The 58,749-nt window shown below is 42.0% G+C and overlaps 2 protein-coding genes across 3 annotated transcripts; one reads left to right on the forward strand and one right to left on the reverse strand.

Annotated features, from left to right (window-relative positions):
• Window positions 1-6,677: 6,677 nt before the first annotated feature.
• On the forward strand, window positions 6,678-15,234 carry LOC115157970 (lens fiber membrane intrinsic protein-like). Its single transcript, XM_029706356.1, has 5 exons — window positions 6,678-6,708; window positions 8,013-8,235; window positions 10,382-10,522; window positions 10,976-11,110; window positions 15,016-15,234. The coding sequence occupies exons 2-5, from the start codon at window positions 8,058-8,060 to the stop codon at window positions 15,078-15,080; spliced, it is 519 nt and encodes a 172-aa protein (XP_029562216.1). The 5' UTR covers window positions 6,678-6,708; window positions 8,013-8,057; the 3' UTR covers window positions 15,081-15,234.
• Window positions 15,235-17,099: 1,865 nt separating this feature from the next.
• Window positions 17,100-32,377, reverse strand: LOC115157971 (GRAM domain-containing protein 2B). Of its 2 annotated transcripts, none has more exons than XM_029706357.1 (12): window positions 32,176-32,377; window positions 24,507-24,644; window positions 24,174-24,234; window positions 23,884-23,956; window positions 23,522-23,625; window positions 23,111-23,209; window positions 22,691-22,831; window positions 22,418-22,502; window positions 21,800-21,880; window positions 21,468-21,567; window positions 19,777-19,884; window positions 17,100-19,239 (listed from the first exon to the last, which is right to left on the reverse strand). In XM_029706357.1, exons 1-12 carry the CDS (start codon window positions 32,244-32,246, stop codon window positions 19,200-19,202), a joined length of 1,101 nt encoding a protein of 366 aa, XP_029562217.1. In that variant the 5' UTR covers window positions 32,247-32,377; the 3' UTR covers window positions 17,100-19,199. The 2 variants fall into 2 exon arrangements, with proteins under 2 accessions (XP_029562217.1, XP_029562218.1); XM_029706358.1 differs by lacking the exon at window positions 32,176-32,377 and adding an exon at window positions 26,585-26,839.
• Window positions 32,378-58,749: the final 26,372 nt, after the last annotated feature.

The following is a 58,749-nucleotide window of genomic DNA, read 5'->3' on the forward strand; positions in this document are numbered from 1 at the left end:
AGAGGGAAAAGCAATTTATTTTGTCTTTGAATGCTAAAATAATAAGAAATGGGCATCAATATCCTATTATTTATTTCAGGGGCGCAACTTTTGTTTTAGAAGGGGGGGGGGGGGGCATAATATTATTATATATATTTTTTTTATCCAGTCGGATAAACACTCCAAAACAGCCAAACCAACCGCATCCGCATGGTCCTAAAGCACACCGTTGCCTTGTTTCGTATCACATTCCAATGATTAAACTGGGGGGGACAAAATTGCTTTATTTGAAAATTGCGCCCCTGATTTATTACATTGCCATGATCGTTGCTGAATAAATTCCTCACCTTTGCTGGGGTCATTTTCTTTAGGAATGTAATGAAGTAAAAGACAGTAAAGATACCCCAAAAAACAACTTAAGTAAAACATACTTTAAAGAACTACTTAAGTACTTTACACCACTGCTTTCAATCTATTTAAAAGGCCTAAATGCTGCATCCCACACATCTATGAAAAGACGAATTGTTGTTCAATATTTTGTTTATCAATAGATAGAAACACAATTTCCTGCCTTGGTATAGGCTATGATGTAGTGCTCAGCAATACTGTAGTCTACCCATACTGTCAAATATTTTAAATAGGCTACCGTCTATTTACATTCGGGCATACTTGACTATTTAATGGCTGAATGGTAATATTTGTTGTCTAGTAGCGGGAATAAACCAGTCAGAAAAGGAGAGATGTACTGGAATACGATTATTAATACAAGCAAAATAAACATTAGGTTATATGCTGCTCCTTACCAACGGCAAATGCACCTGTTTTACCATTAGGTCAATGTCTTAATGTTTATTATACTACCATTATTATAATTCCCATGCATCAAACACCTCCATTTCCCCCCAAATTATATTGATGCCTCAGTTCAATGGTGCCACCTGTCAATGATTTGAGGGACGATTGAAATGTTTGGATAATCCAGATATGTTTACAATTGTAAGATATGTAGATGTAACACATTCCGACTACTGATCATAATCAGTTATTCTACATATACCAGTCTAAAAATGAAGGCACAATCAGAATGTGGACAAGATCTGGGCCCGTATCCACAAAGTGTGTCAGATAAGGAGTGCTGCTCTAGGAACTGTTCATATAACCTTATTCATTATGATCTAGAAGGCTAAACTGATCCTAGAGCAGCACTCCTACTCTGAGATTATTTGTGGATACGGGCCCAGGACACATGTTAGGACCAGGTATAAATGGGGCAATGAACTCCAGCTCAAGCTACTGATTAGTGACTGATGACAAAGCTTGCTTGGTTAGCAGAAAGTTAGAAAAAAGTGCATGTCGCAGTGTCTTGTATCAACGGAAACCATGAGCCCTCGTGACAGTTTGTGTCACTCATCCACCTTAGTTCCACTGATCTTCATTTCATAATGAATAGACTGACTCATCTCACACACACACACACACACACACACACACACCAGTGTTTCACATATCAATACAATACAAATGTATTGTCCATTAGTGAGAAACAGAAATGTGTCTTCTGCTCATTTTTCAGCCCCCGATAGCACACATCACATATACAGTTGAGAGGAGCAGATGGTCAAGCCACAGTGCATATACACTGAACAAAAATATAAACGCAACATGTAAACTGTTGGTCCCATGTTTCATGAGCTGAAATAAAAGATCCCGGAAATTGTCCATACGCACAAAAAGCTTATTTCTCTCAAATGTTGTGCACCCATTTGTTTACATCCCTGTTAGTGAGCATTTCTCCTTTGCCAAGATAATCCATCCACCTGACAGGTGTGGCATATCAAGAAGCTGATTTAAAAAGTAGGGTCATTACACACGTGAACCTTGTGCTGGGGACTAAAGGCCACTCATTTTTCAGCAAGATAATGCATGGCCCCACGTCACAGGGATCTATACACAATTCCTGGAAGTTAAATGCCCCAGTTCTTCCATGGCCTGCATACCACACCAGTCATGTCACCCATTGAGCCGGTTTGGGATGCTCTGGATCAACGTGTACAACAGCATGTTCCAGTTCCCGCTAATTTCCATCAACTTCGCACAGCTATTGAAGAGGATTGGGACAACATTCCACAGGCCACAATGAACATTCTGACAAACTATGCTAAGGAGATGTGTCGCGCTGCATGAGGCAAATGGTAGTCACACCAAATACTGACTGGTTTTCCGATCCACGCCCCTACTTTTTTTTAACGTACACTACATGACCAAAAGTATGTGGACATCTGATTGTCAAACATCTCAAATTATGGGCATTGATATGGAGTTGGTCCCCCCTTTGCTTCTATAACAGCCTCCACTCTTCTGGGAAGGCTTTCTACTAGATGTTGGAACATTGCTGCGGGGACTTGCTTCCATTCAGCCACTAGAGCATTAGTGAGGTCAGGCACTGATGTTGGACGATTAGGCCTGGCTCACAGTCGGCATTCCAATTCATCCCAAAGGCGTTCGATGGGGTTGAGGTCAGGGCTCTGTGCAGGCCTGTCAAGTACTTCCACACCGATCTCAACAAACCATTTCTGTATGTACCTTGCTTTGTGCACGGGGACATTGTCATGCTGAGACAGGAAAGGGCCTTCCCAAAAACTGTTACCACAAAGTTGGAAGCACAGAATCATCTAGAATGTCATTGTATGCTGTAGCATTCAGATTTCCCTTCATTGGAACTAAGGAGCCTAGGCCGAACAATGAAAAACAGCCCCAGACCATTATTCTTCCTCCACCAAATGTTACAGTTGGCACTATGCATTCGGGCAGGTAGCGTTCTCATGGTATCCGCCAAACCCAGATTCGTCAGTCGGACTGCCAGATGGTGAAGCAATAAGCAAGACACCCCCAATAAAGGAGTGGTTCTGCAGGTGGAGACCACAGACCACTTCTCAGTTCCTATGCTTCCTGGCTGATGTTTTGGTCACTTTTGAATGCTGGCGGTGCTTTCACTCTAGCGGTAGCATGAGACGGAGTCTACAACCCACACAAGTGGCTCAGGTAGTGCAGCTCATCCAGGAGGGCACATCAATGTGAGCTGTGGCAAGAAGGTTTGCTGTGTCTGTCAGCGTAGTGTCCAGAGCATGGAGGCGCTACCAGGAGACAGGCCAGTACATCAGGAGATGTGGAGGAGGCCGTAGGAGGGCAACAATCCAGCAGCAGGACCACTACCTCCGCCTTTGTGCAAGGAGGAGCAGGAGGAGCATTGCCAGAGCCCTGCAAAATGACCTCCAGCAGACCACAAATTTGCATGTGTCTGCTCAAACGGTCAGAAACAGACTCCATGAGGGTGGTATGAGGGCCCGACGTCCACAGGTGGGGGTTGTGCTTACAGCCCAACACCGTGCAGGACGTTTGGCATTTGCCAGAGAACACCAAGATTGGCAAATTCGCCACTGGCACACTGTGCTCTTCACAGATGAAAGCAGGTTCACACTGAGCACATGACAGACGTGACAGAGTCTGGAGACGCCGTGGAGAACGTTCTGCTGCCTGCAACATCCTCCAGCATAACCGGTTTGGCAATGGGTCAGTCATGGTGTGGGGTGGCATTTCTTTGGGTGGCCGCACAGCCCTCCATGTGCTCGCCAGAGGTAGCGCGACTGCCATTAGGTACCGAGATGAGATCCTCAGACCCCTTGTGAGACCATATGCTGGTGCGGTTGGCCCTGGGTTCCTCCTAATGCAAGACAATGCTAGACCTCATGTGGCTGGAGTGTGTCAGCAGTTCCTGCAAGATGAAGGCATTGATGCTATGGACTGGCCTGCCCGTTCCCCAGACCTGAATCCAATTGAGCACATCTGGGACATCATGTCTCGCTCCATCCACCAACGCCACGTTGCACCACAGACTGTCCAGGAGTTGGCGGATGCTTTAGTCCAGGTCTGGGAGGAGATCCCTCAGGAGACCATCCGCCACCTCATCAGGAGCATACCCAGGCGTTGTAGGGAGGTCATACAGGCACGTGGAGGCCACACACACTACTGAGCCTCATTTTGACTTGTTTTAAGGACATTACATCAAAGTTGGATCAGCCTGTAGTGTGGTTTTCCACTTTCATTTTGAGTGTGACTCCAAATCCAGACCTCCATGGGTTGATAAATTGGATTTCCATTGATTATTTTTGTGTGATATTGTTGTCAGCACATTCAACTATGTAAAGAAAAAAGTATTTAATAAGATTATTTATTTCATTCAGATCTAGGATGTGGTTTAAGTGTTCCCTTTATTTTTTGGAGCAGTGTATATACAAAAGTATCTGTGACCAACAGATGCATATCTGTATTCCCAGTTATGTTAAATCCATAGATTAGAGCCTAATTAATTTATTTCAATTGAATCTTTGAAATTGTTGAATGTTGCATTTATATTTTTGTTCAGTATATATTGAAACTGCATCGTTCTAGGAACCTCGTAGCAGCAATTAAAATCAAACAGGTGCTTCAGTACACAACAGAAATCAATAAGGAATTTTGGTCGTTCTACGCAAATTCATATTCCTCTCAAGGGAAGCTCGACAAGCAAAAGCCGGAACGCTTTTTGACAAACTTAAAACTACTTCAGTTATCAGAAAAGGACAAAGCAATGCTAGAACAACCCATTGAGTTACAGGAGATCTTACTAGAAGTGTTCAAAGACTCCTACATGTCTTCAACACTTCCTCCCTCAATGCACTTAGTCATTATTGCTTTAAATTCACAAGACCAGGAAAGAACCTCTGGCTCCAGGCAACTATACCCAATTTCTCTCCTCCCCTCTGATGAAAAGGTGCTGGCTAAAGTACTTTCTAGTAGATTGTCTAAGGTAGTGGGTATTATCATTAACCCGGACCAGTCTGGGTTCATACCACAAAGATTTAGTATCGACAACCTTAGACGACTAGTCAATTTACAGTAGCCTACGCAGGACAACTTCTCCAAGTATTGATCTGTCTCTCAATGCCAAAAAGGCTTTTGATGGTGTTGAATGGGAATATTTGATGTAGATAAACATATTTGGATTTTGTAATCATTTTATTTAATGGATTAAGACTTTATAGGATTCCCCTTCTGCCTCTGTGTTAACAGCCTCCTCTCAGAGCCCTTTGTGCTTCAATGTGGGACCAGAATAGGTTGCGCATTGAGTCCACTAAATCAAATCAAATGTCATTTGTCACATGCGTCGAATACAACAGGGCGTAGACCTTACAGTGAAATGCTTAGTTACAAGCCCTTAAACAACAATACAGTTAAGAAGAAGAAAAAACAAACAATTATGGAGCAACAATAAAATAACAGTAGCGAGGCTAAACACAGGAGGTTCCGGTAGAGTCAATGTGCGGGGGCACCGGTTAGTCGAGGTGATATGTAGGTGGAGGTAAAGTGACTATGTAAGGATAATAAACAGAGTAGCAGCAATGTAAAAATGGGGGGTGGGTTGGGGACAATGCAAATAGTACAGGTAGCCATTTGATTAACTGTTCAAGAGTTTTATGGCTTGGGGGTAGAAGCTGTTAAAAAGCTTAATAAATAAACTATATATTCAAAAAAAGCAGCAGTGCAGCGCCCCTGGATGGACAGCATGTTCTGATCTCACTCTTAGAATATACTATATTATTAGCCATGCTCCATGTAGAAATATAGTACCCTCTACAAAAGTGTTCCTCAGTTCAATAATTAGGCCGGGATTCAATACAACCGCAGACACTGCGGTCTTAAAGGCATTAAAGGCAATGTTCCCGCATACGCGGAGATCGCGTTCACAGTTAACGCTGCATATTTCGGCTCAACTGGACATTGCCTTTATTAAAAGCCGCATTTCCTGTTACCGCATTTCCTGCCTTACTCAGTTTGGCCTGATGTTCAGAACACTGCAGATAGAAATACAAGGTGTACGCAACTCTCTACTCCACATGATCTAGTCCATTGTATGCATTACATTTAGATCTGCAATACTCTGAACTGCTCTGCATCCTAGCGTTACTATAGAACTGCAGGTCATGGACCATGGCAGGCGTAAACCCAATTCAAATTCTGTTGGGGCAGTCGTGCCCTCCAAGACCTACACTAGGCAACAGTGACCAGAGGGTTACCACTGACTAGTGCAGGGTTAGCCAAATCCGGTCCCCGAAGAGTTTGTAGGTGTTCAATCCAGCCCTGTTTTAACACACCAGATTAAAGTGTTATTATAGGGCTGAACCCTGGACCAGTGAGTGACCATGTACTGTACAGCATGACACGCTGACCCTGGGTGGTACCCACTACCCACCATGGCGGTAATGAACATGGTGAACCCAGCCCTGGCATGGCCGAATCCAGGGGGTGTTGTGGCCCTCTATCCACAAAAGAGTCCCACGATGCCAAGTGCTGCCTGCCAGGGCTAATCAGCTACTTTCTAAGAGGAAGGCAGAAGAGGTAAGGAGGAAGAGGCCATGAGTGAAGGTGTAAGAAATACAGATGGAGACTGTCGGATGGAGAGAGTGAGCAAGTGTACAGGTTAGAGGGAGAGAGTGGAGGCAAAGGGGTAATGGTGCGCGATAGAGGGATGGAGAGGGAGTGAACGAGAGAGAGAGGGATTACCATCATCACGTTGCACTCGATCATTCCCTCTATTGTACAGGCAGACAATGAGGGCCATGGGTAGAGGGTTTAAAAAGGATAGACTCACGCAGACAGCAAACCACCCAGCACAGAGACAGCAACCAACAGGTATCTGCAAACATTCCTATTTTTTTACATGGATATAAATGGACTATATACAAAAACACATTATAGCTAGAAGAATGAGGGAACTGCTCTTTGGAGACAACTCACTTTATATCTTTGGTTTGGGGCCCATTCCTGTTATTTAAGTTATTTAAATCAAAAGAACAAATATAATTTAGACTATAAATGGGCCAGTTAACATTTGATTTAGCTTTTGGTCTTCGGATGAATTGAGGCTGCTGCGGGAATTGAAATGGCAACTATGGAATATTGTACCCTTTTTTCACCATCGTGCTGCCCGAACAGCTTGGATATTTCTTCACACCATATCTTTTCACATTGCCCTTCCAGCAGGGTTCCAGCAGCATATGGTGGATGGTTTGGTTCGGCTCAGTAGTTTGAAAAGGGTATTGGTACCCCATCACGCTGGTCACAGAGCAACATGCTGACAGATCTATTGCTCAGCATTAGAAGATTAGTTGTGATGCGCTGGGGGAATTAGTTGGAAACAATGGTTTGAAATCAGCCTGTTCAGCGCTCTCATTGACATGCAGTCATTTTGGTTAAGTGCTTTGTTTGGTTTGGCAAAATTTGCAAGTGTTTGCTTTTGTTCTTGGTGGCTCTTGATCAGATAGATGGAAATATGCATTCAAAAATGTTTCAATTATATTTTAATGGATTAGAAATGGAGTTTCAACTTGAGCAATCTTTTTTGCAAAGACGCTTTGCATGGTGAGTAGAAGTGCAGTTGTTGTTGGTGTGCTTATAGGTGTCACGACCACATGCCATTAAAACTTGATGTATCCGCTCTAAAGCCTAAAGGTGTTAGTGTTGACTTCCAAATGAAGGCCCTGCTTGAACTTCAAAAATGCATCCTTCCTTCAGTTCTTCTTTCAAGCCTAATCACAGATTAGACTAAACTGCTTTCGCCTATGAAAGTACGTCAGATAAGACCCAAGTAAAGATGCATTTCATAAAATTGAGCTCAAGGCTGTTTGCATTGCCACCGTTGTAATGTTTACCCCAACACATGTCCACCAGTGTGTCCCCCCCAGCATTTTTTTGTGTGACTTCCTCACCCAGTCTTCTATCCAATGTATGCCATAAGTTTGAAGCATGGTTCCTTTCCTTCTGATCTGTTCTACAAACAGGTGGTAAAAACTCAACACATGGTACACTTTTTAAAAGTAACAAAATGTTATCCTCCACTTCGAGATAATTTTGTTCAAGCTTGTATATGGTTAGAGTGATACATAGTGATGAACTCTTTCAAATCTCTTTTCTTTTCTTTTTTTACCTCAAAACAGTTGCGGTGCATTTAGGAGGACTGTGCTATCCCAGGCTTCTCCTTGATGCTGTACACTTTAGCAGGAGGGGGCACACTCTGTGGTCTGGCCGCCCTCGTGCTCCTCATAGTCTCCACGGCGACCGACTTCTGGATGCAGTACCGCTACTCAGGCGCCTCGGCCAACCAGGGCCTCTGGAGGTTTTGCATCAATCACAAGTGCCATGCCCACACCATCACTGTGGGTGAGTAGTACAATCTACCTTTAACTAATAATTTAGGATCCACTCTGAATTTTTCTTACTTTGAGGGGATTTTGGCATGCAAATAAGAGCATGCTACCTGGGGTCCATTGATTCTCAGTGCTTTTTTGTTGTCAATGCTATTGTGGCTAAGGCAGATAGTGGCTATGGTTATTTATAAGCTGGGTGGTTTTGAGCCCTGAATGCTGATTGGTTGACAGCCATGGAATATGAAACCGTATACCACGGGTATGACAAAACATTTATTTTTACTGCTCTAATTATGTTGGAAACCAGTTTATAATAGCAATAAGGCACCTCGGGAATTTGTGGTATATTGCCAATATACCACGGCTGAGTCCCGAACAGTCCTTCGCCGTGGTATATTGGCCATATACCACACCTCCTCGGGCCTTATTGCTTAAATATACATTATTTTTCTTGGCCCATAAACTACTTTCAAGGTAAGGAACCTACAAGTTATTTTGTATTTTTGGTGAACTACCCCTTTAACCTCAACTCTTGTGATGAAGAGCCATATATTTAGAATATATGGCTCTGTTTTTGGCCTAACCACAAACTGACCCTGAACGATAACGATTATGAATAGCCTATAGAGATACTGTAAGGTGAGTCAAATTATAGTTACACAAAACTGTTAACTATTTGGATTTTATGAATCACACTTAACTACAATAGACATGTTGGCCTACATACCAACCTATAAATAAAACACTTTTGAGAGCTACAAAGGAGATTTCTTACCAGTGTTAATATACTAAAGTATTCAGACCCCTTGGCTTTTTCCACATTTTGTTACGTTATAGCCTTATTCTAAAATGGATTAAATAGTTTTCCCCCCTCAATCTACACACAATACCCCATAATGACAAAGCAAAAATCGTTTTTACAATTTTGCGAATGTATAAAAAAAAAGTGAAATCACATTTACAGTAATCAGACCCTTTACTCAGTACTTTGTTGAAGCACTTTTAGCAGCGATTACAGCCTCGAGTCTTCTTGGGTATAACGCTACAAGCTTGGCACACCTGTATTTGAGGAGTTTCTCCCATTCTTCTCTGCAGGTCCTGTCAAGCTCTGTCAGGTTGGATGGGGAGCATCGCTGCACAGCTATTTTCAGGTTTCTCCAGAGATGTTCGATTGGGTTCAAGTCCGGGCTCTGGCTGGGCCACTCAAGGACATTGAGACTTGTCCCAAAGCCACTCCTGCATTGTCTTGGCTGCGTGCTTAGGGGTCGTTGTCCTGTTGGAAGGTGAACCTTCGCCCCATTCTGAGGTCCTGAGTGCTCTGGAGCAGGTTTTCATCAAGGAGCTCTCTCTGTACTTTGCTCCGTTTATATTTCCCTTGATCCTGACTAGTCTCCCAGTCCCTGCCACTGAAAAACATCCCCACAGCATGCTGCTGCCACCACCATGCTTCACCGTAGGGATGGTGCCAGGTTTCCTTCAGACAGTTTCATCAGAGCAGATAATCTTGTTTCTCATGGTCTGAGAGTCCTTTAGGTGCCTTTTGGCAAACTCCAAGCGGGCTGTCATGTGCCTTTTACTGAGGAGTGGCTTCTGTCTGGCCAATCTACTATAAAGGCCTGATTGGTGGAGTGCTGCAGAGATGGTTGTCCTTCTGGAAGGTTCTCCCATCTCCACAGAGGAACTCTTGAGCTCTGTCAGTGACCATCGGGTTCTTGCTCACCAAAACATTTCAACAGCCTTGAAGGTCCCCAAGAACATAGTGGCCCCATCATTCTTACATGGAAGAAGTTTGGAACCACCAAGACTCTTCCGAAAGCTGGCCGCCCGGCCAAACTGAGCAATTGGCGGAGAAGGACTTGGTCAGGTCTTAGAAACGTCTCAAGGATGATCAATGGAAACAGGATGCACCGAAGCTCAATTTAAAGTCTCATAGCAAAGGGTCTGAATACTTATGTAAATAAGGTATATATTTTAGTTTTTGCTTAAAAATATAAACCTGTTTTCGCTTTGTCATTATGGGGTATTGTGTGTAGATGGATGAGGAAAATCATTAATTGAATCTATTTTAGAATAAGGCTGTAATGTAACAAAATGTGGAAAGTCAAGGGGTCTGAATACTTTCCGAATGCACTGTATATGACATTGTCCTCTCTGCACAGCCTTCTGGGATGCGACAAGGGCCTTCATGCTGCTGGCCGTGCTGAGCTGCTTCGCTGGCGTGGTGCTGGGCCTGAGTGCCTTCGCCAATGGCACCAAGAGCAGGAGGGTCCGGATGGGGGGCATCGCTCTGCTCCTGTCAGGTAAACACCAGGGGCCGTATTCATAAAGCGTTGCAGAGTAGGAGTGCTGATATAGGATCTGTTTTGGATTTTAGATCACAATGAATAACATTACACGGACATGGGGGACCTGATCCTAGATTAGCACCTACTCTGAGATGCTTTATGGATACCAGCCCTTATGTGAAAAGACAGGAAAGGAGATAGCATGGAAGGCCAACAGGGGATTTGCCTTGACCTGTCCAGTTCCTTCAAGGAGAAGACAGCAGTTTAGACAATGGAAGTAGAAAGTATGGGATAGTGGACCAGTCAGGAAAAAAAAAATATATATATATATATATATATAATAATCAGGAATTACATTTTGTAGAATTGTATAGACTTGAACAAACATCATTATTTAAAAAAAACTTCTGTCTTGGCCACATCAACATGTTTCTCTTTTGCCCCGTCACATGTTCTTTCATCCCTCAGGTTTTCTTGCTCTGTTAGCTCTGGCCATCTACACTGGTGTGACTGTCAACTTTTTTGGCAAGCGCTTCCTTGATTGGCGCTTCTCCTGGTCCTACATCTTAGGTTGGGTGGCCATCATCTTAACTTTCGTTGCTGGTAAACTCCTCTAATAAACCCTTTGGTCTTTAAAGGGATAGTTTGAGATTTTGTCAATTAAAACCCTCTAGAGTCTAAGCGGGGTGGGGGGCTAACATGGGATTGTTTTAAGTTGGTCATACCAAGAATCATTTAGCTATTTGATTTTGACTAATAGGACCCCTGTTGAGGACAGACGTTCCGCTAGCGGAACCCCGTTCCACCAGCGGGACCCGTCGCCAAAAACTTGCGTCCCACCCTAGTCAACAGCCAGTGGAAATGCGTCGCGCGAAATACAAATACCTCATAAATGCTATAACTTCAATTTCTCAAACATATGACTATTTTACACCATTTTATAGATACACCTCCTGAATCGAACCACGTTGTCCGATTTCAAAAAGGCTTTACAGCAAAAGCAAAACATTAGATTATGTTAGGGGAGTACCCTGCCAAAAATAATCACACTGCCATTTTCAAAGCAACGAGCATGCATCACAAATACCCAAAACACAGCTAAATGCAGTACTAACCTTTGACAATCTTCATCAGATGACACTCCTAGGACATCATGTTACACAATACATGTATTTTTTTTCGATAAAGTTCATATTTATATGTAAAATGCTGTTTCTATATCGGCGCGTGACATTCAGAAAATATTTTTCCTCAAATACTTCCGGTGTATCAGCGCTACAATTTACAAAATTACTAATCGAAAACATTGTTAAAGATAAACTTCTCGTTAATCCAACCACATTGTCCGATTTCAAAAAAGGCTTTACGGCCAAAGCATAACATTAGATTATGTTAAGACATCACCTTGACAAGAAAAACCACACAGCCATTTTCCAAGCAAGGAGAGGCATCACAAAAACCAGAAATATAGCTAAAATTAATCACTAACCTTTGACGATCTTCATCAGATGACACTCCCAGGACTCAATGTTACACAATACATGTATGTTTTGTTTGATAAAGTTCATAGTTATATCCAAAAAACCCATTTACTTTGGCGCGTGAGGTTCAGAAAATGTATTGCCTCCAAAACCTCCGGTGAATGAGCACATCAATTTACAAAAATACTCATCATAAACGTTGATAAAATTTACAACAGTTAAAAGAATTATAGATACACTTCTCCTTAATGCAACCGCTGTGTCAGATTTCAAAACAGCTTTACGGCGAAAGCACATTGTTCAATATTCTGAGTACAGAGCTCAGCCATCAAAGCAAGCTATACAGTTACCCGCCAAGTTCTGGAGTCAACAAAACTCAGAAATATTATTATAAATCTTCACTTACCTTTGCTGATCTTTGTCGGAATGCACTCCCAGGACGCCCACAAGAAATGTTCATTTTGTTCGATAAACTCCATATTTATGTCAAAATACCTCCTTTTGTTCGTGCGTTCAGATCACTATCCAAAGGAAAAATGCGCGAGCGCAAAACCCGTGATGAAAAGTCAAAAAGGTCCATTACCGTTCATAGAAACATGTCATAAATATTAGATAATATTCCAACCGGACAATAGCGTATTCATTACAGAGGAAAAAGAAGGAACGGCGTGCCTGCGTAACCGCGCAGTAAACAACTCATTGGTCTCAGGCAGTCCACTTGTTTAGTCAGCTCTTATTCTCTCCCCAGTAACAGTAGAAGCATGAAACAAGGTTCTAAAGACTGTTGACATCTAGTGGAAGCCTTAGGAAGTGCAAAATGACCCCACAGACACTAGTTTGGATAGGCAATCACTTGAAAAACAACAAACCTCAGATTTCCCACTTCCTGGTTGGATTTTTCTCAGGTTTTTGCCTCCCATATGAGTTCTGTTATACTCACAGACATCATTCAAACAGTTTTAGAAACTTCAGAGTGTTTTCTATCCAAATATACTAATAATATGCAAATATTTGACTCTGGGCCCGAGCAGCAGGCAGCTTACTCTGGGCACGCTTTTCATCCGAACGTGAAAATACTGCCCCCTATCCCAAATTAAGTTATCAAATTGTTTTTTATTTTATTTGCCCATAGAAAACACCAGTGGTGGAAAAAGTACCCAATTGTCATACTTTTGTAAAAGTAAAGAGACCTTAACAGAAAATGACTCAAGTAAATGTAAAAATCACCCAGTAAAATACTTGAGTAAAAGTAATTTGTTTTAAATATACTTAAGTATCAAAAGTAAATGTAATTGCAAAAAAAACAAGTATAAATCATCCCATTCTTTATATTAACCAAACTGCACAATTTTCTTGTTAACTTTTTATGGATAGCCAGGGGCACACTCCAACACTCAGACATAAATTTACGAACAAATCATGTGTTTAGTGAGTCCACAAGATCAGAGGCAGTAGGGATGACCAGGGACATTCTCTTGATAAGTGCGTGAATTGGACCATTTATGTCCTGCTAAGCATTCGAAATGTAACAAGTACTTTTGGGTGTCAGGGAGTAAAAGTTGTCAAAAATATAAATGGTAAAGTAATGTACAAATACCCCCAAACAACAACTTAAGTAAACTTTACACTACTGAGAAATGCATTGAATAACAGCTTTGTACATGCATAAACAGATAGTCCCCAAAAACATTTTAAAGGAAGTTTGTTCTAGATCTGAGAGATAAGAAAGATCAGGAAACTTTTTTTTTTAAATGTACATGCATTTAACCTTTTATTTTAGGCACAAAACTATCTTCATATATACTTCCATTCATTTTTTAAAAAAATCTGGTACCGGTCTACCTCTTCCTAGAGCAAAACAACCGATAAGTACGCGTTAGTGTGTAGCCCAAATGGTTCATTTAGCTCAAATGGCCCAAATGGTTCACGCTACAGACAGATGTTGCAGATCAGATGTACTGACTTAGAAGAATCCCGTGTTCGTGAAAGTCTCATCTTTCCATATAGGGGTCATAATAGTTTGTGGGCCAAACCATTTCAGACGTTTGTGAGAAGACCGATTTTCGGAATGTCTCATGGTCTGACAAACACAGCTCTAGCTCTGCCCCATTTCACCGCAGATGTGGAGGGCGACATCGGCGGATGTAGTGGATGGAGACGCAGCCCATGCAACAAAAAAACCATCTCTAGCTTAAACTGCTGGATTTTGATGGGGATATCTTTGTTATTATGCAAATTGGATTTCTCAGAACCACAGACACAGACTCTAGGGGGTAAGCACTTTTTTCTACTTATCCAGAGCGCATGCAGTTTGAAGGATGTTGAAGGTAGCTTCCGGTAGCTGCTCCTATAGACTTCCAGTCATTGCGCCAATGCTAGTTAACAGTGGCTCCAGAAACTACCTTCAAACTGCATGCAGCCAGAAAAATGGTATCCATGAGTTCATTGGACTTTAAACTCAAACTATCCCTTTGTGTTGAAGATGTTTTGTACATCAGCTACATTACAATATACAAGCTGGTTGAGAGAATGCCAAGTGTGTAAAGCTGTCAACAAGGCAAAGGGTGGCTACTTTGAAGAATTGCTTAACACTTTTTTGGTTACTACATGATTCCATGTGCATCATTTCATAGTTTTGATGGCTTCTATTATTCTTCAATGTAAAAAAACATTTTTATTTTTTATAAAAAAAACTTGAATGAGTAGGTGTCCAAACGCTTGACTGGTACTGTACAATCTGGTGTTACTGTTGTAGTGGGGTTAGGATCAGTTACAATCCATTGATTAGCAACACTCACGATCCTTCAATGTACATATTGTATCTTCTGTGGTTAGGATGGATCCAACTTCTGCCACCAATGGACAGTGCTGTAGATATTGTGTCTAGGTCCCACGGGTTAGCTGGGTTGCAAACTAGCTTTTTAGGCTGTCCAAATTCAGACTTTAAAAGAAGTCCCTCACAACACAGGCTCTTGGAATATTTTCAATGTTGTGACTCATCCATTTCATTGTTGCTTGATCTTTCAGGTGTGTTCCAACTCTGTGCCTACCAGAAGAACATTTCAGAACCACCTAACATTCAAGAAAGCTAAAATGGAGCAAATCTTTTACTTGCACAAAAGAATAAAACAAATCAACCTCCTTAGTCTTTACCATTACCATTGATAGCAATGTGACCACAAAGAAAACTACCCTTGTCCTTTGGCAAAATCTACTGAACAGAATAAATAGGAATATTTGACTGCGGCCTGGTCTCTTTACTTCATTGCTTACACATATCTTTTGATCTGTTTTCTGGGTAAATGGACAATGAAGCCATCTTCCAGGTCACAGAGTGACATCGTTAAGCCAGGGGCATGGTTTCAAGTGATGTAAACAAAAAAAAAAGAAAAGTCCCTTTTTCAGGACCCTGTCTTTCAAAGATAATTTGTAAAAATCCAAATAACTTCACAGATCTTCATTGTAAAGGGTTTAAACACTGTTTCCCATGCTTGTTCAATGAACTATAAACAATTAATGAACATGCACCTGTGGAACAGTCGTTAAGACACTAACAGCTTACAGATGGTAGGCAATTAAGGTCACAGTTATGAAAACTTAGGACAATGAAGAGGCTTTTCTACTGACTGAAAAACACCAAAAGAAAGATGCCCAGGGTCCCTGCTCATCTGCTTGAACGTGCCTTAGGCATGCTGCAAGGAGGCATGATGACTGCAGATGTTGCCAGGGCAATAAATTGCATTGTCCGTACTGTGAGAGGCCTAAGACAGCGCTACAGAGACAGGGCGGACAGCTGATTGTCCTCGTAGTGGCAGACCACGTGTAACACCTGCACAGGATCGGTACATCCGAACATCACATGCGGGACAGGTACAGGATGGCAACAACTGCCCGAGTTACACCAGGAACTGGTAAGTCGCTCTGGATAAGAGCGTCTGCTAAATGACTTAAATGTAAATGTAACGCACAATCCCTCCATCAGTGCTCAGACTGTCCGCAATAGGCTGAGAGAGGCTGGACTGAGGGCTTGTAGGCCTGTTGTAAGGCAGGTCCTCACCAGACATCACCGGCAACGTCGTCGCCTATGGGCACAAACCCACTGTCGCTGGACTAGACAGGACTGGCAAAAAGTGCTCTTCACTGACGAGTCACGGTTTTGTCTCACCAGGGGTGATGGTCGGATTCGCGTTTATCGTTGAAGGAATGAGCGTTACACCGAGGCCAGTACTCTGGAGCGGGGTCGATTTGGAAGTGGAGGGTCTGTCATGGTCTGGGGTGGTGTGTCACAGCATCATCGGACTGAGCTTGTTGTCATTGCAGGCAATCTCAACGCTGTGTGTTACAGGGAAGACATCCCCCTCCCTCATGTGGTACCCTTCCTGCAGGCTCATCCTGACATGACCCTCCAGCATGACAATGCCACCAGCCATACTGCTCGTTCTGTGCGTGATTTCCTGCAAGACAGGAATGTCAGTGTTCTGCCATGGCCAGCGAAGAGCCCGGATCACAATCCCATTGAGCACGTCTGGGACCTGCTGGATCGGAGGGCGAGGGTTAGGGCCATTCCCCCCCAGAAATGTCCAGGAACTTGCTGGTGCCTTGGTGGAAGAGTGGGGTAACATCTCACAGCATGAACTGGCAAATCTGGTGTAGTCCATGAGGAGATGCACTGCAGTACTTAATGCAGCTGGTGGCCACAGTTACTTTTGATTTTGCCCCCCTCTTTCAGGGACACATTATTCCATTTCTGTTAGTCACGTCTGTGGAACTTCTTCAGTTTATGTCCCAGTTGTTGAATCTTATGTTCATACAAATATTTACACGTTACGTTTGCTGAAAATGAACGCAGTTGACAGTGAGAGGACGTTTCTTTTTTCTGAGTTTGTTATAAAAATTGTATAGATGGCGAAACAAGAGTTTGCTGCCACAAGTACTTCTCCACTCACCTCAGTGGTGCTTTAGTATTGTGTAAAGGCGATATTGGAGTGGAGCGACTTTTTGAACAGAAAGGGAACACAGGAGCCTTCAAATACTTTATGCTACATTTCCAGGCCAGAAAAGGTTGCTTCCATGAATATGATATGCATGCAACTTCTTATAAAAAAAAAGTACTCTGTGCAACATTTGATTTATTTGTTTAACAATAGCAAAACAAAATCTCACAGAGACATACTTTGAATTACACAGAACGCAAATAAATACATATGAACATATAACAATTAAGGACATTACAATTGATTCAATAATTTACACCACTTCAATAGTGCAAAACTGCACTCATTGAGATTCTTGCATTGTGTCCATTTGAAGACGTGTGCTGTCTCCTGTTGGGGAAGTACAGTAACTGACAGTACTGCTTTATGGCATGTAGTTGAGCCCAACACCTGACTACAACTACCCAATCATTAGGACATAAGACGTCACTTCAACGCATTTCATGTCTCGTCAATAGAGAAAAAGTGTTTAAATTTAATGGATTTTTCTTTCTCATGTTTTTCAACCAATCATCCCATGTCACTAGATAAGTTCAAACAAATCAGAGAGACTGACATATTGCAAAGTTACAAAGTGATGCTCAATGAAAAGTAGAGAACATTATCGCGAAGGAAAAGCAGTGAACCTGAAACTGTGGCAGGTTGCCCCCACCCCTGAGTAGAACAAAAAGGTCTTAGCACCATCAAATACTAAAGAACAAACACCTGCTTCCCCACCAGCTGTCAAATGTGATGTCTTTGGATTGACAGGTTCCCAACTTTTAAAGTGCGCTTGCTCGCTCACGAGCCATTCTTTTTGCTTTATTTTTTTATACAAATTAAAAACAATCTACAGGTTTGCCAATACATCTTTTTGCCTGCGTGTTTTTTTGCATATTGAAATAATTCTCGACTACATTTATTTCCTTCGTTGGAAATAGGACCTCCGTAACAACATCGCTTAATTAAAGTGTGCATAATATATCAGTCAAGTATCTGATGTTGCAGACACATGCAATAATATACAATACATAATGGCGCTTCTTAATCTAAATAGCCATTGAACAGTCCTGAAACACCTGAACCAGTAGGAACAAGCATTTAGTCATTGACAGGCCTGTTGAGAACAGAGGATTGATTCTTTGCTTTTACACAACATCAGTTCATTCTATACAGTACGGAAGTCATCAGATATTAATCTGAACAAGAATAGTATTGGTATATCAAAAACTACTTTGATGATCAAAGTAATTAAAAAAAAGTAGAACATTTCTACTGCTACAAAAGCGACAACACTCAACCTGATCGTACTTTTGTTTTGTGCATTGAAGATGCATACATCCAGTGAGACTGGAGGGAGTGGCCTCCAAAGCATTGATCATTAAAACTGGTTTAAATCATGCGAATGCCAGGCTAAATACTGCTGATCTTTAAAGAGAGGAGAGACCGTCAGGAGATAAGCGCAAAATGGCTGCTCGGCTGGCTGATCCGTGTAAGAGAAGATAACAATGAATTATCATTATGGCTGATTACCAGGAGAATCATTCAAGAGTACCTGCAGATGGCTTAGTAGTGAAAGATTAAATACAGATAGACTTTTAACACCGTGATGAAATGCTGAGATAGGACGTATAGAATAAAATTAATCTCTGTGTACTCATGCCAAAGACGTGCACTCTGCATCTTTGGTTCTGCATAGCACTTGTACCTTACGGTAGGTGTTAAAAAAATAAATAATTTAAAAGCAAAATGTAGGACTACAGTCAATTCAGCTAGTCTGCACAGACCACATGCTCATGAAGAGAATACAGAATGGAAGCGCACACACGTTTCAGAGTTCTCTTGGAAATCAGAGAAATCGCTTCTTCAATATGATGTGAGAGCAGATAGAGTTGACTATCGCCTCCCTTCTTCAGTTTATTCTTAGTTTAAGAGTTGGCTTTGGTTCCAAGTCACACAGCTTCTCATTTGTGTGCATATGTGTTGGCTTGGCTCCACTTGCTGTGAGTTGTGGCTGGCCTGGGTCTAGCCCTCTTAAATATAGCCCTTTGAGTTTACCCGTCTGTCTTTGAACTCATACAGGGAGGTGCTCCAAAAGTCCTATACGCAAGGGGACGACAGGCCAACTCTGGAACACTTAAAATTGCTCCTAGTTCTTCTAGGACGAGGACAGAAGAATATCTTCAACACGAGAGCTCCAGTTGGCGCTATATTGTCACGTCCTCCAAACATGAGTCATCAATCTCTCCTCTGGCCAATCATGGTTGTGTCTTTGTACCTAAGAAAAAGAAAGGAGGCCGTTGAGTATACTTCCAGAAAGGTTTGACCACACAATACACCGCATGTGATACAAAAGTATTTGTCTCCGCGTCAGCTGAGCTGCACCTCTTATGGGAATTTGAAAGTCACAGCTCTGAAAGGGAGGGAGAGGCAATTTGCATAACCACAAAATGTCAGTTACGATATCTTAAAATAATCAGAAGTCTCAGTTACGCCTGTATAGAACAGTCACACACAGATGAGGCATGTCTTCCAATGTGCAGAAGCCTGGTCCAAGATCTGTATATGGTTTAGCTGACTCCTCTCAATATAGCTGTCCTGCCATGATCAAAGATATTCAGAGGGCTAAAGCCCATCAGGATCAGTTGGCAGGCAATGAAAATGGTTGTTGTGCTTACGTTCATACATAAAGGATGAGTTTAAATTAAGCAATTGTGGACAAGGCTTGCTTGAGACGTGACATGGTTGCTGGTTGTCCCACGGTTGTGACCTGTTATGTGGAGGTTGTATTATGGTTGCTGTGGGGTTGTCATACCTGCTCTGTAGGGAGAATTCAGGGAGGGCGCCCAGAGAGGTCAACTGCTCCTCCAGAGCCACGATACGGAGGCCGATGTACCCCGATGATAGCAGCAGTAGTACCACCCTAAACACAAACAAATGTTTAGTCACACCCTCATATGCGGCTTCAATTCAAACTCACGGTAAATACTGTCCAGCATCAACCAAAGTTAGCAACAGTCTGACGCAGGCGCAGCATGCAACGCGGGTTTTGTTTTGTTTGAAAACATGGCGGAAGGCAGTGACAGCGCTCAGGAGATTTTTCAGTCTTCTAAGAGGACCAAATCTGAAGTGTGGTCGTATTTTGGGTTTTACAAGAGTGCCGAGGGAAACTTAAATCGAAGATGGTCACCCTGTCTGCAGAACATGCAAAAATTAAAAATCGCTGCCAAAGGGGGTAACACTTAAAATCTCTCAAGTCATCTTTGTGACCACCACCCACTACTTTATAACGAATGCAAGGTAAGTTATCTTTTAGCTCAATGCATGATGTGGGGACTTCGGAATGGGGGAAAATGTCATTGTCTATCTAACTTGCTAATAGCTTGTCAGTAATGTAAACTGAAGTTTTCAGTGTTACCTATTCTTGTAAAAACACTACACGTTGTTCTGCTGCTGTATGCGTCGTGTGTCTGCAGACTATTCACCCATTGCACACGATAACACGTTGTAGTTTAGTCACCCAACCAACATATTTTGTTAATTTAAAATCAGTCAGTCGTCGACTTGGTTGTAAAAGTGTTCCAACAGGAGAAACTATAGACTATACAAGCCTCCTGTATTTATGTCAATTGTTGGGCTCATTGCAATTACCATCACTGTCTTAAGACTCATTTGTATTTCTGTAAATTGTGCATAAGGTCATCGCATATACTCAAATGCAACACAGAAGATTGTGTGTGTAAGTGAATAATAATAATGCAACACCAACAATACATTTGCTATTCCCTTGTTTACAGAGTGGGCGTGCAGCAGGTAAACCCATTGATGCTACTGGTCCCTCATCATCTACAGTTGTGACAGACACTCAAGCGGCCTGCCTTTTAAATGCTTGCTCATGCACCCACATCCAAAAACGCTCAAGACCACTGCAGCCCTTTCATATTACATTGCAAAGGACATGATGCCATTTCAAATTGTTGAGAGGCCTGGCTTTCTGAGGCTGTAGTGAGGCACGGCAACCTTCATCAAAGTGAGTGCTGCTCATTTTATTTGTTGTTTATTTATTTGATTTGCTTACTTAAAAAAGGTTGTGTTCATTTAAACCTGCACTAGGGAAACTTACCTCATGGCCACATGGTGCCATCTTTAATGTTTATGCACACAAAAAAAATGCATAGTGCTGCTAATTTTACGTTTGTTGGTTTTCAATATAAAACTTGAAATGATGTCAATGTGTGTATCAGTACTTTTTGAAAATTTCCAACACATTTTAACAATACCATGATATGAAATGTTCATACTGTTTAATCTCTACCTGCAGAGCATAAGCCTAGAAACGTGTGTTGTGAAATGACCCGTAAAAGTCTAAGCCGGGGGGATTCTACTAAGCTATATGGAATTGTTTTAAGATCATACCAAGGATCCTTTTGCCATTTGAGCTCAACATTTTAAGACCCCTTGAAGTATAATATAAATATATACATACACACACATACACACACTTACAGTATTAGGTAGATGAAGAGGAGAGTGTTGAGGCTGCTGGCCTCTCTGTGGATGAGGAGGGAGCGGGCTTTCTCCGTCACACTCCACACCCACGAGCCACCTGACCAAGGAGAGAGAGAACGGCACGGGGTTAGCGCATGGATGTAATGGGCAGATTTATATGCATTTTCCATTGCCACATAAAATCAAGCAATCCCACATGACTGACTGTGAAACAACTTGCTCATCAGTGGCTCGCTGTGTGATAAAGCTTTTTGTACGGTCACGTGTATTTCTGTTTGAGTGAGAAAAGGAGACAACCAGACGCATAGGCCTACGTCGTGTGTGTTTACCTGAGACGTCAGGTACGGAGCCGTCACTCTGCTGCGTGTGCGTGCTCCTAGGGCTGGAGCTGCTCCCTCGAGGCACTAGGTCTGAAGAGTAGGAGAAAACACACGTTAGTCACTCTAAAAACATTACCTTGGACTTTGCATGTGGAGGTTAGGTACGTACGCCGCAACAGATAACGGTCACATGTAGCCGACTAAAACTTTATTAGTCTACACATGGGGGTACTTTCAGGGGAGGTTGAACGCACCATATTCCTTTAACCTAGAGAATACACCATTCAAAAAGGAGAGAACACTCGCATGTAGCCAACTGTAAAACTGTATCAATCTACACATTAAGGACGACAGGAGAGGTTGAACATAGGGCTTAAGATTAAGCACGCTCAAAGGAAATTCTCCCTTGAAAGGGATTTTTTAATCTAGGACTAGGCTTACTCTGAGTCCAGGAAACCGGCCCCCAATAAAATACAATTTCATTTGTCACATTTCACTTTACAGTGAAATGCTTATTTACGAGCCCTTTCCCAACAACACAGAGTTAAAAAGTACTAGTCCAGAGTAGACCCTCCAGACTAAAGGCTGATCTTCTTCTAGACTAATATTCCAGTTAGGCTCACTCACCTATGTGTGGGTTGGGTGGGGGCGAGTCAAGGAATAGCTTGGGGTCTGACCCGTCCAGCTGGTCTAGACTGGACTGACTGGAGTTCTGGGGAGATGGAAAAAGACTGGGTTAAAAACCAGCTTCAAAATGGAGGGCAAAACATCTACAGTAGAATGAGGCAGTAACGTTAGGTTACGAAGGGCTGTTGTAGTATCTGCAGTATTTTCACTCAGGGATAAAAAAGAAAAAGAAATTGAACTTTAGGAAGACAAACACTAGTGATTCAAACTCACCACTAGCTTGCCCTGATCAAAGCTATTGTCCGTAGAAGATAATAAGGGGCTGCTGTTGGCACTTCCATCCTCCAGTGGAGAACAAACCGACTGCAGGAGCTTGTAGCATGCCTCTCGGTTCCGCAAAGACACAAACAGGTACTAAAAATGCACACAGGAGCGAGAGAGAGAGAGACATTTCAGCTCGGATGCCCTTTAGTCCAACTGGAACGTACAAGGTCACAAACCTTTGCCTTTAAAAATGAGCCCAGTTATTGAACAGATTAAAGTTGTGTATATCAGAGGTCAATGGGTGTTATGTAACTCATCGGTTGCCCTCTATTGAAGATTGATAATACAACCACCAGTGTAGATCTTATCATTTGATTAAGGGATGGACTATGCAGTGTCAATGTGACAGGTGAGCAAGTGACCCCTGACCTTTTCCCCCTCGATGGTGCGGATAGACAGGGCGTTGGGCACCAGCAGGGCGGTGTTCTGCTTCTTCACAATGTGCACGCTGGTCACCGGGATAACCAACTACAGAAACAAACAGAGGAGCAACAGACCTTCACGTCACACTAAGAAAAAGGCTTTTCAAACAATAATCAAGTCGGTAGATGTACCAAGTAAAAAAAACTATGCATTTCTAAAATGTACCGTATACGGGGTATCGCCCAAACCTAATAAACTGTGTGCTCAACTTAACACATAATTGGGAAAGAAAGCAGAGGTACAGGAATACATTTCTCCATTAGCTACGAATAGGACGGCCAAACCATTCATTCACAAGTTCAAACCACGTTTTCAACTGAAAAGCCTAGTCGCCAATCAAGGGTCAGGTTTGCTTACCTTGGTGTCCTTGAGCAACACGGAAGAGTGGAAGCACGCGTGGTGCTCGGTGACGTAGAGCCTGCCGTGGTAGGGCACCTCCTTCTGCAGGGCACAGATGTAGGCTGGGGAGAAAGGGAGGACATGAGAATGTTAGTTACTTAAGGCCTTGCAGCGTGATGACACAGCAAGCACAGGCTGTCGGTCTGAGGGTGATGGCCGAAAAGGCTGCCAGATATGGTTTTGCGTCGCCGAACCATGCGATCGTTTTAAGGATTAGCTTAAAATGTCACAGGTCAGGCATTTGTGATTTGACTGAGAAGCATGAATAGCTGTTTCCATGACATGAGTATTTCACCAATAATATTCCAAACGTGACATACCATGTAGCAAGTCTTCACTCTCCGGAATGTCAGGAAACAGCTTGTGGAATGTTTTGTTGTGCTTTATAAAACTCTGTTGAACAGAAGAAAAAAAGGATGACTCAAATTGAAATGTGATGGTGGTTTGACTTTGAGCCAGTGGTGATATTCATATCCATCTGAATGGTGTCTACTTAAGGCAGCCCTCTGAAAGCATTAGGCTACACGGCGTGTTTGGAAAGCAGTGCTTCATTATTTACGAAATATTCATAAACAATGTAAAAAAAAAAAGTCAGAACGAGTGAACGTACACTTTGTGAACCACTGCCTTCAGTCTTCTCAAAACTTCTATCCACGTCGAACGTCTGAGACCTTTGGAAGATAAAGCATCAGCATGACGTTACGTGAATTATGTGGGTTTAGCGAATGCTTGACAGATATTAACAGTCAAACAGAAGCCTTTAGTGTGATACATTCACAAAGAGAAAACAAGCGTGTTTAAGCATTTATGGTAAATTTTGAAATCCATATGGCTGCGTTTTCACAGGCAGCCCATTTCTGATATCCTTTTTCCAATAATTGGGCAAAATATCAGAATTGGGCTGCTTGTGTCAATGCAGCCTATGGTTGCACAGTGTGGTTACCTGACAGGGGCTTGTCTGGTGAGGTTTCTGTTCTGCTGCTGCTGGAGCTCCAGTTGGGCCTCCTCCAGACTGAGGGCTTTCCTGGCCTTCACCTTCTTGCTCTCCTTCACCGATAGTCCCCCACTCTCCACTGGGTAGCTGGAAGAGAGGACGAGAAGGGTTCATTGACAGGGCAAACCGGATCAACCAAAACACCCATCAATCTTACGCCACTGAAGTTTGAGGAGATAGAGACAACATAAATAAAATGTTGTTTGGATTTATAGACTCGGCCAATGTCGAACCACGTATCGAATATGAATATTTCGTAAATAATGAAGCACTGCTTTCCAAACACGCCGTGTAGCCTAATGCTTTCAGAGGGCTGTCTTAAGTACACACCATTCAGATGGATATGAATATCACCACTGGCTCAAAGTCAAACCACAATCACATTTCAGCCCCTGTGATACAAGCAAAATTACAAAAGGAGTGAAAACCCATTATTTTGTCTTGCTGACACTTGTCATCATGTATAATTATTGTGTTATTGACTATGTTTGTTTATTCCATGTGTAACTCTGTTGTTGTTTGTGTCGCACTGCTTTGCTTTATCTTGGCCAGGTCGCAGTTGTAAATGAGAACTTGTTCTTAACTGCCCTACCTGGTTAAATAAAGGTGAAATAAATAAATACAAATAATGGAGAGAGGTCTGGTCTAATAAGTGGAATAGAGTAGTATGTAAATGGTAGTTTGTGTGGACTCGCTGTAAACGGAGTGCATTTCCTCAACTCTTGACTAGGTTAACTGCAATAAAGGATCGATGAAAAATGTACAGTTGGAGGACAAAGGCTTATCTTTATGACTCATGGAAAAGGTGACCATTTGAGTAATCTGCCTTATAGTAACTGTAAAAAAAACTGCGTCAACACATCCTGTGACAAGGCTGTAAACAGATAGTAAACCACTTGCTTTCTTGGCGATTAACTGCCGTTTAGGCTCATCACATATACACTACCATTCAAAAGTTTGGGGTGACTTAGAAATGTCCTCGTTTTTGAAAGAAAAGCACATTTTCTGTCCATTAAAATAACATCAAATTGATAAGAAATACAGTGTAGACATTGTTAATGTTGTAAATTACTATTGTAGCTGGAAACTGCATATTTTTAAGGGAATATCTACATAGGCATACAGAGGCCCATTATCAGCAACCATCACTCCTGTGTTCTAATGGCACGTTGTGTTAGCTAATCCAAGTTTATCATTTTAGAAGGCTAATTGATCATTAGAAAACCCTTTTGCAATTATGTTAGCACAGCTGAAAAAGGTTGCTCTGATTAAAGAAGCAATACAACTGGCCTTCTTTAGACTAGTTGAGTATCTGGAGCATCAGCAGTTGTGGGTTCGATTACAGGCTCAGAATGGCCAGAAACAAAGAACTTTCTTCTGAAACTCGCCAGTCTATTCTTGTTCTGGGAAATAAAGGCTATTCCATGCGAGAAATTGCCAAGAAACTGACGTGTGTTCTACTCCCTTCACAGAACGTAAACTGGCTCTAACCAGAATTGAAAGTGTGGGAGTCCCCGTTGCACAACTGAGCAAGAGGACAAGTACATTAGAGTGTCTAGTTTGAGAAACAGACGCCTCACAAGTCCACAACTGGCAGCTTAATTAAATAGTACCCGCAAAACACGGGGCTCAACGTCAACAGTGAAGAGGCGACTCCGGGATACTGGCCTTCTAGGCACACACACACACACACACGATGAGCCTGCTATGGTGTAGCTGAAAGCATGAAACATTCAAGCCCATTTCAAAACATACTAGCCCAAGTCAAATTCAATAATGGCAATTTCTAGGGTACAAAGTGTAAGACATCATTAGACCTAAGAAAACTTGATTTCCTGAGTAGATATTCCTTTCACAGGACAAAAACATGCAGCATAAAAGTGCAGAATGAATCTAAACTACAAACACACTACACAACAGGACCGTCTCAAAACTAAGTATTTAGCCTATTTGCACAGCTGTTCAAAGAACTGGCCTGAAAAGCAATCGACAACCAACTAAGCACAAACTGCCGTCTAAAGTCTTACCCGTTCAGATGCAGTCTCCTTGATGACCGAAAACTCATACCTGTTCATAGCAAGACCTCCTTATCTGAATAAAAACACTGTAGCAGCACTGACTTCAATCCATAATTTGCAGCCAGTCAAAACAAAACCCAACCCGAAAACTGTTGAACAAAGGCCTTTAAGTCTTAACCTGCTACCTCATAATGATGGGTGCTGAATGACTTCTGAACTAGTTCAACTCAGTATGGCCACATCCTTCCAGTGAAAGCTGATTTTTCTATTACCTAAAAGGAAGTGGCTTCATGTTGAAATAGGCTGACACGTCGTAGTGGGTGACGTAAGGGCACACGCCTTCTGCACTAACAGTCAGTGGAGCAATAAGCCTTTCCCGTATTTAAAAACATGTCCACAAGCTCAGAGTAGCTAGACTAGACTGAAATGAAAGATATGGATCCTTTACATATGATCTTAGCTTGAATAAATAATTACATTACAGTGCAAAGAAAGTCTGAGAAGCTCAGGTGTGTGGTGATGCCAGAGAGCTGCTCAAACCTAGCCCATCGAGCGTTCTCTGACAGGGAGTGGAGGTTCAAACTTCCTATTCCCCCAAGGCTATGGATTCACAACAGTACAGAACACATGGTATGCCACTTGACGTGCAGCACAAGAATATACAAAATCAACACGGCATTGTTTGCTCAAGCTAGACTTTGGCTCAATCCCAACACCCACCCCAAACAAAGTGAAATGCAGACTTCCTATCAAGTGGTTATCAAAAGTCCCATAAAGCTCTGCGACCCAAGGCTCTAAAGTTGCTTCAGGAAGATGGCTGACAAATGTAAGTAATTATAGCTTCATAACAAATCATGTAAAAAATCAAAATAAAGTAAAGTACAGTTCAGAGGAATATGTTAATTAACGTAAAGAAAAACAAACGCATACATGTCAAATTTCCACAAAAATATATAAAAAATTATAAAAAATAAATTGCAATTTAACTAGCTAGCCGACTAGCTAACATTAGCCAACTAGCTTGCTATATGGGCATTTGACATTTGTATGAATTGTAATTAGTCTTTGTTTTAGGGACTGCTGAGCAACCCAGCAAGTCATCTTGTGAAACCCAGTGGATGTAAATAATCTAACTAGCTAGCTAAAGGATTTAATGCAAAGTGAATGTCCAATGTAAGCTTTCCTTGCTGTTCATTAAAAAAAGATTTTAAACTCAATAACTAGTCATTGTTCCTTATTTGTAGTAATGTTAGAGATTGGCAAATATCTTCAATGCAGGTAACGTAGCAGTAGCTAACTATTTTCATGCTTATTGTGCTGAGGTTAAAAATACCTGTATGCTATGGCTGTGTAGCCAGCCGATCTGTGTATGGACACGAAAACATTTTGCATAAATATTAGCCTAGTTCAGAACAGGGGTTTTAAATGGTTAACTACAACGCTTCCACTGGTTATGACCGAGTGAAGGAAATGTGACATGTCAAAACAGCTATGGAATGAAAGTCCTGCTTCAGTACTACTCCACACTGAACCACAGCGAGAAGATGGGTACATTGGTACAGGCACATTGTTGTTTTGCTGTTCTCATTTGTTGTGCATATAGTAAGTACGCATTTGTTCCATGAGAAATAAGGAAAGCTATTATTGCCACCACTACAGGCATTGTGAAAAACAAGGCTCGTCCCCATTCAATTGTGGTATTCGTTTGTCCCATTAAGCCTAATTTTGCTCTCCCTACCACTAGTTGTTCCGTTTAAGTGCCACTCCCCCACCGAGGGACACTCCAAGGGGGGGGGGGGGGGGGTTGGAATTCCATCAGAAGTACAGGCTCATAGTGAACAACTATAGTCAAGGTTTTCCCTACTTAGTCCACTAATCTATTTGAGACAAGGGCTACTGCTGCGTCACTCTTTAAAAAGACACTGGGATCCATTGCCCCTGGCAACAAAGGCAGGGCCACCCCCTTCACAGACACACTTCAACAATCTAAGCAAATTTTATTTGTCACATGCGCCGAATACAACAGGTGTAGACCTTAGTGAAAATGCTTACTTACAAGCCCTTAAACAACGCAGTTAAGAAAAATAAAATGTTAAGTAAAAAAATAGATAAGTAAAAAAACATTTTTAAAAAAGGGGGAAAAAAAGTAACAAATAATTAAAGAGCAGCAGTAAAATAACAAATAGCGAGGCTATATACAGGGGGGGTACCTGTACAGAGTCAATGTGCGGGGGCACCGGTTAGTCGAGGTAATATGTACATGTAGGTAGGGTTAAAGTGACTATGCATGACGTACAGAACAGCCGCAGCATAAGAGGGGTAGCCATTTGATTAGAAGGTTATATTTCTTGCCAATATGGTAATGAATACACAAGCAACATTTCAAACTGGGATATGTTTTACGTTACACCAGCAAGTATAACTATTTGCCAGATATATTTTTTCAATATTTAATTATATCACATTGAGATGTGGGAAGCTATAAAGGCTAGCTAGCTTGCTATGTTTTTAGCTAGGCTAAAACCAGCTAGCCACTACTAGCAAGGGAAGGTGACTCTTGTTTTCACAAAATTAAAGACACAAAAGACTTTGCCATCGCCCCCTTGTGAATGGGAGTGAGACCAGCGAGGACATCGCGTTACCAAAAGGTGTCTGGTACTCCAAAAATCCCACTTCACCCACGTGCACGCAGCTAATTGTCAACATGCCACTCACTGCTGTACGAAGTTCCAATTACACCATAGCCCTTTCAAAAACCATTAGGCTTAGGATATGTCAGATAGGCCAAGTCTCTCCAGAAATAAGGCATGGTCTAAAACATCAGTCAAGGACGATTGAGAAATTTAAGTGAAGTTGACTGGATAACTACTTGCATCACTCAAGCTGTGCAAGTTACTTCACTGGCTGCCATTATCTCACTTCGGTTAGCAAAACCTTCAAATAATAAAACACTTTACAGTTTCAGGAGGCCAGGTTAAAAACGGTTTATTGTTTCTCTTTAGGCTACCGCGTGTCTGGGTATCGAGCATGTTACATACAGGCATTAAAAGTGAGAACATGCATTCCAACCTTTCAGTGAGTCGGGAATGAGAAGGTAACCTAGTTGACGGAGGGCTAACTTGTAAGGCATACACATTGGGGGAGTGGGTAATCCAGCTTGTAAACAAGGCCCCCCAGGTACAGATTCTGTACCAGTAAACAGGCCTATTAGTGTGGAGGGTTAGGTGATACATGTCCCAGTCATACTCACATGACTAAGCCTGGGTGGGGGAGGGGCTGATATAGGAGTATAAAACAATGAAAGCAGGGTAATGGGAGCTCTTTTAAAAGCCCTGTGAAATTCCATTCCTTCCTTTACATGTTAGTCTGCAGACCATTAGGCCTGGGAATACTTTGAGGAAAACTAACCTACAGTGCGTATTTATAGACAGATCTATAGCCTGACCAAGTGTGTTAATGTAAACAGTTGTCTGCATCTGACCAGATCTTACTCTAGATTGAATTTACATTCCTTTCATAATACGCCTGGCATTGGGTTCCACCTCAAGGAGGCATGTTTTTGACCGTTAGATCATGCCATTGTGCTTGTCTTTAATGAAGAGAATGAGAATCTGATAGAACAGGCCCCATCTATGCGTTACAGAAGAGAAGACGCATGGGACTGAATGTGTATGCTTAGACTGATGGTAGAGCTCGCAGGCCCTGCCACGTAGCACACGAATATGCACACATTTTACAGTGTGAGCTTTTTGAGCATCGCTTGGCAACCAGTCATACAGTACTGCAGGCTAGCAGTTTCAGTTTACTCCCTGTCTGCCAGGTAGAGACTTTGCATGGACTCCCAAGTGGCGCAGCGGTCTAACACGGAACCCAAACCGGCTGCGCGCGTGCGCCATCGTGCATAAATGTATTTTGTCCCCCCACACCAAATACAATCACAACACCCAGGTTAAAATATCAAAACAAACTCTCAACCAATTATATGAATTTGAGGACAGGTTGAAAAGCATTAAACATGTATGGCAATTTAGCTAGCTAGCTTGCACTTGCTAGCTAATTTGTCCTATTTAGCTAGCTTGTCCTGGGATATAAACAGTGAGTTGTTATTTTACCTGAAATGCACAAGGTCCTCTACTCCGCCAATTAATCCACACATAAAACGGTAAACCGAATCGTTTCTAGTCATCTCTCCTCCTTCCAGGCTTTTTCCTTCTCTTGACTTTATATTGCGATTGGCAACTTTCATAATTTAAGTGCATTAACGCCACTGACCTCTTTAGTCTTTCAGTCACACACGTGGGTATAACCAATGAGGAGATGGCACACGGTGTAGGCCGTCATTGTAAATATGAATTTGTTCTTAACCGACTTGCCTAGTTAAATAAAGGTTAAATGAAAAATGAAATCCATCAGGAAAGAATTCTGGACCATCTCACTGAGTCCACTGTAGATGTTTGGGGCTAGTGAGGCCCAAAATCACATTTTTCTAATGGAACTGCACATGAAACGCATGGGAATAACTCAAATTCAAGCAACCTGCATGCAACCAATTTGTCGCATGCTAGAAGTTGTTTAAGGGCAATTGTAGTCTACTGATGTAATTCACATTGTTATATGACATTGTTCAAGGCCAATTGCCATTGAGGTCTGTGCCAGTACAGATTACATTGTCACCTTCTAGCTAACACCGTCAGCTGATATTAATCAGCTGGAATGTATTGTATAGAAATGTGAATATCTGACAATCATGTCAACTCTAAGCAATAGGCCTACAACTTTCTATACTATGGGAATGTTCCTCTCCATTGAAAGGGCTCAAGTTAACACTTGTCCCATCCTTTGTACAAACTCGTATTACCGGAACACGGTCCGGACCCTTTGTGGCAGTCTCCCCACCGAGACAAACAAGGAAGTCAGTGCCCCCAATTATTTTTATTATCTCCTATATCTGCTGGCAGAGCAGAGGCCTTGAACTTTGGCCCACTTCCTACGTGCTGGGAAAAGTATCAGTTTCTTTTCACCCAACTCAGCTAGCCCAGCACTAGACGGATTGAAAAGAAAACAAGACCGGAAAAATACCAGCACATCCGTAACATAAGCCTATACAATCTCTTAGGTTGTAAAACGATAGAGTATATCACATCACTAAATGGTGATGGTCTAGTAAATTGTCATGTTAATCTGTTCTGACCACAATGTACTGTCTATGAGCACTAGTCCACTGAACCAGTAATAACCTCAAGTGGGGGTGAACCTGATAATCGTAGGCTAATAGATTGCCCAAGCCTCGCAGAAAAAAAAACATGGTCATGACTCATGAGACATTGAGGACGTGATCTATAGATGGTCCCACTGACTCCCTCTGGTAATGGGGTTAGACAGAGGCCTTGATGACTAATTCTGATGGGAGTCAATAGCAGGCTAAAAATCAGCAGTCGATACATTGAGGACATCTGTTGACGTCATACTCACAAATGATTGAGTATTGACATTCACTTCGGCTTAAACCCTAATCACTACAAAATAGGCTAGAAAATAGGCACTGAATAGGCTGTGGACAGGTGAAGAGAAAAAGCAGTGGAAAGCCACGCTTGCCCTACCTCGCCTTATCCCCTGCCCGAGGAGGGTCCGCAGGATCCTGGTTGTCCCACTGGCTCTTTCCCCTCTCCATGACCAGCCAAGCTTGTGCTAACCCGCTTCTTCAGTTGCTACAGAGCGCGCCGGTCCGAACACAAGCAGCGTTTGTGAAAAATAAAGAGTGAGCTTTTTTGCCCTCTGCTCTGGACCCGGGAGCAATGGCAGGCAGTCAAAAGGGTGTAAAGGTCTTTCTAGCTTTTATTGATGCATTTCAAAACGTGGAAGGGTTAGAAGAGCAGCGGCACACAGACAGTGGGTTTGAAGAAAAAAAGAAAACAAAAACTAGATGGCTGGCTGGGTTCCAAGCGGCACTGTCCCTCACGCTGCGTCATCCTCCGATATTCGGTCAACTGGCATTAGCTCGGAAACAGCTGACAGTGGGAAGGGAACAGTGGGAGGTGGGGGAATAACACCAGCCTCTCTTCTCAACACAGCATGAAATGACTTCAAATGACACTGTCAGCTGAATGGCAGTCGACTTCAGAATGCCTGAAGGAAAATGGCTACAAAGAAACTAGTACAATGAGCATGTTAATGGTTGGCTTGTCCTCTTTGTGGAGGTCCCACACAGAACCAAAATACACATGGACAATGGCGCCTGTTAAAAATGACACCTTTCAGGGTCAGGAGGTCAAATTAACCCCATAGGTTCATCCAATTTCAGTGCAAGGTCAATAGGTTAAATGCACTGTGTTTTATGAGACACAATTAGGGTCGAAAAAAGTGTGTGTGTGGGGGGGGGGACGACGACAACATTGTCATTTGGGCAATGAGGACACAAGGAGAGGTAGTTACTTCGGACTATTGAGATATGAGTGGGGCTGTGGGCCGTGGCTATGACTCAATCTCATCCTCCCACGCCGATGCTTAACAGTCAGTCTGATCCACAGTTCAGCATGCCAGATTCCACAGCATAAACCCTTATGCAAATGGACAGCAGTCTTAAATTAACTCCTTATATAAATCCACATAACAGACACCTATAACACAGGAGGTTACCAAACGGGCTGTGAAAGTGTCAAATGCAAAAGGGTCACTTTTTTTAGCATGTGTGTGGTTTACATTTCTTCAGGGTAATTACATAGGCTAAATAACATTGGCATGATCAAGAGAGTCATCAACACTTGGTGGTATTGTGCAACAAAGACACAGATTTGCTAATCAGCTGATGAGGTCTTCCACATTATCAGGCCCGTTTGCTGACCACGTCAATTCAATGACATTTGAAATTGAAATCACTTCACTTGCACGGCAAAAGGTGGATTGTTCGCATTGGCAACTAGAGAACGACTAAAATATAGCTTAAGACATCCAGTCAACTTTGTACTGTAATGTCGCCAAGTAGGCAAGAGGTCGCTACCAGCCACTTCTCTGCTGAAATACCACAGTCCATGACGTCATGTCTGCACGCACTATTCTACCTGTGCACACATTGTATGAGCTTGAACCAACAATAACTCCCTATCCACTTGACGTCTCCCTTTTAATAAAAATCACCGGATAACATTTATAGCAACTGCTATGGTCACATGGGGGGTGCGAGGGCTTATCGCGAAAAGCTTTTACCATTGCCATTCCTGAAAGAATCCCGACACCTAAAATACACTTCCTAGTATCAAACGAAACACCCAGCCTTCTGATAAGAGGCTGTCGTTGAGATGAGCATAACAGTTTGTACAGACGATGTGCGGCTGGGCACAGAGTTACGGAACTGGTAGTACACTGTACCCGCATTGAGCGGGTGTACAATATCTCAAGTCTGCAAAAGCAGCTGCATTGCATAAGCTAAAGGGCATTAATATGAGTGGACTAGATACCCCCATTCTATGGTAAACAGAGTGCAGTGGTGGGGAAAGGGGGTGACCCACTGGTCAGTTCTTGTGTTCCCAACATGGCATTTCAGAGCACCCGGCTGAGAAATGGATCTTACAGCTCAAGGCAGTAAAAAAAGAAGAAGCTTGTGCTCCTGGACATGACATTCTTGAGTCGTGTGTCTGTCATGCAAATTTCTGTTAATGCATATTGTTCTAGGCACATGGCTCTGCACAGAATGTGTGCATCTGCCCTATAACTTCAACCTCAAAATGTTCTAACTTTTACATTTGTTATATTCACATGCAAAGACTGGCTTAATTGTTATGGGCCATGACAAATACATCAGTTCAATGAGGAGTACATTGTCCGATTATGAACAGCATGAATGCACCATCTAGTGGACAACAGAAAAAGTTGTACAGCCCAGTCAGTCATGTGAACTGCAGATTTTCTATCGTCCAATCATGTTGAGTTTAGTCATATGCAAAGATCAGATGACGACGGCTGGGCTTTTCTGAGCTTCCTAAAAGAAAGACTTTTCAGTGCTCAGATTAAAAACAAGGGAAAATACAGACTCCAAAGCTTTCGCACATAGCCAAACCATACGTTAATATTTTGTACAGGGATTTTTCTGCCATATGAAATCCTTAGGAGGGATTTTTTTTTTTTTAAATGAACTTTAGGGATGGAAAAAGTGTCCATTTCACCACTAAAACCAGATATAAATGTAGAAGACAAATGGACATATATGCTTTCAGAACTAACAATCACCTAAATAAATGCTAGTGTCAGGGAGAACTGAACATTAAAAAAAATGCTTTAGCAGTATTCTTTTGTTTGAGCAAAACAACAGCATTAGCCATGGCACAATTCAGAGAATTGCAGGAGATTTGCTTAAAAAACACCAACAATTTCTCTCAGCTCCATATAAAATGTGTAGAATTGCAGGAAAGTGGCTTAAATGCTAAATGTCTCTACACCGCCAAGAGAGGGGCCTCAAATTCAGCCAGGCTGACAGCGTACACCACCCAAGTCGCATTTTGATCCAGAAAAAAACCTATTGTACAAAAAAACTCCAAGGCTAACAGTAAAATCAAAAAAACGAATACAATATAGCAACACAAGTGAACATCCCAGTAACAATTCAAGTGAATATGCCAAATCAACTATAAATCCCAGGAATTGGCTAGAACAAAACAAAGTCAGACACGCCAAGTGATTTGGCCTGTGAGGGAGTCGCTTTGCTCTGCAGCAGAGTGGTCAAGCAAGACAAGTCACCAGAGACTGGGGCCAAACAACATGCGGCTTGTGGCGTGCCGCCAGGCCCAGGGCTTGCAGAACAGTGTGCGTTTGTGAGAGTCATGTGGCCCATGCATGCAGGGCTCTCGCCACTTCCTCCATGTTCAGCTGACCGAGACAGAAGGCCTTTCTTCCACTGTAGCCTCATGATAGCTCAACAGTAGGAAGATCAACAGCAGGAAATTCCCACCTGGCTCTCACATGTTGAATTAATTCACCAAGTACATGTGTATATCCCAAAAAATTGTTAGCCCTAGCCTTCAATCTAGATATGATTTCTCACAGCAAAAAGAGTGCAAGCTGATTTGAGTTTATGGTTTCATGTAAATAGACAACATTCTGGGTAAGCCAGTGTCTACCTTAACGTTCCGATGGTACTGTACAGATTAGTCACGTGAACAACAGTGTTTAAAGACTTGTGTATAGTTTGGAGAGACAGCTAGAACTATGAGGAATTCACCAGTCCTCTGTGAAGTGAAAAGGCTCCCGGGTGAAAAAGAAAAGAAAATTTCCTGACTTTGTGAACGAAGTCTGGGAGAGTGCTCATTGCACCGTGCTGGGGAGGCGACACGCATGCCCTTTTAACCATAACCCTGACTTAACCATAACCCCAGGTCTAACTATAAACCCCACTCAAGCCTACAGATCTGGTTTTCTCCCTTTTATTTAAAAAAGTTAGGCCTTTCTTGGCCACTGGTTGTGCACTCCTTCCGGCACTGCAGCCCCTCCCTGTCTATTCCTAGCTTCAATGTAGCACTACTAGACTTACAAAACTCAGTCAGTACATGTTATCACTGTACATTAACAACCTGAGAGACGACCCCCAATGAATGTCACTTTCACATACCATAGCTCACTAAGAGCGGAGGAGATAACGGCGAAGGGCTCATGGTGGGGGGGGGGGGGGGCTGGTGTAGCACGGTTCCTATTGGACGGGGCTTAAACGGTGATATGTTACGGCCTTTATATAAACGATAGAGACCACATGTGGGTGACCCACGGAGACTAAAAATAGAGTTCTCAAAGAAAACGTGTCCCCAGTAGGTCTCCCTTACGTGTCCCCGACATGTCTCCTCTGCTGTAACACCGGTTCCTGCTGTCTGTGGTTATTCTCAGAGCAGGATCATCCCTGCCATTAGGAGGATAAATAAATAGTAGTCTCCTTCTGACCCACATAGAGGAGCAGGAGGACGATGAGGTAACGCGTTTTCATCTGCGAGAGGCAATGATGAGATTAAGAACTGTCCAGAAGAATCCAAGCATTGGAACCTGCAATAACTGAGTTTCCATACAGCTCACCAGACACCGCTTTCAGCTAACATGGTGGTGTAAAGCCAATATTCTGGACCTGTTTTGAATGTAAAGAAAACACCTTTCCTTGACTGTAGGCCTGTGTATACAAAAATATTGCCTGGATGTTTACCTAGCTGTTTTCCTTCTCATAATTGACACATATTTCACCTCTCCCTGTGAAACTAATTGCTGATCTGTTGTACTCTGTATCATGACATCCTCTAGCTGTAGTCCAGGAATACACTTGAGGCTACATTGCGACCTAATTAAAGTGTAACTCCCAAAACTAGCTAGCTAATTTTATCGGAAGTTCTATGCAATAAAATACATTGTTTAAATTGCCTAAGGTCCAGCTGTTTGCACAATTATGTTCCTATTTGAGACACTTCTACTAGCTGACAAGCATTTGAGACAGTAGATAAATACTATTACCATTTAAAATGTGTTCAATAACTTACAGCTTTCACTAGATTCAGGATGTCACCTAAGAGGCAGCTAGCTAAATATACAGAACAAAAATATAGAACGCAACATGTAAAGCATTGGTCCCATGTTTCATGAGCTGAAATAAAAGACACCAGAAATGTTCCATCCGCACAAAATGTGTATGTCTCAAATTTGTTTACATCTATTAGTGAGCATTTCTCATTTGGCAAAATAAACCATACCCCTGTGTAGCATATCAAGAAGCTGATTAAACTACATGATCATTACACAGGTGCACCTTGTACTGTGGACAATAAAAGGCCACTCTAAAATGTGCAGTTTTGTCACAACAATGCCACAGTTCTCAAGTTTTGATGGAGTCTGCAATTGGCATGCTGACTGCAGGAATGTCCAACAGAGCTGTTGCCAGAGAATTCACTGTTAATTTCTCTACCATAAGCCGCCTCCAACGTCATTTTAGAGAATTTGGCAGTACATTCAACCGGCCTCACAACCGCAGACCACGTGTAACGACGCCAGCCTAGGACCTCCACATCCAGCGTCTTCACCTGCGGGATTGTCTGAGGCAAGGGGGTGCTGAGGAGCATTTCTGTCTGTAATAAAGCACTTTTCTAGATTAAAACGAATTCTGATTGGCTGGACCTGGCTCCCAAGTGGATGGGTCTATGCCCTCCCAGGCCCATGACTACACCCCTGCCCAGTCATGTGAAATCCATAGTCTAATGAATTTATTTCAATTGACTGATTTCCATCTATGAACTGTAACTCAGTAAAATATTTGAAATTGTTGCGTTTATATTTTTGTTAAGTATAGTTCCCTAGTCATGCTAGGCTTAACGTTAGCTAGTTGTACTTTGCTAGCATGTTAACGTAGTACCGCAAGAGTGCACAGGGCGACCCATTACAGTGGCCACCACTTGGAAGAACCTAAACGTCTCTTGAAACAAAAGTAATAACTATAGAAAGTAATTCAGGGCAAATGTAACAGTATAACGTAACTAATTGTATGTTGTATTGAATTCCAAACGTTGTTTCTTATAAGAAGCGAAAAGCCAGCTAGCATCTCTATTAACACATCCACCCATTGCTACAGAGGGCTCGCGGCGTGATAGCGGTTTAGGCAGAACAGTTATATTTACCTTTCTTTCATGAAGTGCTTGATTCTAAAGATTGCCTTTTCATCTATTTTTCTTAGGAAGGTTTTCAACCTCTCTCTCTTGTTTTCGAGCATTCTTCTTCCAACCGGTGTTCGGGTATAAGACTCGAAACGCCGCTCCACCAGAATTTCTTCCACGCCGAGTCTTTGGATTTGTTTAGCTTCTCCTTTTTTTCTGCGACTCCATTTAGCTATGCTGATATGGGAAATGAGCTCAAATCGGACGAAGCCTATCGACCAATGGGTGGAGGCAATTTCTTTAAAAAAAACAGTCATGTCAGACCAATTCTCCAATCAAATCGCGGTACATGACTCCTTCGTCTCCGCCCATTGCTTTTTATGGGACACCGAACCTGCGTCCTTCTGTGAATATGTTATCAAATCGAGAGGGTGTGGTCCATAAAGAGTTCGCCAGAGTCTTTGATGCAAGTCCATCTGGAACTCTCATGTTGTTCAGAGATGTTACCAGACCTCACCTTCTTGACCTACCCTCGCTTAATCCAGTTGACTCTCCAATAAGAAAAATGTGTTTCTCCTTGCTCCCTCAGAACAAGATATCTACAAGTGCTTTATTTCAAAAGGGATATTGTATCTATTCCTTATGTCACAATTTACTGGAAAACATTTGTCAATAATATCTGTTGGAAAAAATATCTGGTTATTACCACACAAATACCTGCTTGTTAACAAGGTCAAAGAGGTCTCTTTCAGAATGAACTGTTTTGCATTTATTTTGGAAGATATTTATAGTTTTATAATTGTTAATATTGTTGATGACTTTTTTTTTATGGTAGAATGTGCTGCTCAGTTTCCTTAACTATAATCAGGATAAAGTAAAACAATTTTACCTCATGAATCTAATTGTGCAATGGCAAAATGTCATATTCATAAATGTAAATTCACAACAACAAAAAACAAAACACTCTTCCATGTTTTCTATAAGGAATTTGAGCAGTACATTAAAGCCACTCTACATTATTCTAATAAGAAAGCTGATAAAACAATCAATGTGTATCTTTTAAGGTCTTGTATAATCTGTAATTTGTTGTACCCCCTAGCATATGTTATCATTGTCTGTTTGTATACTTCTTGTATGTATACTGGTGTTAAAAAAATAAAATAAACACATGCTGGCCCTGTATCCAGAGATTGTACCGGCGAGGTCGCTCCAATTAATGATTTTAAAAGACAGATGTAGCCTACATATGACAACATACAGTATATAGCCTAGAAAACCACACTTTCGCTTATCAGCAATATTGTGCTGCACGTGTTACATGACATTTCATCCAATTTGAAGTAAATATATTTTTGGCTGTTAAAAAAACTAAATGAAAAAAATCTGTCAAGAGGACTGTATTACAGGTAGTAAGTAGCGTATTTTATGACTAATTACGACTTATTATTGCTACTAAGGGCTATAAACCTGGGTTCAACAGCGCTGCTGCAGGTCATTTTTTTAATGTGCAAATTCCCAAAACATTCAAATACATTCAAGAACATACCTGCCCTACAGTATATTATGCACATCCTATGTAGACTGGCTTCTGCTTAGACATTGTTGTGGATGCTGAGCACTACAGCATATTCCAAAAGTATTCAGACCCCTTCCCTGTTTTCCCTCCAATTTCTTACATTACAGCCTTATTCTTCAATGGATGAAATATGTTTCCTAATCAATCTACACACAATACCCCATAATGTCAAAGCGAAAACAGGTTTTTAGAAGTTTTTGCTAATTTAATACAAATAAAAAACAGAAATACCTTATTTACACAAGTATTCAGACCCTTTGCTATGAGACTAAACTTTGAGCTCAGGTGCATCCTGTTTCCATTGATCATCCTTGAGACGTTTCTACAACTTGATTGGAGTCCAGCTGTGGTAAATTCAATTGATTGGACATGATTTGGAAAGGCACACACCTGTCTATATAAGGTCCCACGATTGACAGTGCATGCCAGAGCAAAAACCAAGCCATGAGGTCGAAGGATTGCCCATAGAGCGCCGAGACAGGAGTGTTTCGAGGCACAGATCTGGGGAAAGGCACCAAAGAATTTCTGCAACATTGAAGGTCCCCAAGAACGCAGTGGTCTCTATTATTCATAAGTGGAAGAAGTTTGGAACCACCAAGACTCTTCCTAGAGCTGGCCGCCCGGCCAAACTGAGCAATCAGGGGAGAAGGGCCATGGTCAGGGAGGTGACCAAGAACCCAATGGTCACTGTGACAGAGCTCCAGAGTTCCTCTGTGGATATGGGAGAACCTTCCAGAAGGACAAGCATCTCTGCAGCACTCCACCAGTCTGGCCAGATGGAAGCCACTCCTCAGTAAAAGGCACAGGACAGCCCACTTGGAGTTTGCCAAAAGGCACCTAAAGGACTCTCAGACCATGAGAAACAAGATTCTCTTGTCTGATGAAACCAAGATTGAACTATTTGGCCTGAATGCCAAGCGCCACGTCTGGAGGAAACCTGGCACCATCCCTACGGTGAAGCATGTTGGTGCAGCATCATGCTGTGGGGATGTTTTTCAACGGCAGGGACTGGGAGACTAGTCAGGATTTGAGGGAAAGATGAACGGAGCAAAGTACAGAGAGATCCTTGATGAAAACCTGCTCCAGAGTGCTCAAGACCTCAGACTGGGGTGAAGGTTCACCTTCCAACAGGACAACGACCCTAAGCACACAGCCAAGACAACACAGGAGTGGCTTCGGGACAAGTCCCTGAATGTCCTTGAGTGGCCCAGCCAGAGTCCGGACTTGACCCGATCTAACATCTCTGGAGAGACCTGAAAAGAGCTGTGCAGCCATGGTCCCCATCCAATCTTACAGAGCTTGAGAGGATCTGCAGAGAAAAATGGGAGAAACTCCAAAAATACAGGTGTGCCAAGCTTGTAGTGTCATACCCAAGAAGACTCAAGGCTGAAATCGCTGCCAAAGGCGCTTTAACAAAGTACTGAGTAAAGGGTCTGACAACTTATGTAAATGTGATATTTAATTTTTTTGCTGTGTCATTATGGAGTATTGTGTGAGATTGATGAAAACTAAAACAATTTAATCAATTTTAGAAAAGGCTGTATGTAAAAAAATAAAAAATAAATTCAAGGGTTCGTAATACTTTCCAAATGCACTGTATCTAACGGGGGCACAACTTTGACTTGGGACAGGGGAATCATGTCCCCCCCACATTCTTAAATTGCATTTTTATCCCCCCCAGTTTTATCCTTGCAATGTGATACAAAAAGCAGCAATGGTGTGCTTTAGGACCATACAGACTCCTCTGAGCACTCGGGTAGGCTGTTTGGAGTGTTCAGCAGACTGGATTTAGGACTGCGTGGACACCACAGAGTGGGCTGACAGGCTGTGTGAAGGCAAAGCTTCTGGAAGGCTGGCTGGATCAGCACGGTTGATTTGAGCATAGCTCAGTGTGTATGTGTGGCACTCTTTCACCGAGTTGTAAAAGCAAGCATGGCAGAAACTGGCTACTCTTTAGTTGGCTGATGTAGCTGGCAAGGTAACTGCTGTTTAACTTAAAAAATAAATAATTTAATTGTATTTATTCGCAGTGCTGAGCTAGTATTGTAATTGTCATGTATAACGTTATTGATCCGTCAGTTTCCCTAGCTAATTCCCTACTTTTCACACTGATATAGTAATAAACAGCTGTTCGAATCCCTCCCGCTACCACAGGAACTGGTCCCAAACTCAACTGTCCTGCAATGTTATTTTAGGCATGTGAGACGCAGCTCACTTGCCAGCCATGGTCCCAGCAATCTTGCGCCCTATAGGCAATATCAAATGCGCAAAAATAACTTAAGAAATAGGTTAGATTACCAGAGATTCTCACATGGCCTTTATATTGTATTACTGCTATTTTTATAGCCTACCTTTTAGGATTGGGAAGATTTTCATACAGAAATATGGGTGATCAATATTTAGGCCTATTTCTAGGCAATGTCGTAAACTATAGCCTAATCACAGGCCTATTTAGGAAGTACATTTCCTTGGAAAGATAACTGCCTCGTGCTTCTCCACCAATGCATAGGCTATAGCCTACTCTATTTAAATGAGACCACATGCGCACCGGATCTCGCAGGTATGGCTACTGAACTGGAAGCAGCGCAGCAAGAATGATTACAGCAACACTTGCTATGTTTTGCATAGGCCTATAGGATGTAGCCTACCTTTTAGAAGGACAATTTGCAGGCAGAGGCACATTAATGGGTAATCAATATTTATTGAAAATTAAAACGCTGGCTCATCATAATCTGTTTGCGTTGTGCTTTTTCCTTTTCAATGATAACATTTTTTGATTGCACTTTGACTCATGTTGGTTGGGCACCCTACACTTCTTTCCATTATCAATATCTGTTTACAGACACTGTAGTAAACTACAGTCTAAATCATTTTAAAGTTAATTTCATATTCAAGTTAACTGCCACTTGATTCTCCACTCATGTAGGCAGTCTACTCTATTTCAATGAGGCCACACATACTAGGCGAACTTGAACTCTCACGTCCAACTAGGAGAGGTAGGCTACTGAATTCTGTGTGAATAATGCAAAAAATATGTACTTTTAATAAAATAGGTAGGTCAACGTATACAAAGCAGAAAGGAGTGTTTCCAAATTATCTGTAATAACCAAATAAGCCACCTGCATGCCCGACCCCCACCAGTCTAGTCAATAAGTCAACTCTCTCCCAATACAATTTACTTCCCAATTCACACCTTTAATTTTTTTTAACTCCCCCAGACCCCTTGCCAGGTTATGTCCCCCCACTTCTAAAACCAAAGTGGCGCCTCCGCTATCTAGTATGTTTAATCTGTATGTGAGAAGTTCAATAGCTTTAAAAGTATTCACTTATGGTAATGTGTTTCAACATAACAACCTCTAAAACAGTGGCTCCAAAAGCAATTACATGATGCCCTAAAAAAGTGTGGCTAAACGCAAATAGAGTCAGCTGCATCGAGTCTTAATAGCTCATGAATTCAAATAATTAACTACAATGGTTATGAATGGATCAAAAAGACTAGTGATTCACAAGACTGCAGAGGCAGTCAAAATGTCAGTTGGTGACTTCTGTCTTTCGACCACAGGACATTTACAGCCATGCTGGGCTGTGGCCAGTGACCACTGTTGCTCTCCCTTCCCCCACTTCTTGTGAGACAGCAACTGCAGCACCAAACGGTCATTATACACTTTTTCTTCTGACCCATAGCAATTCACAGTACTTGCTATTTCACCCTAATTTCTCATCTTTGCAATCCCTTGAGAGTTTTCCTATAGCCTAACACAGGAAGTCCATCTGTCTCCTTATAAAATGCTGAGACTTTTCACAAAAATTAGCTATGACTCAAACAGACAGTAAAAAGGTTTTCTTGGGAAGCCAGCTCATATGACTGTATTTAGGAACCATCTCCCCAGCTAGCATATAACATTCTGAGAACCATATGTTTCTTACAGCTTGGTGAGAGTGTGGTTGTCCTATGGTTATTTTACATACAACCTTCCCAACCTTCTGGAAATGGTGCAGGATAGTTGCTTGGCTTTGGATCATTCTCAGCATATTTAAGGACCTTGACATTTAATTGCTTTGTTGGAAATGTTCTAGGATCGTTCTCCAAATGGCTTCACCTTGGGAATGTTCTCAAATGGTTCCCAGAACGTTAAGGAACAACATTCTTTGGTTATCCAAATGGCTTCACCTTGGGAATGTTCTCAAAGTAGCCACCATTTGCCTTGATGACAGCTTTGCCCAGTCTTGGCATTTTCTCAACCAGATTCATGAGGTAGTCACCTGGAATGCTTTTCCAACAGTCTTGAAGGAGTTCTTACATATGCTGAGCACTTGTTGGCTGCTTTTCCTTCACTCTGCGGTCCAACTCATCCCAAACCATCTCAATTGGGTTGAGGTCGGGTGATTGTGGAGGCCAGGTCATATGATGCAGCACTCCATCAGTCTTATTCTTGGTCAAATAGCACTTACACAGCCTGGAGGTGGGTTTTGGGTTGTTGTCCTGTTGAAAAACAAATGATAGTGGGACTAAGCGCAAACCAGATGGGATGGTGTATCGCTGCAGAATGCTGTGGTAGCCATGCTGGTTAACAGTGCCTTGAATTCAAAATAAATCACATACAGTGTCACCAGCAAAGTACCCCCACACCATCACACCTCCTCCTTCATGCTTCACGGTGGGAACCACACATGTGGAGATCATTCGTTCACCTACTCTGCGTCTCACAAAGACATGGTGGTTGGAACCAAAAATCTAAAATTTGGACTCATCAGACCAAGGACAGATTTCCACTGTCGGTCTAATGTCCATTGCTCGTGTTTCTTGGCCCAAGAAAGTCTCTTCTTATTATTGGTGTCCTTTATTAGTGTTTTCTTTGTAGCAATTCAACTATGAAGGCCTGATTCACGCAGTCTCCTCTGAACAGTTGATGTTGAAATGTGTCTCTTACTTGAACTTTATTTGGGCTGCAATCTGAGGTGCAGTTAATTGCCGATTTCTGATGCTGGTAACTAACGAACTTATCCTCTGCAGCAGAGGTAACTCTGGATCTAATTTTCTTTCCAGCTTCAGTTTGAAATGATTGTGTTCCTGTAGCTGTGGTTAGTTACTCTGAACAACAGTGTCCTGACGATTGAGTGCATTTTCTATGCCAGGCGAATTAGCTCATTGTTATGGATGTATCCAAATAAATTTCACTTGAAAACAGCTTAAACAAATGCAGCTACTTCGCTGTTATCCTTGCTGCACTTTTTTTTTTTAAATGTGACTAAGTTAGCCATGGTTGGCTTGATAGCAAGCGAGGGATAAGAGCGTTGCCAGCCAGTATGGCAGTGGAACATTTAGAATGAACGACTGGGTTGCGTCCATAGATACAGAACAAAAATACTGAACGACTGGGCCGCGTCTCTAGCAACCCTAGATTTGTGTCGGTACTATATCTTTTGGAAGGATGGAAATGGTATGAATAAATGAATCAAAATAAAGTTTAATGAAAATACGTCAATCATTATTTGAATGTGTTGGTAACCCGTTGTATAGTGATAATGCCATCTAAGCCGGTGTTTGGAGGATATATTGGCACGGTTTGCCGGCCATCGACGAACAACATGTGCCAATATATCCTCCAAACACCGGCTTCTCTGGCATTATCACTTAATTGTTGTATATGCATGCAGCCTCCTCTGTCTTACAGAGACTGGACTCTGTTAATCATGCATCCTTGCGCTTTATTACAAATGCCAAGTCACTCACCCACCATTGCACCTTGTAACAAATGGTGGGTTGGACCTCACTTTATATGCGCAGAAAGCTACATTTGTATGTGTTCTACAAAGACCTTTTGGGTAAACTCCCTCTTTACCTCTGTAGTCTAGTCTCCTTCACCACCAGCAGTTACCATACCCGGTCTGCTAGCTGGTTGCTACTTAAAGTCCCCAGGACATTTACAGTATTAGGCAAGACTGCTTTCTCATCTTGTGCACCAGAGGCATGCAATCCATGCTTCATCTAGATACGTTAGTATCACTGAATTAATAAAACAATTTGATAGGAGACTGTGTTACAGAGGAGTGTAAATGTTTTTTTTAGGCTGGATCATGTATTGTTGTATGTTTTAATTATGTATTGTATTACAATGGGTCCTACTGTATTGGTGCTTGGAGTATTTTATTTTATTTTTTACACAAAATAAAGGAAATTATTCAAAAACTTCCAAATAACCTTTACAGTTAGCTCTTAGGGTTAAGAAAACTTTCACAACATTTAATGTTATTATTTCATTATCTTCAAATAACCTAAAATATCCATTCTCAGAGTGTTAATCGCCCAGTGCAGTCGAAAACGTGATTTTCCTGTGTTTTATATACACTCACCAGCCAGTTTATGAAGTACACCACCCCATTCACCAAAATGGATTGCTCCTAGAGACAGTGAGTCATGTGGTCGTGGCTTGTTATATAAAGTAAGCAGGCAGGCAGGCATCCAGTTACTGTTCCATTCAACGGGCGAAACGAGTAAACTAAGTGACTCAGAGCGGGATAATCGTCGGGGTCAGGCACACCGAATGCAGTATCTCAGAAACAGCCGCCCTCCTGAGCTTTTCACACACACACACACAACAGCATCTAAGGTTTACCGAGAATGGTGCGACAAACAAAACATCCAGTCAGCGGCAGTCCTGTCGGTGAAAACAGCTCATTGATGAAAGAGGTCGAAGGAGAATGGCAAGAATCGTGCACGCTAACAGGCGGGCTGCAAACAGATAAATAACAATATTGGTGTGGGATTGGTAATAATTATGGTATGAATAATGGTAGCTCGGAACGCACAACTTGTCGATCCTTGTCACGGATGGGCTATTGCAGCAGACGACCACACCGGGTTCCACTCCTATCAGCTAATAACAATAATAAACGACTCCAGTGGACACGCGATGACCAACACTGGACAATTGAGAAGTGGAAAAACATTGCCTGGAACATGACCGCGAGTTCAGTTTACTTAAGTGGCCTGCGCAGTCCCCAGACCTCAACCCAATGGAGTATCTTTGGGATGAGATGGAACGGGCTGTTCGCAGCGTGAATGTACCGCCAGCACAGGTGAAACACCTTCCGACCAACGAGATGGACAAGCCAGAACAGGTGCAACAAATACTCACCAACAAAGTGAAACCAATCGGTGCGCCCCATGTGCCACCTCGAAATATAAATAGAAAAAACAAAACCTGTTACAATATGACCCTGAAGGGATGTGTCTGGCAAATTGTAGTCAATGACATTTCAGATTTATATATGATAATATTTCACAAAGCAGTTTGTAGTGAAAACTACTTTTTCAAAGTAACTTTAGTTAATGAAACTATATTTTGTCTTAAGGGTAGCTTTAGTGTAGCTTTACTTCTTCCAGTGTAAAGTATTTAGTAGCTTGGTAAACTATATGTTTAAAGTAGCTTCCTCAACACTGCCTTTAATATAGACCACATGGAAAATTCAATAAAAGTTTTTTTGACTTGTTTTAATAGTGACAAAATTCTGCATTTTGTCATGTCCTTCTGTGCAACCCACTGATTTCTAGGAAGATTTTAATTCAACCCCAACATTTCACCATCATTGTCAACCCCTAGATATTATGTTGCTTTGACAAAGGCATGTATGAAGATTATTATTTATTTAATGTGATTAGTAGTTCCTTTAAGGTAAAAAAAAGAAGAAAAAAGCTGGCCCTCATTTTAAGGTCAACCCTGTTACCCTGCTAATATGATGAAGCTAACCCTTTTTAAAATGTTTTTTTTTTGTAAAGAAACGTCTAGTGTAAAAGTACGTGAGCAGGTTCTACTCTTTTTGGCAATTTTCTGGTGGAAAACTGAGCATAATGCATAAACTCTGATACCCAGAGATAGGCTACAAATGTTTTAACAATAATAAAAAAAAACACATTTGAATCTTCCCACTGGGCACACCACATCATTTCAAAGTGGCAATTAATATTTGGTTGAGACATTGATCAATGAGATTTCAACCTTCATCCAGTCCCCATTTATTTTTTTATTTCAGTATTATTGAGTTTGAAAACTGTACTCAACTAATAATCTACTACATTTAAATAATTGAGTGAGTTTGAGAACACATTGTGATTGGATTTGACAAAAACATACTATGAATTCAACAGGGATTATCACCAATCCATTGAAGTGTGTTGATTAGATGTTTAGAAGTAGTTGCCATTTTGTGTTGTAGCTTCTTTAAATAAAATAAGGATGAGAGCCTGGGCTAAGCCCGATAGAGAGGGAATTTAGGCTTATGAGTGTTTTAACGATGCAACTTTCTTACACAGGCCGAAAATGTAATACGTTTTCTCACTGCGTGGTGTTTTAGAACGGTCGCTAAGTGCGTCGTTGGAGAATGTGCCAATACTGATAAGATCGAAAGAAAGGGAGCGCGGCTCTCAGATCAGCTTTCTCCATTCAAATCTTAGTTTAACGTTATAATTATTTCACAACACTGAAGGATCTATGGCTGCAAATATTGAGGTGGCCAAAGGCGTCAGCCTGCTTCAATTCAGCTGGCGCCCAGCTAACTGAACCGAACGAGTGTTATAAGACCTTCACTTGAAAAACGAGGGAAAAAAAGCGAATTAATCTAAGATAACTAAAGAAATCTGTCATTAATTTTGACGTTTTTGCCGAAGACGTGTAGTATTTTTCAAGAGAACAAACGTGCATTGCTGACGAGTCGTCTCGTTGAAAGACAACAGGCCCTTCATTGATGAATCCCCACTATTGACGTGGGCGTAGACTTTGGCTACCGACTTCAACTTGCCTCGCGAAAAAAATGTTGTGCCCGAACAGCCGAAACAAGTCCAGAACAAACAAAAACTTCACAAAATGTCATAATATATGCACAAACTGTTCCGAACGTTTTCAGCAGGGAAGCATCCGAACGCCTTAGCCAAACTCAGCTAGCGGAACGAGTGTGCTCGCATATAAAACATTTGATGGAAAAACAAAAAAAAGCGTCTAGTAGTGTTTGTCGATTTTTAGACGCTGTAGCCAGTACACAATTCCCCAAAATAGTCAGACTTAATTTAAGATAATTCAAGAAATCTGTCATTAATTTGAACGTTTCTGACAAGATCCCTAGTCTCGCAATTTTACATTTTATTAAGATGTTTGGAGAATCCCTACTGTTGACCAATCACCAACGGAGGGTCATAAACTTCGGCTACCGACTTGCCTTGAGAAAACGACTTAGTCAAGGAAGCATGCAGACGCCTTTACTGAGTAAAGGAAGCATGCGGACGCCTTTACTGAGTAAAGGGAAGCATGCGGACGCCTTTACTGAGTAAAGGGAAGCATGCGGACGCCTTTACTGAGTAAAGGGAAGCATGCGGACGCCTTTACTGAGTAAAGGGAAGCATGCGGACGCCTTTACTGAGTAAAGGGAAGCATGCGGACGCCTTTACTGAGTAAAGGAAGCATGCGGACGCCTTTACTGAGTAAAGGAAGCATGCGGACGCCTTTACTGAGTAAAGGGAAGCATGCGGACACCTTTACTGAGTAAAGGGAAGCATGCGGACGCCTTTACTGAGTAAAGGGAAGCATGCGGACGCCTTTACTGAGTAAAGGCATCCGCATGATTCCCAGCCAAAACAGTTCGGAACAGTTTGTAAATATATTGTGCCGACATTTTGTGACATTTTGGACTTCGGCAAGTGTTTTTTCAGCTGTTTGGACACCACCTTTTTTTCTCGAGGCATGCCGAAGTAGTATTTCTGCCTCTGTAGCTTTTGATTTGCCATAACTCATACCTGCTGTAAAGTGTAATGTAAAATGTCATGATTTGGACTCCTGTACCTATTATGACGCTGCAAAGTTTGGAGTCCCTCTTCCCTTTGTTTCCCTCCATATTCATTGTTGTCATAGGACTGTTTGTCAGGGTTCTGTTATAGAACACAAAATATGTACTTTACAAGCAACACACCATGACCTAATTTGAAAGTGAAACAAATATGGCAATAGTTTACCGGTGCATTGCTATCTTCACCAGGTCCAGGATGTCTTTCCCATCCAGCTTTGAGATTTTTACATTTACATCATTTAGCAGATGCTCTTATCCAGAGCGACTTACAAATTGGTGCATTCACCTTATGATATCCAGTGGAACAACCACTTTACAATATTACATCTATATCTTTTTTTGGGGGGGGCGGGGGTGTTAAAAGGATTATGTAACAGTGTAGGTTCCGTCCCTCTCTTCGCCCCAACCCGGGCTCAAACCAGGGACCCTTGCACGCATCAACAACTGACACCCACCGAAGCATCGTTACCCATCGCGCCACAAGAGCCACGGCACTTGCAACGCAAGGGGAAACCCTACTTCAAGTCTCAGAGCGAGTGACGTCACCGATTGAAACGCTATTAGCGCGCACCACCGCTAACTAACTAGCCATTTCACATCGGTTACAATTACTTAATCCTATCCCAGGTATTCCTTAAAGAGGTGGGTTTCAGGTGTCTCCGGAAGGTGATTGACTCCGCTGTCCTGGCGTCGTGAGGGAGCTTGTTCCACCATTGGGGTGCCAGAGCAGCGAACAGTTTTGACTGGGCTGAGCGGGAATTGTGCTTCTGCAGAGGTAGGGAGGTGAGCAGGCCAGAGGTGGATGAACGCAGTGCCCTTCTTTGGGTGTAGGGACTGATCAGAGCCTGAAGGTACGGAGGTGCCGTTCCCCTCACAGCTCCGTAGGCAAGCACCATGGTCTTGTAGCAGATGCGAGCTTCAACTGGAAGCCAGTGGAGTGTGCGGAGGAGCGGGGTGACGTGAGAGAACTTGGGAAGGTTGAACACCAGACGGGCTGTGGCGTTCTGGATGAGTTGTAGGGGTTTGATGGCACAGGCAGGGAGCCCCGCCAACAGCGAGTTGCAGTAATCCAGACGGGAGATGACAAGTGCCTGGATTAGGACCTGCACCGCTTCCTGTGTGAGGCAGTGTCGTACTCTGCAAAAGTTGTAGAGCATGAACCTACAGGATCGGGTCACAGCCTTGATGTTAGCGGAGAACGACAGGGTGTTGTCCAGGGTCACACCAAGGCTCTTAGCACTCTGGGAGGAGGACACAATGGAGTTGTCAACTGTGATGGCGAGATCATGGAATGGGCAGTCCTTCCCCGGGAGGAAGAGCAGCTCCGTCTTGCCGAGGTTCAGCTTGAGGGGGTGATCCATCATCCACACTGATATGTCTGCCAGACATGCAGAGGTGCGATTCGCCACCTGGTTATCAGAAGGGGGAAAGGAGAAGATTAATTGTGTGTCGTCTGCATAGCAATGATAGGAGAGACCATGTGAGGATATGACAGAGCCAAGTGACTTGGTGTATAGCGAGAATAGGAGAGGGCCTAGAACTGAGCCCTGGGGGACATCAGTGGTGAGAGCACGTGGTGCGGAGACGGATTCTTGCCATGCCACCTGGTAGGAGCGACCTGTCAGGTAGGACGCAATCCAAGAGTGAGCCGCGCCGGAGATGCCCAACTTGGAGAGGGTGGAGAGGAGGATCTGATGGTTCACAGTATCAAAGGCAGCAGATTGGTCTAGAAGGATGAGAGCAGAGGAGAGAGAGTTAGCTTTAGCAGTGCGGACAGCCTCCGTGACACAGAGAAGAGCAGTCTCAGTTGAATGACTAGTCTTGAAACCTGACTGATTTGGATCAAGAAGGTCATTCTGAGAGAGATAGCAAGAGAGCTGGCCAAGGACGGCACGCTCAAGAGTTTTGGAGAGGAAAGAAAGAAGAGATATCTGTAATCATACAAAAGGACACTAATGCGTTACACATTGCAGGATTTTTTCCATCCAGTACAACATGGCAATATGCCATTCAACTCATACCAATGAAACATTTAATTTCTCATTAATTCTCTATTAGCTGCTCTTCCATCTTTAGAAAATCTTCATCCATCTCGTTCAGGTTGAAGTCTAATTCCTCAACCGGACTCATTTAAAAGGTCACGGATCTCACAAAGCAAAGGATATATAGGACTATTTTTTTGAAATTCTGAACCAATGTAGTTTGACATTAGTTCACTTCCAAATATAACAGCCTCATTTAAATATTATTAAAAATGGTTTAAAAATAAATGTCATACTTGCTTCCGGCATAGTAAAAGGGTCTGAGCCTTTGCAACGCTTTGATGAGGGGGCTCTCTCATCTCTTATTTCCCAAATTTCCGGAGCATGAATGCTCAAGATTCTCTGCAGTAAAATATTGGACAGCATCATGGCAATTCTTAGTACAATTAGAATACCTTTCCCAAATACATTGATCGAGAATGAGAATAAGGGGTTGGCTGACATTGTAAAGGGTCCTCCTCACTATAATCACTTGGAGGCTTGCGTGGTGTTTTAGTTTGACATTTCCCCTGACCACCAATACTTAGTGGATTGCAGGGCGTTTTAACCTTTTTGCTTCTTAGTGACATTGGCACAGGTTTTCTGGCGCTTCAGAGCAGATTTTAGTCGAGGCTTGGGAAGGCCAAAAAAAAAGCAAGAAGCAAAGATAAAATAATATCCAGCATTTTTCTACACACATAAACACAATATAAACAAAATACAATTTTAATGCATTTCTCAAATACAATGATCAAGAATAAGGAGTTCGAAGGGTCGTCCTCACCAACATTAGGCTACTTGGTGGCTTGTGCTGCATTTTAGCCTTTTTAGCCTAAATCATTGGGTACAGCGCAAGAAAAAAGTCAGAGTAATCTTATTAAAGTGTGGCATTAATTCATGTTCACATTTACAACATAACATACATAGGCATTTTATCATTAAGACGTTTAGAAAAATGTCTGGAGGGTGAAAATCCCCAAACATGATCTTTTGCTCAGAGCATTATTTAAATCACCTCCCATGTCAGATATCCTGTTATGGATAGGGGGCAGTATTTTCACGTCCGGATAAAAAACGTACCCGATTTAATCTGATTATTACTCCTGCCCAGAAACTAGAATATGCATATCATTATTAGCTTTGGATAGAAAACACTCCAAAGTTTCTAAAACTGTTTGAATGGTGTCTGTGAGTATAACAGAACTCATTTGGCAGGCCAAAACCTGAGAAGATTCCAAACAGGAAGCGCCCTCTGACCATTTCTTGGCCTTCTTGATCATCTCTATCCAAAACAGGGGATCTCTGCTGTAACGTGACACTTCCTACGGCTCCCATGGGCTCTCAGAAGGCGGCAAAAAGCTGAATGGTGGCTTTGCAGGCCATGGCTGAAAAACATTAGCGCATTTAGATAGTGGTCGATCAGAGAACAGAGAACAGAGACTGGAGGCGCATGCACAAGGCGACCCCATGTTTTTATTCTTTCGTCTTTGAACGAAAACAATGACTCCCGGTCGGAATATTATCGCTTTTTTACGAGAAAAATAGCATAAAAATTGATTTTAAACAGCGGTTGACATGCTTCGAAGTACGGTAATGGAATATTTAGAAATGTTTTGTCACGAAACGCGTCGGGTTCATAACCCTTCGTCACCCTTGGATAGTGTCTTGAACGCACGAACAAAACGCCGCTATTTGGATATAACTATGGATTATTTTGAACCAAACCAACATTTGTTATTGAAGTAGAAGTCCTGGGAGTGCATTCTGACGAAGAACAGCAAAGGTAATCAAACTTTTCTAATAGTAAATCGGAGTTTGGTGAGGGCTAAACTTGGTGGGTGTCAAAATAGCTAGCTATCTACTTAGAATATTGCAAAATGTGCTTTCACCAAAAAGCTATTTTAAAATCGGACACCTCGATTGCATAAAGGAGTTCTGTATCTATAATTCTTAAAATAATTGTTATGTTTTTTGTGAACGTTTATCGTGAGTAATTTAGTAAATTCACCGGAAGTGTTCGGTGGGAATGCTAGTTCTGAACGTCACATGCTAATGTAAAAAGCTGTTTTTTTATATAAATATAAACTTGACTGAACAAAACATGCATGTATTGTATAACATAATGTCCTAGGCGTGTCATCTGATGAAGATCATCAAAGGTTAGTGCTGCATTTAGCTGTGGTTTTGTTTTTTGTGACATTATATGCTAGCTTGAAAAATGGGTGTCTGATTATTTCTGGCTGGGTACTCTGCTGACATAATCTAATGTTTTGCTTTCGTTGTAAAGCCTTTTTGAAATCGGACAGTGTGGTTAGATAAAGGAGAGTCTTGTCTTTAAAATGGTGTAAAATAGTCATATGTTTGAAAAATTGAAGTTTTTGGATTTTTGAGGAATTTGTAATTCGCGCCACGCCTATCATTGGATATTGGAGCAGGTGTTCCGCTAGCTAAGAGGATATCTTCCTTTTCTCTATACCACAACATCTAAAAAGGTAGAAATGTCATGTTTTGGTCATTAAAATGTACCGCAACTGGATAATCCCTGTCGTTTCTCCTGATGTAACTTTTATGTTCACTAATTCTCTGCTTGAGAGAACGAGAGGTTTTACCTACATAACACAGCCCACATGGACATTTAATCATGTAGATAACATGGAACACGAGGACACACGGCTCTCGACCTTTGCCTCTCCCGAGGCCGTACGGGAGTTGTAGCGATGGGACAAGACAACTGAATATGACGAAAAGGGAAAAATAAATTAAAAATAGCTTAAAAAAATAATTGTGGATGTTTAAAATGTATAAAATGTATAATAAGTAATTTCAGGTAATTTTGTGTACTCGGGCCGATTCTGGGCAGTCATTCATTTTGATTCCGGGCCGAACCCGAAACCCGATTCCAGGCCGATTCAATCAGTTCTGGCTGGGTAGGCCTGCTAAGACAGGGTCCTGGATAAAAGGATGTTTCTTTTTTTGCTGAGTTTATGTTTACATTGCCAAAGCCAGTGAAATAGATAACCAAAAGTGAAATAAACATAAAAAATGTACACTTACAAAAGACATTTCAAATGTCATATGATGTCTATATACAGTGTTGTAACGATGTGCAAATAGTTAAAGTACAAAAAGGAAAATAAATAAACATAAATATAGTGTTTGTTCTTCACTGGTTGCGCTTTTCTTGTGGCAACAGGTCACACATCTTGCTGCTGTGATTGCACACTGTGGTATTTCACCCAATAGAAATGAGAATTTATCAAAATTGGATTTGTTTTCAAATTCTTTGTGGGTCTGTGTAATCTGAGGGAAATATGTGTCTAATATGGTCATACATTTGGCAGGAGGTTAGGAAGTGCAGCTCAGTTTCCACCTCATTTTTGTGGGCAGTGTGCAAATAGCCTATTTTCTCTTGAGAGCCTGGTCTGTCTTCAGCGGCCTTTCTCAATAGCAAGGCTATGCTCACTGAGTCTGTCCATAGTCAAAGATGTCCTTAATTTTTTGTCAGTCACATGTACTTTCTGTTTAGGGCCACATAGCATTCTAGTTTGCTCACTTTTTTTTGAAATTCTTTCCAATGTGTCAAGTAATTATCTTTTTGTTTTCTCATGATTTGGTTGGGTCTAATTATGTTGCTGTCCTGGGGCTCTGAGGGGTCTGTTTGTGTTTGTGAACAGAGCCCCAGGACCAGCTTGCTTAGGGGGCTCTTCTTCAGGTTAATTTCTCTGTAGGTGATGGCTTTGTTATGGAAGGTTTGGGAATCACTTCCTTTTAGGTGGTTGTAGAATATAACGTCTCTTTTCTGGATTTTGATAATTATTGGGTATCGGCCTAATTCTGCTCTGCATTCACTATTGGGTGTTTTACGTTGTACAAGGAGGATATTTTTGCAGAAATCTGCATGCAGTCTCAATTAGGTGTTTATCCCATTTTGTGAATTCTTGGTTGGTGAGCGGACCCCAGACTTCCAACCATTAAGGGCAATGGGTTCTATAACTGATTCAAGTTTTTTTTGCCAAACCCTAATTGGTATGTCAAATTTTATGTTCCTTTTGATTGCATAGAAGGCCCTTCTTGCCTTCTCTCTCAGCTCATTCACAGCTTTGTGGAAGTTACCTGTGGCGCTGATGTTTAGGCCGAGGTATGTAAAGTTTGTGTGCTGTAGGGCAACGGTGTCTAGATGGCATTTGTATTCGTGGTCCTGGCAACTGGACCTTTTTTGGAACACCATTATTTTTGTATTACTGAGATTTACTGTCAGGGCCCAAGTCTGACAGAATCGGTGCAGAAGATCTAGGTGCTGCTGTAGGCCCTCCTTAGTTGGGGAGAGAAGCACCAGATCATCAGCAAACAGTAGACATTTGACTTCAGATTCTAATAGGGTGAGGCCGGGTGCTGTTGACCGTTCTAGTGCCCTCACCAATTTGTTGATATATATGTTGACAGGGTGGGGCTTAAGCTGCATCCCTGTCTCACCCCCTGGCCCTGTGGAAAGAAATGTGTGCGGTTAAAATTGGCAAAAAACACACTTGTTGTTTGTGGACATGGATTTTATGTTGTATATTTTTCCACCAACACCACTTCCCATCAATTTGTATAGCAGGCCCTCGTGCCAAATTGAGTCAAACCTTTTTTTAAATCAACAAAGCATGAGAAGACTGCCTTTGTTTTGGTTTGTTTGTTTGTCTGTCAATTAGGGTGTGCAGGGTGAATACGTGGTCTGTCGTACGGTAATTTGGTAAAAAGGCAATTTGACATTTGCTCAGAACATTGTTTTCACAGAGGAAATGTACGAGTCTGCTGTTAATGATAATGCAGAGGATTTTCCCAAGGCTGCTGACACATATCCCACAGTTGTTATTGGGGTCAATTAGGTCTCCACTTTTGTGGATTCGGGTGATCAGTCCTTGGCTCCAAATATCGGGGAATATGCCAGAGCTGAGGATGATGTTAAAGAGTTTAAGTACAGCCAATTGGAATTTGTGGTCTCATATATATATATATATATTTTTTTTTTTGGATACCATCAACCCCACAGGCATTTGTGGGTTGGAGGGTTTGTATTTTGTCCTGTAGTTCATTCACTGTAATTGGAGAATCCAGTGTGTTCTGGTACTCTTTAATAGTTGATTCTAAGATTTGTATTTGATCATGTATGTTTTTGCTGTTTATTCTTTGTTATAGAGCCAAAAAGATTGGAGAAGTGGTTTATCCATACATCTCAGTTTTGGATATATAACTCTTCGTGTTGTTGTTTGTTTAGAGTTTTCCAATTTTCCCAGAAGTGGTTAGATTCTATGGATTCTTCAATTACATTGAGCTGAATTCTGACGTGCTGTTCCTTCTTTTTCCGTAGTGTATTTCTGTATTGTTTTAGTGATTCACCATAGTAAAGGCGTAGGCTCAGGTTTTCTGGGTCTCTATGTTTTTGGTTGGATAGGTTTCTCAATTTCTTTCTTAGGTTTTTGCATTCTTCACCAAACCATTTGTTGTTGTTAATTTTCTTAGGTTGTCTGCTTGAATTTTTTTGATTTGATAGGGAGGCTGAGAGGTCAAATATACTGAACTCTGACTTCCGACATCAGTGCGTTCAAGACAACAAGGAACTTGGAAAAAAACATGCTCTGACTGGTAAAAATAGTTTTGGATGGTCATCCAACTCGGAAACTCGGGCCTCTTTCTAGAGCTCCGATTTTCCGACCTGAAGATCACTGACGTCATGATTTGACCTCGTATTTCTCTGAGTTCCCAGTTGTCTTGAAAGCACCATCAGTGCTCTCGTCTGCTTTAAAACCAAATATCGATCCAGGTTGGATATGACAGCAGAGATGAGGTGCGCGCTGTCGACCACACCCCCTGACTTTGAGAAGCTCTGAGGTGACATGCATCAAGAACATCCATCTCATGGTGGTGAGATAAGGTACATTATGTCAGACTAATTTACAATTGACTGTCATAGCCCCACATTAAAAGCATGTGATGGTGAGTTGAGAAGACAATCAGAAACACTGTTACAATGTTTTTGACTGCCATAGCCCCAAATAAAAAAAGTGAACATTTTGGCTGTTAATTACAGAATTGTTTTCACATGGTTGGGGTCGCGAGAATTTTCCGATTTCAAAAAATACGTTTGGGAACCCATGGGATACAGTATAATCAACAAAAGCTAGAGTCATTTGCTGGAATTTCCTGATTCACGAGGGAGATAGAAGACCTTTGTGTCTTCATCCCTGGGGGTCTTGGGAAAAGCCCAGACATGTCAGGGACCACTGGACATGCTGCGGCATAGTTACGCTCGTAGTCCTATTCACATTATATTTTATTCATCTTTAAATAAGGCAATTAAATGAATCAATTGGATACACCACTAATGACAAAAGAAGTGCTATTTTTGTACCAGTCGGGTGTAGTGGAAACACTAACCAACACACATGCCTCCCGACGAGGGAGGTTCGAGCACCGCTTGGCCACTGTCTGTGCCCTTCCTTTCTGTGGCCTTCTTGATATCTGTCTCCCTCTGTACTTCATGAATATCCAGTCAAAATGTATCCTAAAAAAAAGATGACTAGTTTCCTAAATTTAGGGAATATCCTGTGCTTTAGGTAGCATACATCATTTTGCAGGATTGGTTCAAGGTTTTGTGAATAAAATGGTAGGTCTTACTGTGATCTATATTTACACCATAATATACAGTGGCAAGAAAAAGTATGTGAACCACTTGGAATTACCTGGATTTCTGCACAAATTGGTCATCGAATTTGATCTGATCTTCATCTAAGTCACAACAATAGACAAACATAGTGTGCTCCCAAGTATAAAGTCTCAAATTAGTCTGATATATTACACAAATGTGCTCAAGATCATTTTCAGAGTTGGAAGGTCTTTGATCATTTTGACTTTTGATCGAATGTTACGTTTAAAAAATAATTGATTAAACATTTCCAGAACATTCCAGGCCTGATTTCTGAGTGACAGATCCTCAGTTTACTGACCTGTCTTTATAGTAACTATGAATGAATGCTTTTAACATTGGAGTTGTTCAATGTGTGGATGGCCTTCTAGTAATGTCGTAAAAGCAGCTGGAAGAACACACATTGTCCTTGAGAGAAATTTACTGATCTGGCCTAATGAACAACC

The sequence above is a fragment of the Salmo trutta genome, chromosome 22, assembly GCF_901001165.1.
Source record: "Salmo trutta chromosome 22, fSalTru1.1, whole genome shotgun sequence".
In the NCBI taxonomy this organism is placed as follows: Eukaryota; Metazoa; Chordata; class Actinopteri; order Salmoniformes; family Salmonidae; genus Salmo; species Salmo trutta.

What these genes read in the sequence shown, in the direction of transcription:
- LOC115157970 (XM_029706356.1), top strand. Translation starts at nt 8,058, where the DNA reads ATGCTGTACACTTTAGCAGGAGGGGGCACACTCTGTGGTCTGGCCGCC. An exon ending in TGCCCACACCATCACTGTGG is followed by an intron (nt 8,236 to 10,381) that starts GTGAGTAGTACA and finishes CTCTCTGCACAG; the next exon opens with CCTTCTGGGATGCGACAAGG. An exon ending in CATCGCTCTGCTCCTGTCAG is followed by an intron (nt 10,523 to 10,975) that starts GTAAACACCAGG and finishes TTCATCCCTCAG; the next exon opens with GTTTTCTTGCTCTGTTAGCT.
- LOC115157971 (XM_029706357.1), bottom strand. Translation starts at nt 32,246, where the DNA reads ATGGAGAGGGGAAAGAGCCAGTGGGACAACCAGGATCCTGCGGACCCT. An exon ending in ACCAGACAAGCCCCTGTCAG is followed by an intron (nt 24,235 to 24,506) that starts GTAACCACACTG and finishes TATCTTCCAAAG; the next exon opens with GTCTCAGACGTTCGACGTGG. An exon ending in TTGATCAGGGCAAGCTAGTG is followed by an intron (nt 22,503 to 22,690) that starts GTGAGTTTGAAT and finishes CCATCTCCCCAG; the next exon opens with AACTCCAGTCAGTCCAGTCT.